We start from the raw sequence: 71563 nt of genomic DNA, 5'->3' as shown, positions 1-71563 counted from the left end.
GTTTCTTCATCGTCACTCAGAGACGGGACCATAAGCTGCATAACTGCGCTGCCATTATGTGATTATTCCCCAGTGAGACACACAGTCTTCACGAGGCTGCGTCCGCGTTGCCACGTACAGATCAGCTGAGATGAGTTGTTGGGTTTCGAGGGGTGCGGAGGTGCAGAATGGAGACTGGGCGTTATTGAGAGCGAATTGCCAGGATCAGCCGACGTGCCTGAGGCCCGTCCAGCTCCCAGATCAGGCCTTTGATTAGCACCCAGAGAGAAGCCAAAGGGGGCGAGCGGCGGCGGCGGCAGCGGGCGCCCCGTGTTTGCTTTGCTTTTCTATTTCCCACCGCTGCCGACTACAAGTAGACTTAATTAAGTGGACTGGCACAGTTTATCGTCGAAGGCGTTTTACCGCTTTAATCAAGTAGGATTTACCACATCAGTGAGCGCACATCCAGAGCTCAGCTAGTCCTTCGTTTTCCAAATATCACGGCTGTGAGTCTGTTGTACAAAAGCAGTGTTTTTAGAAAGCTATGCAAATTGTACATGTGCGTGTGTGTGTTTTCAGTCTATAGGCTGTTCTACGAGCAGACTCACTTTTTTGTATAGGTGAATCCGTGGATGGCTGAACTCCCCTGAAATCCATTTGAAAGCAGCAGACTACAGGCGCTGTAGTCTGACAAGCAGGGTGGAAAGCTCTCCTGCTTACCTGTGTGTGTGTGTGTGTGTGTGTGTGTGTGTGTGTGTGTGTGTGTGTGTGTGTGTGTGTGTGTGTGTGTGTGTGTGTGTGTGTGTGTTTGCCTCTCCAGTCAATATGAATTTCACAGTCTACTGCCACTGCCTCTCTCCAAGGAATGCACCCCCACCACCCTCCACCCCTCCCCTCTATTCAATATTATGACTCTCTCTCCCTTAATTGCTTTTTGAGAGGCCCATGTAGTCCTTACCTTGGCAAGCGGGCTGCACTTCCCCTGGTGCATCGTGATGTTTTAAGTTTTTTTTTTTTTGCTTGAGCTGTCTGGAAAGGCGGTCTGCCTTCGAGCTGCTGCTTTAATGGAACACAGCACGATGACAAGTGTGGGCAATATGCGGGCTTCCGTGTGACTAACAGAAAGAAGGTTTTAATCATCGGCCCCTTGTTTATAATTATCGATCGTAAAAAGCAGCGCGTCACACTGTGAAGAAAACTCAAACTGCAGCTGTAAAGCCGAAGCGTCTCTATCCGCCGCGCTGAACACATGTACTGAACTGATTAACTCGGTAGCTTAGGAGCGAGGTTAAGAACCTTGACCTCCATCTGGGAGGCCCTCACTTCTCTATTATAACTGGTAGAATAAATCATGGCACCTAATTGCTTTGGTTGGTTTTCGTGTAATGTGGTCAACTTTTATGATGGGGGTAATATGGAAGAGGCCGCACGGTCTCAGCACTGATGCTATGAACTTCCACTTGTGCAGTTTTTTGGAAGGAGGCTTTTGTTTAGGCTCTGGTACTCTGCAGATACAGGGCACCGTTGGCAACCGTGAAGCGTGAATGGTCCTAATGGAAGTCAGATGAGCGACCCGGGTGTTTGGCAAAACGAGGAGGGACAGGAATGAAACCAATCTGCCATAGATAATCAATTGACATTTGAAGGCCAGCGGAGATGAGAGGACCGTCGCCATCCACCCTGAGGAGGGGAATCATGTTTACCTGGAACTGCCGGGAATCCGCTGGTTTGAGTTAACACACGCTGAAACGTAAGACCACTGTGGGCTCAAAGTGCATTAGAGAGTGGCCTTTCTTGAAAGCAAGTCAGGAACTAAATGACAGTCGATGCAAAGACTGAAGCGAGGGGCTGTGTGTGTTTAACGTGCTGATGTTTAGATGAAGAGTTTGATCTTTCAGAAGGCTGTGTGAACTGACAGGAAGTAGCCCCCTTTTTGGCGTAAACTAAAGAACAATCTTCGCGGTCATGAGGCTTGAGGCACGCTGCCTCACCCCTACCACATCCATGTGAGCACACATGAGGCCACAAAGCGCTGCCACCGCTGGCCGCAGAGCGAGACAGCTGTGGCTCCACGTTATTTCAAATATTTCTCATCTGCAGACCCCAACAGCCAGCAGCGGCGCCTATTTTTACCCCCCAGCAAAGTCTCCAGTCTATATCGGGAGCGCGCGAACGGGTGGGCGAGTGCGGTTGGGTGGGTGTCTGGTATGCACTGGCCTAGGAACCCTCCTCATTGTGATATGTGTGTTAATGCGATAACGGATGAGGATTCGATCTGAAATCATAAGGAGTGAGTCTATACAGTACAGTGAGGCGGTATCATTTTATCTGTGGGTTTGCCCTTTTACAGCCGCCTTGTCACTTGTGCGAGTAAATGTTTAAACAAAATAGATTCCAGCAGTTACTTTTGTTCTTGGCGCCATATGAATGTTATTCTCATATTGGTGATTTGGATCTTTTCTCTTAATATTGAGTGAGTGATTGGGTTTACTGTAAGGTGGTGTGCGTCCAAGCTTCTTTTTCTGCACAGTGAAGCCAAAGCAACACAACTTGAATATCTGCAAGCGATGATCGCTGGGAACCTTCTGCTCAGCTGCTTCTCTCTCTTTCTGGCACATCTGGATACCTGGAGCGCGCCGGCCCACATGCAGCCAACAACTGGTAACGTTGCATTGTTGCCAGGCCACATGTGGAAGCCATGAAACCACTGGCCCAGTCGTCTGGTGATGTTGGGCCATGACGTGTAATTACTGTTCCGGAGGGTTGAGTCCGTGTATCCCTGAGGCAGCAAAGTAGCCGCTGACAAACCAGCGAAAAGCACCGTTGCTCCAGCCACACACCCCCCCTTCACAACCGCGACACCACAGCAGCTAAGCCAGGTTATATTTAGCGTACAACTCTCCTCTCCCTCAGTAAGCACACAGCGGTCACTTGTAGCACCGCGGTTTACCGCGGAGCACACTCGTGGGGTGGTGCCGGTGGTTTCTGCTGCATGACTTCCACCGCGCGTGTGGGAGATCCGTGCCGCTCCTTTAAACCCCATGACATTCACCTTTTATGTCAGAACCTGTCCAAACCTTTAATTGCATTGTTTTCTTCTGCCTTGTCACTGTGCCGAAAAATAAAACCCAGCACCTGAATGCTGCTTCTTGCAGGTTACTTAAGTAACAGTACATGATGGATGATTCTAGTTAACTAGTCAGAGAAGCTTGTGAAACAGCGCATGAGTCTTATAACTTGAAACTAATCAGGATTGGATTGATTGGCTGCTTGTCTGTGAGCTGATGAACCTTTGCTGTGGCCTCTATTAGCTGCTAGCTGTTTGCTCATATTTACCACATTTAAGTCTGTGTTGCTGGTATTTTACTTTGCTGTGTTTTTTTTATATACATCCAACATCAATTCATGGTCTACAGTAAAAGCAAGCATGCTGCCACTGCGTAATGAGCGAATCGTATATCCTCTTACCCCAGAGCTGCCATCTATCTAATTATTATTAAACTGAAAGTGGGACACACAAAGCTCTGCATAGCTTTGCACTTAACCTGTCAGTCGTGGCCCCTCTGTGAGGTGTGTTCGTGGGACAGATGTGCGATGCTGTGATGACTGTGCTGGCATCCTTCAGCACACGGCACTAAACCTGTGTCAGCCTCTGTCGCTGCCAGTTTTTCCTCCGAATGAAAATGTGTCCGCGGCGTCGACAGCCTTCCGGCACGGATGCGGGTGCAGCTCTCGGACTATCTGTTTTATTCTCTTGTTTCCTTGCTTGTTCGATACATAGGCCCGTCTTTGTGATGGCCCATGAATAGGTTCCTTGTGTGGTGAGGGTTGTACGATATGACGCTTGGCACCTTGCTCTACCTGACTCTCATGCCATACGGCCGCAAGGTTGTAAGGTCTAATGCTGGCTGCTTGGGTGGTCCTAATGGTGTGTGTGTGTGTGTATGTGTGTGAGTGAGTGTGTGATGCAGTTCTCTCCTCTTTTTCGCGTTGCCTACTCGTCTCTCTTGCCGTGTGGGATTCTTGCCATAGCGGCGTAGGTTTTAACGTCAACAGTGCAGTCTTCTCTCTCTGGCCAGGGTTTCACCTGTAGAACAGCCTGCGTCGGGTTACCGGTTCCACCACCGTCTGGCCTCTAGTGAAACCGAGACCGCGTCTCAGTTCTCCGTAGCACTGAGGACCCAGTGTTTTCTGTCCATCTTGTCTTACACGGGCATGTTGCTGCATCTGTTGCTCCCCACCCCTCAACTTCGCTTCAGCAGTCTGGAAAATACCCACCCAGTTACTTTCTCCTCTCCGGTGCCGCACTGTGTTCAGCTTTTCTCCTCAGCTGATGCAATTATGTCTTTTGCGGCTATGCAGAATATGTGCGCTGATGTTGGTGCTGTGAACGATCCCACATGTTAAAACATTGTCCAATTTTGTTATTCCTCGTCATGTCCAAAGCTTCTAGGGCAACGTTTTCCACACTCTGGCAGCTGGAGGCCAGTCAGTCACATCGTAAGAGCTCTGCCAGATGCGATTCCCTAATAAAACTTCTGTGAAAAAGTTGTCAGTCACTGTGTGTCGTTATCGCTGCCCCTATCCCTTATCCTTAACCATGTTGTCTAATGAGGATGTGACCTGTGGTATAAACCTCACAGGCAGCAAAGGTTCCTCTGAGATCGTGAATGGGTTTCTTGTGTGCTTTCAAGCTGCAAACCTGGTCGTCTTTCTAGGTGGCATAATTAAGACTTCCTGTGGGATTTGGTGTCTTTTCTCACCTGTGAAAACAGGCCATTAATGGATACTGGTTAAACAGGTTGAGGACTCAGCCTGGCTTTGTCTTTGCACTTTGAACACTGTATATTCTTAGCGCTCGTGTTTCTCTTGCGGCAGATTAAGGTGTCAGGTAGAATAATGGTCCAGATGGATTAGACACGTCCGTGGTTCCAGCTCAAGGCTGTGCCCGAGTTTCATAAAGGCTTAGGAAGCGATGAAGCGATATCGCCTGAATTTGTGTCAAAAAAAAGAGAAAAAGTTTGTATAGATGAGTGTGAGGGACAATATACAGTAATTCAATGTTGCCTTTGTCATCTGAATACAGGTGTGATTTTACACTCCTCATCACTCACAGACAAGCTGTGTTTTGTTAGATCCCCTGTGTTCAGACCGGGGATTGTTCTTCATATTTGGTGCACGATATTCAAGTTTCAGGTCCTCGGCTGTCGGTAACAGCCAGTCTGTCAATAGAACTCTGCAAACCGCCTTCCCTACAACCTCAACCTCTGCAGGTTCCCTTTGTTTTCTTATGGTTAGGAAGTGGTTGCATTGCTGAGTCACTCCTTCTTTGTGGTTGTAGGCTTTAAAGAAATAAGAAACAGTTGTCTTAATCGCATCCACTCATGGCTTTTGTGCACATTAATTGCTGGCTAAAGGCTGGTTTTCCTCTTCCTGTCAAACATTATTAATGTTTTGCTTATGTGACAGTTGTGTAGTCTGAGGACAACAGAACCTTGTACAGTAGTTCTTTGCTTTAGCTTGTGGATAAAACATTGATTCTGGACTTACAGTATTGGATGTGCCTCTGGTAAGACTCAACACTGACAATCTATTAAGAAGAATTTAAAAAATAACACATGATCTTGTACCTCACCTATCTAAAAGCCCGTTTCCATGCTTGCGTAGATTCCTGATGGCGTTAAGTATACGGGAGTTTCTCATTAAGGTCAAGTGGGAGGGTGTGATCCTGACTGAAGAGGTCAAGGCCACTGCCCCCACCTATGATCTACAACCTCAAAACCATTTCTCACCCTCTGTCAGTGGGAGATCGGGTTTCAGATGTGTCTCATTTCCCTTCCCTTCCACTGATCTGTAAACTGTAACCGGTGATGTGACCTGTCCTCTCTAGGGCCTGAAGCAAATACACTGTGACTGAAAGTGTGCACTGAACTCCAACCTCTAACCTATAGTTACTGTTTAAAGCTCAATCTTCCGAGATCAGTTTTTAATAGTAGCTTTGACAAATAATGTTTTGAATGTGACATGAGCATGATAAGTGTCCTGTGTTCAGATTCTTAAGTCAACGCTCTTCTAACCCACATAATTAGTGGATGGATGAAGAACCATGTAACCTAAGCATGAAGCTAGTACGAGTAAACACTCAACTAACGTACAAGTACAGTACATCTGATGCAAAATGAATCCTGAAAAGCAACTTTGCTGGCTTTCATCAGGATCCCAGTAGAGGCAGCAGAACTGCTGATTACAAAAGTTACACAAACATTAGGTGATGCCGACGATGGTGAGGTAATCTGCTGACATGTGGATTAACTACGGCTGCTTAGTGTGCAGGAACAGAACGCATGCGTCAGCTAAACGAGCTGCTCATCTGCAGCGCGTCCACGCACCACTTGTCTGGTTGCTGTTAGCCTGTGGATGCCGGCTGCATTGATTAGGCTCCAATCAAACTGAACCAGAGGTTGACTGGAGCCAGACCTGGAGCGTGTCAGCGTTATGTTACACAAAGCAGACCCCCGGACACGGCATTAGAACCGCTCTACTCAATGAAACGGGAAGAACCGAAATTCAGAAGCTGCCGCTCTGCATTTTAGCCCAGGTTGTGCTTTGCATCGAGCCGTGTGCGTAAGGTTTTTTAGCAGACCAGAGGAAAAGTAGTTTGCAGAAACAGGATTACGTATCGATCGCAGCTTTAGAGTTCGCTCAGCCATGTTGAGACTAATAAATTGCAGTCAGCTTTTCACCCAAACCTCCCATCCAATCCTCCCACCTCCTGATGTGGTCAGTGATGAGGTCGCCCACCATTTCACTTCCATAAGGGGAAATGTGGCTGTTTCAAATGACACACTGAAGGGTTTAGCCCATGAGGGCACTCTGGGATAATACAATGCAGGCGCTTTGATGCCTTTGTCGTGGGTCGGTTTTGAAATGCTGATTTGGAGGTTTCCCTATTGCCGCCTCCCGCCTGTTGGTACTGTAGGTGTTAATTGCAATGTGTGGGGACGGACGTTGACATCCATTGAGGCCAGGGGCAAAAGTGACCCCCTTACCCCCGCCCACGCCTCCACAGGCCGTTTTTGTCAGCGACGCATCCTTTGTGGCCCCCTCCTGTGGCGGTGCCTCCTCTTGATTGGGGAAGGAGCATAAAAAAGGAACCCTGGCATGCAGCTCCCTTCAGTTCCCCTTGTTGTTGTTGTTGTTTGCCGTCGCCCACACACTCTTCCCCCTGTGAAGGTCCTATGGCTGCATGGGCGTTTGTGTAGGTTTGCCTCTTATTCAGAGAAGTTCATTCACGTTCTGGGAGACCTGGGGGTGGGCGTCAAAACTGGCATCAGGCCTTTTTGTCAATGAATGCGGCCTGCAGCATCCCGCAGGTTTTCCTCTGTGATGCCTATAGATTCCTCAGCCCCAGGTCCAAGGAAGCCGCAAAGGGACGACAGCGGTTTACAATGGAGGTGAAAAATGAGGTCCTTGGATTGGGGAGAAAATGAAAGTCAAGAAGAGCAAAGGGGGTTGTTTACATCGACCACGCCAACCTGGAGTTCTGCCAAACCCATAGTGGGAGACGTGTCGCAATATAAGAGCGCAGAGGCTTGAAATGATCGGAGGGGGGGGGATTACAAAACTATACAAATTTCCTAATGCTGCATTTGTTCAATCGCTTCCTGGTTCCGTCACCTCAGCGCTCGTCTGAACGAGACGTACACGCTCTTGAGCTCTGCGAGTCATCTCATTGTTTTGTAAATCTTCAGATGAGAGCAGGGGGTGTTACCGTGAGTGCTTAAGTCCCTGTTTGACTTCTTAACTCAGTTGCTTGTTTTTGGGCTTAGGCCCTCAAAGGAGGGTTAATGAATACTTTATTGCCACTTTACTGTGTGGATCTTAGTGGCTGTATTTAATTTCCCCCCCAGGGGAGTCCTGTGGCGTTTCCCAGAGTTTCGGTACAACCTACTTTGCATTTCCTTTCTGTGAGAAGACAAACAGGCCCAGAGTCCACGACGAGGCCGACTGATGGAGAGAGGGCGAGACAGAGAAAGAGGGGCAGCCTAGGATTTCACTCCTACTTGTTTCCCTCCAAGCTCTGAATCAGTCCAAGGTGTCTCTGAGGGGCTACATTTTGGATCGAGTTTTATCCCACTTGTCTTCTCCCACCATCCCAGTTTTGACATGCTTATGTTTCATCTTCCAGGGAGGAAATAAAAGACAGACAGTCAGGGTAAAATGGAGTTGCAGAAAAGTGTTGAGGCGTTTGTTGGAGGAGCTTTCCAGGTGTGGAAAGTTGCACACGCAGAGAAAGTCATTAGTTGTAGACGGGTGTATGCCTCCATGTCAGTCATACTCTTCTGCTCTTTTGCTTTTATAGCTATAACAAACTTTCATGAAGTCCACTTCAGGTGTAGTGGCTGACGTCATTGACCACCAGCTTGTGACTTTTTGGGTGAGGCTTTGTTGAGCTAATGCAGCTCAACTGTGACAAGTGTTTGATTCTTAACAGCCAACAATTAAGTCCGTCACAGCGGACTAACAGAAATGTGTCCCAGCACTAGACCCCATGACAAGGAAGAGCTTTAAAATAGAGCCAGAAAAAAAGCCAAGCCATGTTAATGTTAAAAAAAAAACAGCAAAATGAGCAGCTGCGCATAAGGAGGCCTTCCTGATTTACTAAATCTGGAAGCAGCACTGAGGAGACATAATTGATCTCAACTAATTAGCAGTGGAGAGATACGGCGAGGTGAGATGTGGCGCTTTTAATGACACACTGAGGGGTTGGAATGCACTGTGGACTTAACTCTTCGGTGGCTGTGCAGAGGCCGACGGCCCAGTGCGAAGCTAAGTCGCGTGTTTGTGTTTGTTGGTTGATCTCCAAGGCACCTGGGCTGCAGCGGAGTGTGTGGAAACTGTCTGACATAACGTGTTTTGGAGATGTCTGGGTTTCCAAATGCTTTTTTTTTCTTTTGGGGGCAGACGGTCCTTATGACACTTGTTGCATGTGAGAAACAATAAGTGTGATTTTAAAAACCTTGCTGGCTGGAGGGGAAACGCCTGTAGCAATGAGTCTCTGCACCGCCGGACCGAACTTCTGTCCTTTTACGCTGCTCCAGTTCTCTCCCTTAGCAACATGCTTTGGCTGCTTGGCAATGGGCTGCCTCCTGAGATGTCAAGAAACTTCACTTTCATGCGTTAATCGGGGGGGGGGAGTCTGAACTGGCACTGAAAAGAACTGTCAGGACCGCGGACAATTGCTGACACACCTGATACTTTAACTGTCAAAAAGTTTCCTCTCCTTTCAAATTCTCCATTATAATTAGTAAGTTAAGGTTTTTGTGATGGGTACTTTCAAGTGATATTAAATGGGCGTTAACATGTCTGCATGACTCATGTAAAAGTACTGTGAATAATATAAAATTATCTAATTTGATTAAATGCTGTTTCCTGTGCAGACAGCGAGTTGTATGACTGTACCAGGACGCCTTTTATTTCATTACTCTCCTTTAATGTGATACCCGATTGATTTAATCTCTCGCTACAATTAGGGGGCGGCCGGAGCTAAACGGATAGATGCTTTGAAGGTAAGTGCTATCGTTAAACGCTCCGTTTCAGCAGGAGCCGAAGCCGCTTCCTCCATCCCTCACATGCTTGTTAGGAAATAAAAAGGCCTCGAGGTTGATTGCGATAAATATTGGCTGAAAAAAAAAAACGGGCCCTTGCCAGCCATTTATCACTGGTAACCTCACCGGGCTGTTCACCAAGTGGGATATGTATGACTTATATCTCGCCTTCACGTCAGGAAATAAAAACACTGCTGCTATAAAACCACATCCTGGGAATTCAGTAAAGTGAATATACACTTTATGCACATGAAGACTTTTTAACCCATTGCTTAAATGCACATTTCCAGAGCCTCTTGCTCATACTAAAGCACCTTCAACTCCCTTAACTCCAGATGACACCCACTTTAGATTCCACTGAACTGTACGAATGAACTCTGCAGCTTCACTGCACAGTAGCAACCGGACATCGGCGGCTGTTTTAAGTTTTAAAGCTAGGACTTAGCATTAGCATCAGGTTTCAAGCTTGCGTGTTCAGTAAATAAATGAAAACCTGATTGTGAGAACACAAATAGCCTGTGGTTTGGAAAGCACTTACCTAACACAGTACACGATTCGCAGAAAATGGGCTCAAACATGCAAAAGCTCTGGCATGACCCATAATAACGCTGCACACCAGTTAATCTCCACCGTTTCTAGTGGCGCTACACCGCAATTAATCATATCATATTGCCAAATATTTTCTTTCGCTGCGAACGCTCTCTGGCCGCGATACAAGCCATACATCTGCGATGACTGCTCCTCATTCTCCATACACACCCGCCCGAGGAAACGGATTACAGTACGCTCCCCTCGCGCCCAGCTTTCGGGAGAGCTCTGTTTTGACTTGTCTCGCATAATTGCCGCGTCAATTAAAATGTTTTTCAGAATCATCACGCAGGCGGGGCGGAGGCCGAGGGAGCCCGTGCGAGGCTCGGTCTTGTTCGCAGCTGTGCTGCGCCTGCAGTTTTTGATGCGGGGAGAATGAGGCTGGGGACCAAAACGCAGCCAAGCGCTGGTGTTTGGTGTGCGTGTTGGTTTTTTCAGATCGCATTAACATATTACTCTGAAGTATCAGGAACTGTGAGGGGCCTTTGCCGGGATGCAAATGCCAAAAGATCACTTGGGTGTTTTTTTTTTTTTTTTTTTAGGAAAATATCAGAGATAGAACATTTTGAAGCAAATTGATAGCGAAGTGAATACATTAAGTCTCATAATTACAGGAAAATCATTTGGCAGTCAACTTACTTGGTTCCGTCTTTTTAAACATTCCGTAAGATTTGAATTTTAAAACCATGTCTGTCTGTGCTTCTACTGTTCCTCTATGGGGCCAACGATAACATGCCATATTAAGTGCTAACACATTGGAGACAACTTTGTTCTGTTTGGCAAAGTTTAACTAATCTATTAACGTTGTCTTTTGGGACTTGAATGATTTGTCCCAAGCGAACTTCATACTAATGGTTAATTACTGGGTGCTACGGGGCCATAAAGGACTGTGAGAATGAGACGCGGTTCAGACTGGACCTGTCTGTGTAGCTAACTGAGGTTACATGCAGATTTGGTTGAAGTTGCAGATGGTTGAATGCAGGCTTCTTTCACCTGACTAAACCACAGATACTGTATAGCAGCAACACTATCCAGCAACACTCACTGCATCGACCATGTGAATGTCTACAAGTTCAGATAGTTGCATATTTCAACAATAACCTCAATGGAAACATTTCCAGGACAGAAATACGCTTTTTAAAACTAAACAGTCTAGTATTTTGACCCTTCAATTCAAGCCCCGTGGGAGCAGTGCCGGGCTGTGACGCAGTGCAAATTGTAAATATCACAAAGTATTTATTATTATTACTAGTTCATCCATATCATCCAATAATATTTAATTTCTAAATTTAGCTATTTTTCCGCTGTGTGTGTGTGTTCTAGCAGACACAGAGACACAGACTCGCAGGACGTGAGTCAGCTCGGCCATTCTCAGACGTGCGTGGTCCTAGATCGCTTCACTGGAGAAGAACTCCACAAGACATAGACCTAAAAAATGCCCAACCTGACCAAGCAGTGGATTATTTTCACCACCTGCGCATCTGCATATGCTTGTTCTCCCTAATCCATCCATTGTCCAACCAACTGTAAGCTCGGCGGATCGCATTTACCTTCTCGCCTCAAACTGGAACAGAGTTGAACTATTGGCATTTATCACACTACAGTAAAATGCCTTCCCTCTACAACTCGATTTGTCATTTCTGGCTCAGTGCAACATACATAAATGCCACATACAGCAATGAGAAACTTGGCTTCAACGCGTCTTCTCCTCCACACACCATCTACTGTAAGAATTCATTCTGGACAAAAGCTGCATTTTAGCCATTTTGCACTCCACACTGTCAACCGCCTCTGTAGCTCATTACCTGCTGCCAGAACTCCTCAAGCGGAAGGCTGAGGGGTCACAGACTAGGATATCCTGGCTGTCAGTCAAACCCAGGACTGTCAGGTTTGTCTCGCTGTGGTGGATTTAAACCCAAGTGGGGAAAGACTTGGCTGGTCATTAAAATCTCTCAGGAGGGCCAAGTTTTGATTTTTTGAAGAGCGGTGTATTTCCACAGCTGTCAGGCTGCCTGTGTATGTGCTGCCATGTGCAGATGTGTCACCTCAGGCAGGGCTGAGTAGAGAAAGACAGGTTTCCTCTGGATTAATGAGGAAGAGGGATTATAATGCGGGGGGCAGATGAGGAGGTGTGGGCGAGGTGTGATCAGCTCCTTAGCCTTTTTTTTTTGTTTGTTTTGAAAGTGTTTTTCTTTTAGCAGTGTCCCTCAGGCTTGTGTTCCACGCTGACCTCGCAGGTCGCATGGAATTAACATGGCAGCTAGTGGAGGGCTGCAGGGGAATCTGATTAAACCAGAGCTTTCTTAAAGTCGGGCCCGCTGTATAATTTAGAGCGGTTTTAAGAAAAGGATGAGGATTTCTTTCAAAATAAGTCTCAAACACTTTTTACCCCATATATCTTTTGCGAAACCTGTGATACTGTGTTTTTCGCCTTCTGCTTGTAGCCTCGCTGGTACCTGCCGCCGGGGAACGCCGGCCTGCTGAGTGACATGCATTGCAGTACAGTGAGCTTGTTTGCTCCATTTAGACTTTTCATTTTGTCTCCTCTTTTCCCCCACAGCCGTCTCCTCCCCTGCCGCTCGCCTGTCATGCCAGTCTCAAAAGTTATAAATGACTGAGGATTTGGGAGCCTTTCATGGGTATGTGCAGGGGAGTCCCTTTTGTGAGCTTGAAATGTTTGGGGTCAAAGCAAGGCTATCATGCACCCAGAAGAATTATGGATGTGTGAAGTGCGAGTTTGTTATTGAAATGATAAAAGGAAATCCTAGTGGGACAATGTATCAAGCAATCCAACAAAGGCAGAGTTGCTCTTAAAGAGAGTTTGGACATGTCAAATAAAAGGAGAGCGTTTTCAGAAAGGTCTGATTCTTTTATACCTGGCTGTAGTGTAAAACCACTGGAGAACAGCGCTGACCTCTAAATGCACTCTGGGAGATTTTAGGCTATGTCAGACCATTAGTGGAGATAAGGTTGGCAGAGACGGAGAAGCTCAGATCAGTGAGCCATTATGGTTTAGTTGAGAGTCCGAGATGCAGATGCTGCTAGAGCAGGCCTCCTACGGTCAAGGCTTAGCTTAGCACTGACTACAAACTGTAGTACGGTCGTCCTGGTAGAAAACCCCTGGCAGGATTTACTCTGGATTAGCATCTGATTCCATGTCAAATATGCAATCCAGGAATAACGTGGCGTCAGTCCTTTCCTTTTTGTCAGGATGATGATTATTCTCTCATATTAAGTGGATTTAGCTTCACATTTCAACAACAGCCTGGTAAAAAGATAAATCCTCACCTGAAGGAATACTGTACATGGCTACAGTAAATGCTTTTTGAGTTGATTTGGATTATTTCAATCTATGTGTGATCTGCACAAATTTTGCTCAAGTCATTGATTCGTCGCCATCACCAAAATATTGGCGATGTCGCAAATGGATTTTATCCCCTGCAAATAAATTTGGCTTACCTGGGTGTTTGATCCAGATTTTTTTGTGTTAGCTCTCCCCCTATTCCACTTCTTCTGAGCGATGTGTTCCTTCATTGTCACATTTTACCACCACAACCTTTAGAATCTTCAAAAACGAACCCTGGCATGGTAATACATAATAATTATTTGTTATGGGGAGGACATTTGTTGCCTGCTACAAACTTTCCCAACTGTCATGACATTGGTGAGCTCACATTGTGACTGTTGGGGGGGAAAAGAAAGAACATTTATGACTTACACAGTAGTATTTTTGTGAATTGGGTGAACATTCATATTGCCACATCTGTTGAACATGGTGAACGGCCTCCTCCCCCCACCCGTCATATCCTCCTGGCCCGAGGTCCATTCCTCCTCCTAATTGTCACTCCTCCGTGTTATTCCCACTACGTTTTGGCTGATATTGATCAAACTTGAAAGGGGAGCCCTTAAGTGAATGTATAAAAAGTCCTGGTAATCAATGATTGACAGTTGGCATTTCTCTCATCAAGGTCACTTTGCCAATTCCAGAGCGCGGACGAGCCGCAGGGCAATCAAGTGATGAGTGAGAAAGCCGGTTTGTGTTGTCTCTTCAGATTGTGCCGCACCGGAGGGAGGTCGAGCTGAGAGAACGAATTTCAATCACGGCGGCGCTTCAGCTCCAGTGGGTCGACAGAACGCGGCTGAAAGGAGGAAAAATCGATCTCTTCGCCACTAACATCTCTTGCTGATATAATGCTGCTGGGACGAGCTGTCATTACAGCTCACGCAGGTCAACTGGAAGACGGCCGTAGTGCTACAGTCAGTCAGAGCTAGCGCATCACAGGCTGTCTGGTATCTGCTTCTTGTAACCTAATATACTGCATATATACGGCACATTAATGAGGAGAAGGTGTACAGATCTGTAACCAGAGCTAAAGGAAACACAACCTGTAGAGTCACATTTCTCTTTATGTCACAGTTTAATGTAGTGAGGTCATTTAAATGTGTTTTGACAAGCACGTTTCCTTGAAAATAATGAAAATAAAAGTTGGCCACTAAACGAAATAGCCAAGACCCATCAAGTTCACCTCCTGCCCGTTTTGCGGTTATAATGTACGACTGTATTGCTTCTGACACAGGCAGGAGAGGTTTGCTCACACACGCCCTAGTTTTCCGTTGCTTCCAATCTGACTGGGAATATGAGGGGAAAATGAGCGTCCTCTGGCTGAGCGAGAGTGTGCATGATGGTAGAAAGATGCCACACCATAGCTCACTTTACTATGGAGCAATGGACACACACATGCAAACCATGTGCAGTAAAACCTCTGTGATGAACGCAGGCTCGCCCGCCTCTGCCTCACCAGCCTCACCCGCCTCACCCGCCCCGTCTGCTCCCCTCTCTGTCCAGCTCCTGCAGGTATCAGACCGATTTTATCACTCCGTTAGCTGCAGACAGATTACCAGTGACAAACTGGGATGGCTAAATCGGCTTGTTAAACTCAGTGACCCTGCGAACCGCCGCCCGTTCAGGCCACTATCTCCTTAACACCACTTTACATGGGTGTAGTTCACGGTCGGCCAAAACAGATAAGGTTGTGAGGAAGAATCTACTTAAAGACTGATATGATGCAATGTTATACAATTATACAGCAAATTCATTTGTTGAACAGGGGAAATTTGCAAATCTGCACATCTGCACATGTGCAGGTGTTGTGTTCAGGATCACCTTTAGGGATGGACTCTTACATTGCTCAGGTTTGGGCGTTTACATAAACATGACCTAAAGCCCCAGAAACCTCATTCGGTGAGTTGAGGACATCTCATACCAGATTTATCTCCTGTGTCTTAAGGGAACCTATTATCTCGCTCTAACTCAGAAAGAGGATAAGAGTTCAGAGCCTCTTTAAAACTACCATGGTGTAGGACTAGCAGGCTTAAAGCATCCGACAGCACAATGTAAACTGGGCCTTCTGCTCTGACACCGACCAAACCGTGCCGCTTCAGAGGAAGCTCTGTTCTATAGTATGTGCGTTCGTATTAGATGTTCTAATTGTCATTTAATTATTTAACCTGTGGCAGTTGGGTTTCCAAGATTCACACAGACGGCTTTAGCCCCGTGTTTCTTCATTCCAGTGGCTCATGCTCATCCGTGTTGGTCTTTCTCCGGCTGATGAGGCAGCAGCCAAAAGCACAAAGGTGTTTAGAAAAGGCTAATCGCCTTCATTTCAGACGAGTGCCTCCTAAAAAGAGAAAGAAAGTGATGAGGCGAAATGTAGTGACGCTGCTGACATACACGTGAAAAACGGGATTCGTCCTCTAATCCCACTTCCCGTCCCCAAGGCCTGGGAATGGGAGTCCCATCGGAAGTCTGTTGGTCATCCGCCTCTGTTCAAAGGGGACACGGGTGCCGGCGGTGTCTCGTCATCGCCCCCACACTCGCACGCATTATCACCCTCACATTACGTTTGCACCAGTGACCGATGAAGATCCCCACATGGCAAATGAGCCGATTTTAAAAAAAACTTCTCCTTCACCCCCCCACTACTGCTAAATAGGAAGATAAGCTGGTGTGGCGTCGTGTGCAGACACCCAGTGGGAAGGACCAGCAGGAGTCTGGGAGGGAAAAAACCTGGAGAAGAGCCACAATGGTTGCTGTCACAATCTGTCCGGCCTTCCTGTCATTCTCAGGAAGAGGCTGGAACAACTGGCCTCCCACACTGTGACCCCACACTGCTTTAACAAATAAGGCATTCATAACCACAAGGCATGATGGTTGCTCGCTGGTGTCACATATATTAGGTTGCCCATGTCCTGTGTCTCCTCCATTGTAAATCTTTCAGGATGTACCTGAAAGACGCAGACGCGTATTGTCACAAGGAGACATTTTTTTGCTGCCTCGCATAGTTTTCTCCGTTGGGGGCAGGCGGCTGTTGAGAAAGGCCCCGTTGTTTTAAAGCCACAGCTTTCAAGGAGTTGCTCCACGGATGGAAAATAAAACTTTGCGCTGCTCCTGACGTGAACGTAATCACAAAGACGTGAAGTGAAAAGCTCAGCAGGAAGTGAGACTGTGGCGGCTCCAACCTGCAGGTGTCCCACCAACAGTGTCACAAAGCTTGACATTTCATAATATTTATCATCTGTCATCATAAAAGCTAATGTTTTTCCCTGAGGAGATTCTTGTGGATGTGACATAGCAACTATACTGCTGCTTTAAAAATCGTTTGTTGCTGACATGTGTAGGGTTTGAATATGAAATTATATTGAATGAATCATTGTTTTCTTTCAACAATCTTTAAATGCTTGTCTGACACAGCAATGCATCCTTGTTCTTTAGAGTTTAAGTTTTTTCACTGCAGAGTCTCGGCCTGCTCCATTTTCTCTGGCTGTAACATTTATCAGAGCAGAGCACATAGGGGGTGATTCATCTTCACTACAACAAGGCTGTTGGTGGAGTGCTTCTCCCAGGTGAACACGTTCTCTGAAACGGAACATCCACAGACGGGAGAACGTTTCCTTTCGTGCCTCTAGTACGTCGGAATCATAGTCTGAAGCTGAGACTAGTCGGGTTAAGATAAGGGGACTAAAGGTAACTGGACTCTTTATGTTCAGTCTTCCTGTCAGTTCTTCTGCAGTGCTGCGCCTTTGTTCCGCTGATCCAAACACGTTGAGCTCGTGCTCGTCTGCTACCTCTCACTAAATCGGCATTAAAAATGAATTCACCATGCTGAATGTGCTCCGGAAACCAGCCGGTATGCACATAAATGTGGCCAGAAAGACACTATATCCTGAGGATTTATTGCTTCACAAGGTGTAGTAATTCATTGTAGTAGCAAGTGGATCCCCACTGGGCTGGAATTTAGGGTCTGGACATGTTTGAGCGATGGCAAAGTGTACAACTCTGTATACTACTGTATACTTCTTTGACTCGCATTCAACACAGACTTGTTTCCATTCTGGACAGTCCTTTCTCTAATGCCACTTCACCTCAGGCAATCCCTGTTTCCTGATTCCACTTAGGCTGAGGAGAGATAACCCCGACCCTGAGCTAATCCCAGATTAAACCAGAACATAATGCGCCGCCGCCGCTGCCCGCCGACCTCTGGCCTCCGCCGCATCGCAGCCCGGACGGCTGGAGCCCCGTCGGGCCGGCCTGCGCAGGCTGGACGGTGGCGCCTTGGACCATTTAACCCGATCAGAGCTCGGGCTGCTTTGGATGACAGCAGTCATCAGACAGTCGCCATTGGGGATCTGCAGGAGGATCGAAGAAGCGGAGGTGCGTGGTGGTGGGAACGGAGCGAGAGCCGTCACCGTTGAGCCGGAGATGGTTAATAAAACACATGTCTGTTAAAACAGAGCAGTGTTTGTGCAGATGTGTGCGATTAGATCAGCACTCTCTCGGGAGGATCTCCTTCCCTACCAGTAGTTCTCCACATTTTACATTCTCCTTAGCTGGACGTCCACTTTTGTACAGTTCTACTGGATTAAAGCAGAAAGGTGGGAATCCAACACAGGTCCATCATCATATATTACCGACTTAAAAGCACTAGGGGCTTTAGTTTGAAGTTTAAACAAAGCGAAGGAGTCGAACGGGATGAGCCAGAGACACATCGTTGCCTCTCGCAGATATTCGCTGAACTGATCTCGTACCAGAGCACATCTGTCGGCTGTTAGAAGAGTTTACTTGAAAATGGAGACAAATGTGCGCCTCCTCCCCACCCCCACCCACGCGCCCTCTTCCGCCTGTCCGTCAGCGCTGAGCTTGGCAGCCAACGGGAGAGAAGGGCTTAGGTGATGGGAGCCAGAGGGCCGGTGATAAGGCCATTCCTCCGCATGAGAGCTCATCAGAACTGACAGTGAATACAAATTGGTGCCATTAGCAAAAAAAAAAAAAGGGGGGGAGGGTATATGGAGGCGGGACACAACAGTGGTTCCTAATTATAGTGCGGCTGAACACCCCAGGATGAGGGAGTGGCAGGGTGTGTGTGTGTGTGTGTGTGTGTGTGTGTGTGTGTGTGTGTGTGTGTGTGTGTGTGTGTGTGTGTGTGTGGCACCACACAGTAAGGTGTCATGTCTCACACTGACAGGCCTTGTCATGGGGCAACCTCTGAATACTCTCGGGTCAGGAGTGGCGGGTAATGATGTGTGATATGGGAGAGCTTTTACTGCGTATCCATTAGAATGGATCTGATGTTACATGCGAGGGTCACGGCTTCTCCCCAGTGAGAGGGCTCACGGCTACAGTACAACAACAACACGCTGTAATTAGCTCAGCAGAAAGACCAGTGGTTTATGTTGAGATCCCAAGGACAGAGCAGGATCTGGGACTTTTATCGGACTATTGTTTAAATCTGCAGATACAGAATCCTGTTGCATCGCGTATATGTTACCTATGACCCATCCTGTCCGAGTCTCCGGCAGCTCCAGCCCTCTCGGTCCCACGAAGTGAACGTTTGAGGCGATGGAAGCAAAGCTGCGGCGTTCGCACGCCTTTAATGCTCCGTTCCTCGTTTAGCAGCGCGGCGCTCGTTCTCCTGTAATCACAAAGCATTCTTTCACAACTGTGTCACTTCTCCACAGGCTCTGAAGCGTGCGGCTTAGACAGACTCAAATAACTCCGGTAAATGTTTGACATGGAGACAAGTTGTGTTGAAAGACGCTGGTGGAGGAGGGCGCTGATCAGAGGTGACTCTGTGGCCATGCAGGTCCCAGTCGGGTCCGGTGGCCCCAATTAGTATAATCTCTGTGGTCATGTTTGTGAGCTCAGTGCTTTGCACCTATATTAGGCTCCCGCTTATCCTAGAGATACAGAAAATCAGCGTGAGAAAGTGGTGCTAGGTTAAGATAAGAAAAGCATGGCCTCGCTCAGGTTCTGGCATCTGCATACAGGCCAGTGTCACGCACACTACGTAAATGCAGTAAAAGCTGCGGTTCTTCTCAAATGAGCTTTATTTGAAAAAAAGCAGCGTCACGTTTTTGTCAGGACACAATGTGGAGAGCTGTGAATTCATTTACACCCAACATTCTCGATTTTAGGCGTAACTGTTACCTGCAATAGCTGTAATTAGGCAATCGTTTATTTTAATCTATTCATTTAATCAGTTTTATTCTGAAAAGAATACTCTCTAGCTACCATTGTTTGGTTTGCCTTAGACAAATAAGCAGAGATCTGCTGAAGCCACATTACGGTCGGATGAAGACACAGCAGCTGATGCTTCCTCTCTAAAAAGTTTCCTCTCAAATGTAACAAACCGCAGCTTTGCCCAAGAACCAGTGCACCTTCATACAGGTAAACTAGAGGCAGGCCCCTTTGTTTCCACAAATGGAGACCTCCATCATGTCGCTCAGGTCTCTAAACCCTGTGGCGTCCCGTCCCATTACCTCACCGCCTTAAAAGCTGACCCGAGCGCCAACTAGGTGAGGCAGCAATTTTCTAAGAAAAACACTTTCTGAAGCTCTTTTGTGCCAAGCCCCATCACTGCATTGGGAATGAAGCATGCTTTGTGGAGCCTAATAGGACTGCATTGACAGCGTTCAAAATATTTGGCCAGGATTCCTGACGAGTGCTGCCTTTGATGTGTGAGAGCATGCCACCTCCTCCGCCCCCTCTTAAACACCCTAATTATCACTCCTGCCGCTCCGGTGTGTGTGAACTCACACACCTATTTCTGAGGAGCTGGAAACTACCTTAAGGCGTTGTTCGGGTAGTGCTGCCTGTTTGCGATGTGCCAGGGGCTAAGGGGGTATTTCTGTCGCTTTATTACACGACTTTGGAACACTGGATTAAACTCTCTTTAACGCTGCATTTAGATGTGCTGTCAGGAAGATGTTGCGGCGCCTTTGTTCTGTTCCTGCTGCAGCCGTTGAGCAATTTGTAATTATAAAAACTCCTCCAGACGTGTGAACTGAGCGGGTTATTGCTCATTGCTCCCTTCGTGTTCATTGTTAAAGCTACAGACTTTTGTCCCCCCCAGTTTCTCCTCTCTCCTCCAGTAGCTCCTACAGGAGGAGAGAAGTGCTGGCTTCAAGCGGCGACACGCTCTGCACCGTCACTGGCAGCGGCCTGCACTTTTAATTCCCCTTTTGAAACCAGACAAGTATGTGGAAGGGTGGAACACCGGTATAAGTGTCATGAAACGAGCATGCCCTGTGCTGTCATGTGCCACGGTATGGGTTTATTCCCTCTAAATTCCCTCTTTCTCTTCCCTTCGAAGACACTCTGGGGTTTCCTGTCAATCAATCACTTCAATGGATCCTGTGATTTTGCCAGGAAGGTTGTCAGTGACTGTGAAGTCATACTTGATGCTGTAATCCTTCTGAATGAGAGGAAGACCTGATGTTACTGAAGCTCACACGCATCAGCCGCTGAATATCATAAAATCCAGACTCTTCTCCTTAACAGGGGGAATCATTTCATCTAAAACTAAATGAGCTACTGTTCTTAATTGTGGAGATGTCATCTTACCACACTTCTATTACCTTTTCCTGTCCAAACATATTTCCAAAGTAAACTCAGCCCATTGACTATTAATTCAAGATGGAGAGATATGCTGCAACACGCAGGGGCATCACTGTCAGCAGCCAAGTTTTCTCTCGTGTGGAGGAAGACGTCTGGCTCTGGCTGACTGAGGCATGTCTAACCAGGCCTAAAAGACGGGGTTCTTATTCATAATCATAAGTATAAGCATAAGTTAGTGACTTGGCATTTGGCTGCCGTGTAAGCAGCAGACCTTTAAGCTGTGTGTGCACGTGTAGGTTTCTGATGGCCTTTTCCCAAGAGCGTCTACGCACAACGAAGCCGGCGGCTGCCTGCAGTGGTTCAGAAGAGGCGTCTGATTGCTTTTTAGAATTGCCAAAGTGTGTCTAAATGCAGTTAATTTTCTAAAGACGTGGCGACAGGAGGATGTTCACCACAGTTACATGTACAACAGCTGTATTGTATTGCTAAGGCAGAATTTGTAGTTCAAACCTTTATATTTTATATTCTCAGACTTTATAAACCTATATACAGTAGAAGTGTTAAATTGTATTAAACATTAAAAGCCAAAGTGGAGGGAAAAACTCCCTATAACGGAAGAAGGCTGCAGCTCGACGTGGGCGGCCATCTGCCTCAAAGCCTGCAGTGTTACAAAGCCTAACATTTAGCAACTGGCACTAATACTAACATTAAAGGTGTCCGGTGCTCCTTTTACTAAGTTCCCTGTTCTCTCACACCGGTAAATCCCTCTGTTTCTGGCCGGAGCCGAGTGTTAAGTTGTGGGAACCTCCATCAGGCTGTGTCAGCCTGCAGCACCTCGGGATTCGGAGAGAGAGGAGGGGATTGTCTGAGACCATTAGACTGAGGAAAGCAAACCGGATGACCACTGGTCCCAGCTCCTGCCTCTGCACAATCGCTTAAGCTTCTGTGCAATACTACACGTGTAATGCTTGTCTACGTTGACGTGGAAGTCAGAAACAGGAGGATAAAGAAGCAGTCTCACAGGCCGCCCCGTTGTTTTTGTTCGATACAGACGTCGGACATGCCGGTATAAAAAAAAAAAAAAAATGAGTGAATGACACCGAAGGTGAGGATCAGGTTCCCTCCAAGCTTACTTTCACCTCTAATAGAGACACTGCCATTCCACAGGGGGGGAATGGTGCAGGGTGGAAACAAAGCCCCTGCTGTGTACGCGCAGACCCCCCAGGGTGAACCTGAACCGTACACTCTGTAATGGGCTCCTTTAAGAGGCCGTCTGGCTCGTGCAGAGTTTTTAAGCCTCTAAAACAACAGAAGTCAACGTGGGCGGAAAGTCCTGTCATGCCCTAATGAGCCTATTCTCGTTTGAAATCATAATTTCCAACTTGTGTGCTTCATAAAATGTGACTTATTGAACTGGTCATGGATCTTTCTTAAATTGAATTAACCCTTAATTGGAACTGACAAGTCAGCATCTCTCTCCGAGCTGCCTGCGACGGGGTCGGGTCTGCTCTCGTCTCGGTCTGGGGACCTGGTGGGCTTGTTTCCACAGGTGGCCCGACCTCCGGAGCAGAGCGGCAGACGGGCTCAGGCTGCTGCCATGAAACCTCCTCAATTCCCCCACTCCTGATGACCTGCAGGACTGAGTTTAGAAGGAGCCACGTTCTCTCGAACGCCGGTTCAGTTGCCGGTGCATCATCACGAGACGAGGGCGCTTGCGTTTGCTTCGTAGCGTGTAGCTCTGCGTGTCATTACTGTTACTGCAGCTCACACATGCTCAAAAGCAGCTACTCTCTGACAATAAACACACGCTGAAACCGAGGAGCCGCTGACAACCTGCTTCAACTGGACTTCGGAATGCGTGTGTTTACGCACGGTACGTCCTCGCCCGGCGTGTTTCACCCTATTCCCACACACAGCACAGGGACTCTTCATTCAGCCCCTAACATAAATAACCACACGAGTCCAACCACATGTCGCATCGGCAACACAGTGCAGAGCTCTGGCCGCTGTCATCATTTGGAGGAGGGCTCACACTTCACAATTCAATCAAACTGTACAAATAGAGCAAATCTAATGCTATTTTAGTGTTTGCTTATTGACATAACCTGGTGTTAAATTTAGATCTGGCTGGAAAAGACGGGTAATATCAGATTCCATACGGAGTCTGTGGACGTTTATTTTAGGGCCCATTGGTGGACACATCTGTGTCCTCCTCATGTCCAGACGTCTCAGACAGCACATGTTGGGATTCATCAAGCTCCGAAATGATTTCAGATCTCTTCATGAAACTCTTTTCGAACCCATCATTGACAAGATTTCCCACCACCTCACTCCTGATATATAACACCGGGTCAAACAGCTGATTGTAACTGACAGGTTGTCCTCTGGTTTCCCTCCACTGCGTCTTAGCTGCTAACAAACACCAGCGTTTTCATCGGTCTGCCGCGGGTCGAACCAAGCTGAAGCAGCAAAGCGGGACTTTCCTGCTGTTTAAGTGAAGCCTCTGTGTTTGGCTAACAATATGCAGATGCCGCCCACCAATGCCTCTCCCCTGTAGATTGCGAGGGAGTGTGTTTGTCTATGGTGTGGCATGGGGCCTCTTAACGTGGGTAGCTGAACCTAGAAGAACGTCTCGGACAAACAGTCCAACAGCTAAAGGGGTATTAGGTTACCGTCGGCCTTGTTACCAAAGGCCCACACTCTTCTGACCTTTATGAACCCGTGTCCAAGTAGGGACGAGGCTGCTTAAGCAAAACCAATCTATGCACATGCCGTACATTGGTAGCGTACATAACCATGTGTCATCCTGGTCTAAGAGCCACACGCAGCCGCTGGTGAGAGATTTTGGAGCCCTTCTGATCCACTCAAGAGGTATTAAGCCATCAACATGGTTTGACAGACAGTCAGTAGCACTTGTTGCTAATGCGCAGTGTTAAGTTACTACAGTGTTAGTGGAAAACCATCAGATCACGGGTATGGAGGAGTGGCGAGAGGAATGTATCAGTGTGTGTGTGTGTGTGTGTGTGTGTGTGTGTGTGTGTGTGTGTGTGTGTGTGTGTGTGTGTGTGTGTGTGTGTGTGTGTGCGCGCGCGCACCCCACAGCTGTCACTAATGGCTTTGTATTTCTGCCGCAGAGCTCCGATCCACCGGTACCGCTCATCACTTCGCCTACATCCTCAACACGTCTGACTACAGGATCCTGCGCATGGACGAGGACCACGACCGCATGTACGTCGGCAGCAAGGACCACATCCTGTCCCTGGATCTCCATGACATCAACAAGGACCCACATATCGTGAGGCCACACTCATTTCCAACTCAAACAGGGCAGATGAAGCGAACCCCTTTACCTCAGCATCACCTTTCTCATGGGAAATATGTTCTGTTCCACTGCCCTGGCGGCGGCCATTTTGGTTAGCTCGCCTCTTGTTTTTCTTGGAGCGTACCTTTTCTGCTGCTGGGTCATTAAAGCCCAATAATTGGGTTATGAGGGTCCCAGTAGGACTAATATTAGCCCGGCTGGATATCCCTTTTCACAATTTTAGCCCCGAAATCTCATAAATGCTAGTGAAGTATCACACTAGCGTGCTCGCTATAAAATATCGTTTGTTCCTTCTTGGCAGATCCACTGGCCGGTGTCTGAACGGAGAAGGATGGAGTGCCTCGTGAGTGGGAAGGATGCCAATGTAAGTACGCATGCCGGCAGCTTTACATACAGCTCCCTTCAGTGAACCTATTTCTTACTATACTGTACCTCCTTTATAATGTAAGGAACTGGTTAAATTGGGGCTCACCCATGGAGCTCCAACTTGGCCCAGTACGCACAGAGCAACAAGAGGAACATTATTAGAGGGATATTTTTAAATCACTGTCGCACAGGCCTAACAGGCAGTAAACCCCACGCGTCCAGGTGAAATATGAGTTAATTTTCGTGTGATTGTGTTTCCAGGAGGAGTGCGCGAACTTCATCCGTCTGATCGAGCCGTGGAACCGGACTCAGCTGTACGTCTGCGGGACGGGAGCGTACAATCCAGTCTGTACCTTTGTCAACCGAGGACGGAAACCCCAGGTTGGAATCAAAGACCTGCTTCCACAGCTTTATCCATGAGTGACAGAGCTCAGCCCCCTTTCTCTAACTTCTTAATCTCCGTCCACCTGAATTCACGTTTGCTTTACGATGCTACTCCTCCATCGTTATGCTGAGGTACCGTGTCTTGGTACCTGGCAACACAGCTTCACCTGCAAACAGCTGTTGTCCCCAGGGACCTGTTAAGGCTACTCTGTTTAGTCTCAGTCATTAAAGGAACCTATTGAATTTTCTAAACCAAGCCAGGCATCAGAACAGCGCCATGCTCCCCTTTAACACCTCACCCTTCTTTAAATATAACACTTGTTCCCTAATGACGACCATGGGGCTTTTAAAAACTTGATAAATAAAAAGTACATTTCCCACCAGGCTCCCCCTCTGGATCACAAAATAAAGCAGAAAGCTCATGGCTTGCATGAGTCCCTCATTACCCCGTGGTTTGTACATGACCCCTTGCTAACGAAGGGTTTCCATCCATTGGCTCACCTCCGCTTCCACCCCTTCATGGCTCCATGCAGGCCACCTGCCAGCCGCCACCATGTGAGACATCGGGTAATTGGAAGTGGGAGCTCCCATTATGGGCAGCCCGGTGGAATGTTCCTCCTAAAGCCCATTAATGAGAGGGCTGGTATTTTCTCCATTACGGTGAACAGGCAAGTCTGGGTTGTGCCCGTGCGAGCGGCTGATGTGGGACGATGGTAGCACATGTCCACATTTACGACATTATTTCACAGTGGTTGTTTAATTTAATCACTGCAGGTTTTTTTCTGAGGTTCATCACTTTATTTATCATGTATGAGAGTTTGGATTCGGTTTGAGCTTTCTGGGGAATAAATGGGCGGATTACTTCTGATGCAACTTGCCAGCAGGTCAGGAGGGTCCTCGCTCCCTCATCGGTGGTGTAACCTCCAGCCTGTGTTGCTGTCTCCCGTTTTAGACGTCCCTGTATCTGCAGATGGCCCAGGCCAGAGGACGGGCCAGCCGCGCAGCCGAACCCAGCGCGGTGCACGAGATGCTCGGACTGAAGGTGCGGCGCTGAGGGGGGGGCTGCCCGGGCTCGCGGTCGCCAGCCGCACGCTCCCTCTTCTTTGTGTCTGAGCACGTGTTGGTCCACGTCGTCTTTTAATTTGGCCGCCGTCTCTTTATCTCCCTAACATTTGGCATGCGCCTCATCCACACCGTCCACGACCTTTATGTCTTGTGAGATCAGGAATCGCCTTTGATTTCCTGCCATTGTGTTTCATCTGCGCTTCTCTCATATCTTCCTTTGTGCGAGCATCACCCTTTCTCATCCATCATTGTCCTTTTTGTGCTTTGCATTTGAACTAAATGTCATATTTTGCATGGGTTGTCAAATGGAAAAGGCTGCTACAAAATTACTTTGGCGTTTGCTTAATTACACAGGGTCCTCGTGGCATTAAATGCATCACATATACATTTTCATTCATCACCAATCGATCAGATTCATGTGTGTTATCTGAGAGAAAGAAGGATGCATCACCCATCGGTCCTTGCGCCTCATGTAGAAATGTGATGCCGTCTCTCCCACAGAGACGGCAGGACTAGTCAGCATCTGTCCCACACCCACAGCAGGTTCTGTTAGCCCTGAGCAAACACCAGCCATCTGCGGCCAACTAGCTGCACGGCAAAGGAAACATAGGCGCCAAATACTTGTCTCCACTCTCCCCGAACACAGAAATGAACTCTAGAAGGAGCTTAAGCGTGATGTGGGACTATTAGAAATCCTTGCAATTTTTTTTACATGGTGCAACTTTTCTAAAGAGCCATGTTTTATAGCAGAGTTGTAAAAACATGGTCAGGGCATAGTTCCCCCTCTGGTACACACAAATGTTTGTGACCTTTTTTATACATGTCAACATCTGGCACGTCTGGAAGGCCGGCTGCCGGCACCTTCCTATTTGCACAGGCGGAGATTTTAATCAAAGATGAGTTGGGAATTGCGCAGTGGTGCGTCCGTGACCCAGTGAAGTGAGTCTGGCACTGCGCCACGTCCAACCCTGCTGCACTAGGGTTGGACAACGACAGAGACATCTCCATCTCTGTCCCTATTGGGAGTTGGTTGTGCTGTGGTCTATAGGGCTACGCTACAGGGCATGTCACTGCATGCTGCCTATTCATTTCCCCCCAATATTCTCATCGGCAAATTCCTGCCAATCACCTTTCAGTGCTTGCGTGCAGGGATGCCACGAGCTGTGAGCATCAGTCATCCAGCCTCAATCCCAGGCTTGTTTTCCCTGTTCTGGATTATAGGTGTCAGCAGCAGAGGCCTAGAGAGATATCTGGCATGCAGCTTATTATCTCCAGCAAAGCAGCCCGTGACACATTGTTTTTTTGCGCTAGAGTGGCACAGAGATGGATTTGAAACCCCGAACTTTTCCCCGCATGTATTTTTCCGTATGAACGCATGCTCATTATTCTAACACTTCATCTCCCATCAGGCTGTGCAGGTCCCACAGGAGTTAGGGGGAGCACATACTGTGCCTCATTGTCCCTGCACATGGGAATAACAGTGACAAGATGAAGAATTAATTTATTGCTACCTCCTTGTGGCTTCTTCTCTGTTCCAGGAAGAAATCTTTCACTTGGAGCCAGGCAAAGTGGAATCTGGCAAAGGGAAGTGCTCCTACGACCCGAAGCTCAACAGTGTGTCCGCTTTGATCAGTAAGTATGATCTAGGTTCAGATGGATGGAATCGTGGGTGCAGTCCAGCAGATTCACCCTTTTGTTTTTTTTATTTCACGTGTCCTTACGTAAAGTATTCTTTTTACATTTTCCTGTCCACAAGTGTCCTGTTTAGATTTCAGATTTAGATTTTTGAGGGCGGTGTCCTCTGTCCCTTTGCCCAAGGTCACTCAGTCAGGTCCACGCACACAGTTGCCTCCAGTGAAAAGCGATCTTCACTCTGTGGGGTAAGACAGCCGGTGTAAATCAGTGGCACCGCTTTCCCACATTAGCTCAGTGCCAGCTGACCAGTATGGGACCAGCGCCGTCATCCGAGATGGATTTACCTCCCACCGCCACCAGTTAGCGTCAAACAAGGAACAGCTAGCGTTAGTGTTGATAAGGATTAAGGGCCCTGTACCACAACAGTAGATTTACTGTCGGCCATTAGCTGCTCAGCTCTCCACCACATTAGACGCCTTATCATCCGTGGGCATTTTAATGATATACCATCAATCTACGTAGAGCGCTACCATGAATATGATGATGTCGGGACAGTGTTTGTGTGTACTCGGCGCTGCCGCCTGCCGTCTCTTTACCCCATCTATTAGAGCTGTGACAGTCACACCTGCTCCAGTGGGGCCCTTCCAACAGCTGGAGGACCAACACCTTGCCCCGGCTTAACAAGGCAGTTCTGTGCATTAGTCAGTTGGCACACATGGATGTAGTTATGAGTGGTGTGTTTATAGCATGTGTATGTGTGAGAGAAAGCCTTTTTTAAGGAGTTTTTAATGCTGATTAGTAAAAGACAATGATTGTCTCTGACAGTTCCTGGGAAGAACAATGTGCATTTGCACAAAAAGCAAACTGTCTTGTTTGTTATAGAAACTTAAAATTAATGTTTATTTTTCTCTGACCTTTTCAGAATGTAATGTTATTGATTATTTATTTATGTAAAAATGGAGGACAGAGCTCAGGAAAAAGTTAGAGGATAGTTTCTGTAAATAGCAAATTAATCTCAAACCTCTGATTTTAGAGGCCCACCTAAACACCAAACAACTTCTATCTAGACAAATGTAAACAAATTTAAAGGTGATGAAGTTCTTATTTGGAGATTCAAGCTTTTTCAGAGATATTGTGTTTGGATCTAAATACACTTTCTAAAATAAAAAGATTTTGTTTTTTGTGCCAAGGGTGAAGCTGGAATAATGTCGGTCATAGAAACTTACTACATGAACCTTTTCTTCTCGCCTTCTCAGATGGGGAGCTATATGCAGGGGTCTATGTTGACTTCATGGGAACAGACTCTGCCATTTTCCGTACTTTGGGGACAAAGACCGCCATGAGGACAGATCAATATAACTCCAGATGGCTGAACGGTAAATATTCTATTAAAACAAGAGATTCCATTCCGGGCAGCTTAAATTCTCTTTGACTTTGTAAAAATATAATCTAAACAATGTTCCAAATGCTGAATTGTAAAGATTCCAGTGTTTGCATACAGTAATGTTTAAAGTCATTCAACAAGTCATAAACAGGAACCAGGGAGCGTTTATAAAAGATTTCAACCACATGTTTTCCCAAATCCTTCTAGCAGCTCAGCGTTTCCTCACACCCTCTCTGCCTCTCTCTACAGACCCCACTTTCATACACGCACAGCTCATCCCCGATAGTGCTGAGAGAAATGATGACAAGCTCTACTTCTTCTTCCGGGAGAAGTCCTCTGAGATGGGCCAGACTCCTGTGACCCAGTCGCGTATAGGACGCATCTGCCTGGTGTGTACACAGTGAGGAGCCTGTTTATTTTAGGATGTAAACATAATGAAACAAAAAGCGTTCATATTAAGAAAAAGCAGGCTAGACGTTTCCTACGCGAGTCGCTCAGCGTGTTTGAATGTTTACGACCCAGAGGACTAGTATTTAGTCAACATTGACTTGCTGGAATCCACATGTGTCTTTAACCTTCCTGTCTACAATGCATCCCTCTGTCTGTGAGGTTGACCTTTGACCTCTGTCCCCGTGGTCTTTGACCTCCTTTCCCTCGCAGTCCTAAAACGCTTAGTGTACATAGCAGCAGATAATCCTCAAAAGGAACTTTATTAAAAACATAGTGAACACAAATGATGGGTAATATCTCACTTGCGGTGTTGTTTGTATTGTTAGTGTGTGTTTACGATTTCTGGATGAGAAAATGCTACGTATGTAAGCCCGTTGCCTCAGCTGCTCCCGCTGTATTTATTTATGTGGCGGGTCAGGCGCTGACCCGGCACACAAACACTCATCCTCCTCTCAGTGGTTTCTGCCGTGGCCTCCAGAGGCCCGGACGTGTCAGTCTTGCTTCGCCACACATCTGGATGTTCTTACTCCTATTGTCTGTGTCACACAGACTACCAGACTACTACTGAGGAAATACATTTTACTCCTGCAATTGAATTCACAAAAGTTCATTACATTATTGTTAGGAAACAGACAGCAAATACTGGTTTCTTACTGGGATGGATTTTGGCTTCTGTCCACCACAGATGGAAGTGTCTGACTAGGATGAAACAGTATTTACCATCTCAGTCCCTGCTCCTTGCTTTTAGCTTGTGCGTGTGTGTGTGTGTGTGTATGCGTGCGTGCACACTGGTCTCCACCTGGGTTTGTAATCACCAGGACGACAGATTAGGATGCGAGTGTGAATGATTGATGGAGGAACTGTTCTGAGTTCATCCCACCCTCTCAAACACAGAACGACGACGGAGGCCACTGCTGTCTGGTGAACAAGTGGAGCACCTTCCTCAAGGCCCGGCTCATCTGCTCGGTTCCGGGGGCCGACGGCATGGAGACGCACTTCGATGAGCTCAGTGAGTACAAAAACACTTACACCTGCTAATGAATATCATTATAAGATTCTTCTTCTGTGTTTGGCTGAATTTCTGATCTTTATGTTGCTTGACGTGGGCGGAGTGTTGTATAGATGTCTTTGTCAATCAAACTTGCTGCCAAACCTGCGATGTATCTTGGCTTTTCCTGTAGGTGGTGTGTTTTATATTTCGTCCGTTCTGTGTCCGTGACTGATTTTCTGCCAAATTACACCCTGAACATATAAGACTGCAAACATTGAATATTCTTTAATTATTAAATAATTATTTAGCCCTAAAATGGTGTGATGTATTTCAATGATTTATTTATCTCATGGGCGAGAAACAAAAAATATTTTTTTATTTAGCAATGAAAGGAATAAAATCTTTCTAACTTCTACTGGAGCCTCAGTGGAACCAGGTGTGTTGGTTTTAGCTTAAACGTACTGAAACGATTAATGACAAAACTGTAAAGTTAACAAAAATGACTTATGATCATCATCTAATGCATCATTCATTATTCAAATTCTAAGAATAACAAAGACTAGAACAAAAGTCAAAATGTAGATGTCAGATATATATTGTTCATCTCAAAGTGGAGAAAGGTGAAATACTGTAAATGTTTTAGTTTATGTCACTTCAAAAAAGTCAGTTCCACCCCTACATCTTTAGCCAAGAACTTGAGTTACACTTTTTGTGATAGAAACATAATCCCGTCTTAGTGCAGTAAATCATCTTGACAGTACATATTAAATAGCAAAAAAAAATGAAAAAAATGACACAAGTAGATTTATTTCAGACATATTCATTTTCAGCTTTCTGTCATGTACGATCACATGTGAAATATTAAGTATAGAGTCCACTGCAGCACCTGCCAAGAGTGCTCTTGTGCAGACACGCTCACACACCAGCACTCGGCCCTCGGTCCACATGGCGGCCCACGCTTCCCCCGTGTCCCCTTTAGCACAGTGTAATGTGTGGGACACGTGTGATCCCAGGACCGTAGCTGTCACTTTCTTTTAGATGTCTTAAAACAACAGCATTCGTTCTTGTGTGTGAATGGACACGGGGCTGATTGGATCATCTGGGACTGTGAGGCAGCTTAAGAAGTAGTAGTAGTAGTAGTAGTAGTAGTAGTAGTAGTAGTAGTAGTATTTTTGTTTCTTCATCTTAATGACACATTACTTACATATATGTCAATATGTTGCTTTTAAAGTCATTATATCCATCTCAAAGTGAAAACAACTCTTCAGATTCTCAGCTACTTGTCCTACTGAACTGTAGATGAAAGTGATCTGCTTTGCCTCTATAAAAGACGTGAAGATTGAGAACATGTCAAATGGGGCAAATAGTGCTTTGACTACTGCACACTGAATGCAGGCCATTAAGTTTGATATTCTGACATCCAGGGAAGCAGAGATTCAGCTGAGATCTGTCACAGCCAGAATCTGGTTTAACTTCAATACAGGACAAGCAACACAACCATCCTGACAACACCTTTTAGTATTCCTCTTGATTTTGTGCATAACCTGAAATAGAATGACGATATGTTCAGTGTCAATTGGCAGCACGCTTTACCTGTCAGACAGTCCATGATGTGGCTTCATATCAAGTAGAAAAGCACAAGCTCCTATATTTCCCATCAAACACAAACTCATCCCATGCCACGTATGATCTGCCGTGTACTGGGAGACACTGTACTGTAAATGCACTGCACAGAAGTATGTTTCAAGCCAAGACACGTCTTCAGAGTTCAGCAGAGCTCCTGCTTGAATGAAACCTCGTTTAAACTGTTGTCCGTCCTTTAGGAGTTTTAATAAAATGCCTCTGAAGAGCTTTGCTGAAAATGCCTGGAGCAACGGTTTTCCTCCTGTGGTGGCCTTGTGTCAAACAACGTTACGCTGAAGCGCGTCTGGGACTCGGGGAGTTTACACAGTTGGAGCATGTTACCTTTATTGACGGCACATAACTTAATGACCTGCAGTGTTTGTTTGTTTCTTTTACTTGATAGCATACATAGGAATACAAGAAAACCCTGTGCATGAAGATGAATGATTAAAAAACAAGACTCTGATCAGTAGGGTCAGTTTGATGGAGAGAACGAAGCTGGAGAGAGGAGAAAAGGGGAGACACACACTGGAACTTTGTTACACAGACAGTGTGGAACCTGGAACCCCTCTCCCTCATTATTAAAACACTGCATCCCCTGAGGCTGTGTGTAGCTTTTATTGATCTTATTGTCCATCAAGCCTTGTTCTGCTTTTAGCGAGTTCATGCGCTGTGATTGTAGTAGCTGTGCCGCCGCCTCAGCCGTCTCCTCTGTCCTCCGTGTTCCTCCGGCGCGACAGCTGTATGTCATGACAAGGATCATTTGTTGTGTGACGCCCGTGACAGGCTGTCGTGCTGCGCTTACGCGAAGCCGTGACCGTTCGCCTCCTCCAGCTGTGGCAGCTGTGGAAGATGGCACCGTTCTGTGCGTGCGACGCCGGGAAATGTGGAAGCTACTGCGAAATAAGAAAAATATGCCTGTGATGTCTGGGCTTTATTCCTTTCCTCCAGGAATGAGCTCATGGTCGTAGACAGTCCATAAAAAAAGGTTGTAGCGATTCTCTGCGGACCGGACCAGAACCCAGCAGCGCAGATCCAAAGACAATACTCACCCCCTCCATGTATCATTCTATCTCTACAGGGGCCTGACAGCTAATTTCTCATGCTGGTCTGAATAGGAATAGAAGCATATAAATCGGAATTGCTGTACTTTTTTCATACCTGATTAGTTCATCTTCATACTTTTTTTAATGTCTTTACTCCCTTAATGACATCTGTACTCTGCCACCATCTCCCTCCGCACAACTAGGTTGTCCGTGTTTGGTGGCGATGGCCCTCGTCCTATTGTAGGCACTAAAAGTGCCTCCTGGGACCAGTATTCAGGTCAGGTACTCAACAGGAGAGAGACTTATTTGTTAGCGAGGACCTTTCTTCAGCGGTAACAGCAGGGACGGTCTAAATCTGGCCGAGCCCAACATGAAAGCCCTGTAAGATAGAGTGTGTGAGCGCTTGTGATTTACAAACCTTCAAAGTTGGCCTGAGACAGTATGATTCAACTCTCCTTTGGGAGAGAAGAGATATTTCCTTTCTCTCAAAGCGGACGAGGTGAGCTGCAGGCGCCGGGAGATGAGAATCCCTGCTCCTGGTGCTTAAAAGTTCCGTGTCCTCAGAAGTTTCAGGTGGTTCAGAGATCCAGGTTGTCCCACAGCATGAACCTGTTGGTGATTCTCACTGATTGATTTGCTCAATCTGTCAATAAAGGCTCATCTTCTCCTGATGATCTAATCGCACTGACGCGCTTTCAAAAACTACAACCCACGATGCACTTTGCTCATCACATAAAGCTTCCTCTTCTGGTTGAAAATGTCTGCATCGTGCGAGAGCTGTGTAAATATTAGTGCTTCTGCTGTGGAGCACGATGCTCCTCGCAGCTTTTGCTCTGATGGAATCTCTCTTCTTTTACAGGAGACGTTTACATACAGCCGACGCAGGACACCAAAAACCCCGTGATCTACGGCGTCTTCTCTGTCTCTGGGTTCGTACGTCTGTTTCTGTTACGGCGCGAGTTCAGTGACTATATTTACAATATAAATACGCTGAAGCCTTCGCCTTCTCTGCTGCACAGCTCTGTCTTCAAAGGCTCGGCGGTGTGTGTCTACTCCATGGCTGACATTCGCATGGTGTTCAACGGACCCTTTGCCCACAAGGAGGGTCCCAATTACCAGTGGGTCGCCTACACTGGGAAGATCCCCTACCCCCGGCCCGGCACGGTGAGCCTGACCTCGCACTCCCACCACCCATGAATTCCTGACATAGGTTTCGTCTGAGCACAAACCAGTATATTAATGCTGCTGCTGCTCTCTCTCAGTGCCCTGGTGGTACATTCACCCCGAACATGAAGTCTACGAAGGACTACCCCGATGAAGTGATTAACTTCATGAGGAATCACCCTGCCATGCACAATTCAGTCTACCCGGTGCACAAGCGCCCCCTGGTGGTCCGCACCAACGTGGACTACGAGTTCACCACCATCACAGTGGACCAAGTGACAGCGGCGGATGGCAACTATGAAGTGCTGTTCTTAGGAACCGGTGAGCGGCGTGTTAATGTTTCAGTTCGGAGGCGGGGGACGCATGCGGCTTTATTGGGGGTATTTTTCAGCGACTAACGTGCTCGTGGAGACAGCGTGATCTCGTAAACCCTTTCATCAGAGTCAGAATGGGGAACGACGGTGTCAGCAGGAAGTTGAATAACAGGGAGGGAAAAAATGCCCCCTGTAAATAAATCCCATGTAAGACGAGGCCTCGTTGCCTGTAGAGTCATTTATCATTCTCGCCTATTGTGCTCAAGTGGATATTTAACCAATGAGAGGATTTGTGCCTCGCTCCATTCTTATCAAGTAAACAACAGGAGATTTGTACCTGTAGGGCAGCGACGGATAATCAGCAGGAGGGAGGTAAAAAAATTACAGGGGGGATGAGGGAGCGGGGGAGAGTCAGCACATCCATCACCTTAATCTCGCCCATTGGTGTAAGAGAGATTATGCATTTGTGTGGATTCTCTGAGCCGGTTTGACAGCACCAGCAGCCACCGCACAGTCTGCAGGCCTCACATGTTGCATGACACCCCTCTGGCTCCTTTGTTACTGTATGAGGAAGGCACTAATGGGGAATGCATGTCCTTACAATGCAGCAGTCATCTCAGATCCCATGGGTTCATCCGAAATCCAACTGGCCAAGAATTATGACACAAATAGGTGAAGGTGAAACTGGAGCTGAGGGAAAGTCAGGAACAATATAGCAAAACAATTAGTGATGGAGATGAAGGGTACAAGGGAGCCAGTTGCTTTAAGGATCATTTAAGGGGCTGTTGACAGGCAGGTGGGTGCGCGGGCACAGCTGTGAAGCTCACACAAGTGCATTGTGGTCCACAGACAAGGGGACGGTCCAGAAAGTCATCGTGCTGCCCAGTGATGACCTGCAGACGGAGGAGCTGGTCCTGGAGGAGGTGGAGGTGTTCAAGGTAAACGACTCGTCCTCCTCCTTTCCTTTGCCCCCATTTCCTTATCTTCTTATCATTAGCAGATGAAAATATAACATCACTATGCTGACACTAAATCATCTGCTCTGTCCAGGTCCCTACTCCAATCACAACAATGAAGATCTCATCCAAAAGGGTAAGTGTGTCTGTTTGATGCATTAAGCCCCGCTTATGTAAAACCTAAAGAAAACAAATCGTGTTGCAAAGAAAAGAAGTGAATAAAAAGGTCGAGCTGCGGTTCCCTTCATAATTTTTACAGTACACGTCCAGGGGAGACAATGCAGACAGAAATATGGGAAAGACGTTAAAGTTTAGCGTTGTCCTTTTACAATGATTCAGTACTTGGCCTCCTCCTCGTGCTGTATCACTTCACAGACACACAGTTAGTGTCACGCGGGCTGACAGACAGCCGCTCATAAAAGCACCATGGAAACCCGATAAAGATGAATTCAGCATCCTCCCAGAGGGTCTGGTGCTAGCTGCTGATTCAGCAGGTTTGTGTTTACACGTGTGTGTGATGGCGAAGTCTCTGCATGGAGTTCTGTTGTGAATTTAATTACACTGAACTGAGTTCTTATGTTTACATTTACCTCGATTTCGCTGCCATAAATGCATTCATGATAATCGTCCTCTAAAGCTGTGTTTTAACCCAATCTGCCGACACTTCCTCTCCACAGCAACAGCTGTACGTGTCGTCCATGGTCGGGTTGACCCAGCTGGCTCTCCACCGCTGCGATGTGTACGGCGAGGCCTGCGCCGACTGCTGCCTGGCCAGAGACCCGTACTGCGCCTGGGACGGCAAGTCCTGCTCCCGTTACTCAGCTTCGCAGAAGAGGTGAGCACCGACAGCAGCGCTGGCATTAAACGCACTAAGGGAAGGACTAACTGACTGTCTGAACGTGTCACACTGGCTGGATGGCTGTTTGTGTGCGTTCGGTATGGTGTGTGGGTACCTGTGGCTAATTCTGTACTAATAATTGTAAAGTTGTGGTGTTGGAAATAAATATTTAGAAAGTTCATTCATATGTATTGTTGGAACACAGTAACAGCATATTGTGTGTAATAATTTAATTGCCTTGTGTATTGCTGAATGGCTTTGAGTGGCTTGCGGTTGCTTTATTATTTTTTTCTCTCCTTATTCGGCAATACTGGTCTGACCCCTTTAGACGTAGCCGGAGGCAGGACGTCAAGTACGGGAACCCCATCCGCCAGTGCCGAGGCTTCAACTCCAACGGTAAGAACGCGAACGTCACGGGTCATCAGCGGTTGGAACTAAACTGCTGTTGCAAAAGGTGCATTCTGTGGTCATGCCTTTGGTCGTACCTGAAGCTCTGGTTACCATGGAAACCCCCCCTTCCCTCTATGCCCTGCAGCCAATAAGAACACTCTGGAGATGGTGCAGTACGGGGTGGAGGGAAGCAGCACTTTCCTGGAGTGTCAGGCCCGCTCTCCACACGCTGTCATCAAGTGGCATTTACAGAGGGACAACAGCGACCGCAGGAAAGAGGTGAGCAACAGGACCTGGGCCTGCACCAGGCATAACATATGTCCTCAATTCGTTTGAAGCAAATTAGCACATTTCTTTTTGACTGCGAGTTGCCAGTCAAGAAAAAGGGCTCCCTATGTTATTCTTCTCCAATTATGGTGATTATATGATTTAGGATTCTGAGTGAGCAATGGCCCATTTCTTATGCAGACACATACGTGAAGGCAGCCATGAAAGGCCCTGTGCTATGATGCACAACCCTGAGGCAACAGTTAAACTTTTATTGTGAAGCTACTTATTGACTATATTGACTATTCTATTAGATGGTGGCTTGATTTTTTTGCTGCCTCTTACTTCAGATTCTAAACAGTGTTGGAATATTTGTTTAGACAAATTTTTGTTTCATATTAATGTGTTAGGATCTTTGACTGAGGACCTAAGGGCCAGTGTTAGTTTTTTTGTGCTGCATAATGACCCTGATTGAGATGCTGTCATCACCTCATCAGATAAAAATATACACAGATGAACAACTGCATACTTTACTATAATTCATATCCTTTTTAAGGCTGTGTCTTTTCAGCTATTTAACATGTAATACTTGATCTCAATCGAACAAAGCAAGGCGTTAAGTGCAGTTCTAAGACAAAGATTCTTAGTTATCATTTATTAACACTTTGAGCAAGTTCAAATGTGTTATGCTGGAATTAGCTGGTGCTAATTAATGAATGAATAAACAGTGGATCATCCGGATAGATGCTGCATACGTTTGCATATTACTATAACAAATGTTTTTCTTCCTGTTAATGTGTCACAGATGTTAGCTTGTGTATCTTGGACATCTTTTCACTTACTTTCACTGACATTCGTGTGTCTAAGAACAAACTCACGCCGCCAGCTGCAGGTTGTGATTCTTCCCTGTTCTCCCTGCAGATGCGTTCTGACGGCCGGGTTCTGAAGACGGAGCAGGGTCTGCTCCTGCGATCGCTGCAGCCCTCTGACTCCGGCATGTACCAGTGCACAGCCACCGAGAAGAACTTCAAGCACACGCTGGTGAAGCTGCAGCTGGTGGTGCTGTCGGGCCGCGCCGTTAACAACCTGCTGGTGGAGGGCGGAGGCGGCGCGTTGCCCTCCTCCCTCCACTCCAGCAGCACCCAGTGGACCCCCAGCACGGGCCAGTACAAGGACCTGTTGACCATCCTGAGCCAGCCAGAGATGAGCTTGATTAACCAGTACTGCCAGGACTACTGGCAGTTCGGAGACCCTGTCCTGGGCGCCTTGAAGGCCAAAGACCTGAAGGAGCTCAAGGAGCAGAAGAAGCCCCGCAACCGCCGGCATCACGGGGAAGGGGCGGAGGAGGAAGACGAGGAGGACGGAGGAGAGACATGAGGAGGCTAGATCTGTGTGATGAAAAGAAACCCTCATCCATCCTTCCCCCATCCTGTGAAAACTGGAAGAGACTCATTGAGTAGCAACGTGAAAAAAAATCCACAAACCTAAGGGAAAAAAACAAACTGAGAAAAAAAGAGGCTTACAAACAAAAACCCCACATAAATCCTCTCAAGCAGTAAGATATATGATACACAGTATTTATTGTAGGTTGTATATAGTATCATTCTGTGGATTTCTTTGTACTTATAGAAAAAAAACATGCTCTTTGTGTATAGATACCTTTGGGGCAAATATTGTTATTATTGATGTTAATTTTATTGTTGCTGTTACTGTCATTACAAAAGACATCTGTCCGCATCAAACGACCTTAACGACTGTTCGGAATGAGCTTTCAGGCACGTACGCCTGAGGTGAGAGCGATGAGAAGCTCTCTGGTGGTGACGGGATCTTTGTTGTTTCCTGCTTGCTTTGACTCGGCGTCGGGACTCTGGACACTGCAGCAACCTCAGCGTAGCTACGGGGGGATGTGACTCTCTAGAGCGAGGGGACCATCGGCTTGTGGTCCTTGTTTTCGTTCTCCGCGCGAAACCAGACATGCAAATATTTTCCCGTTTCTCCTCCTTATTGTGTTTTTAACAGGAAATCTCTTTTTTTATTGCAACTTCATTGGAAAATTGGTTGTAAACAAATGCAAAGTTTTTATTATTTTTCCGCACAGACACTAATACTGACTAGGGAGAAATAATTCCTAACAAAAGAATAATAAAATGTTCAATTATGTGAATTTCCAGTTTAAACATGTTACAAAAAATGAAAGCAACAACTATCATTTTAATTCTGTTCTAATGTTTGAATTTTTTATGAACACAAACAGAGAGGGAGGCGTAATAAAGGATCATGGTTTTGCACAAGGGGCATTATTCTTTTTCGTTCAACGGGAACTTGGACGGGGCCACATGGAACAAGCACGGTTGGGCAGGGTACAGTTAACAGACCCAGGTTAAGATCAAAGAGGGGGCCGGACCAGGCAGCGGCGTCCGGCCGTTTGAGCACCCGACGTAGCTTTTGATCTTTCGTCCTTTGACATGCATATGTGAAAAAAAACAAACATAATTGCCCATATACACAACAGAGCATGATAACAATGTTGTGACACTAACCAAAATATTGGGAAGCTGGCTTTCATTGTGTGCATGAACCTGTATTTGTACTGTAATTCTGATAAGATAATATGTGGTGTTGTTTTCTTTTTTTTTGTTTGTTTGTTTTATTAGTTTTTTTTTTGTCTTGTTTTACTCTTCATCTTTCATCTCTAAGAGTTTGGACTGAGGGACATTATGTCGAACTGAGGTAAACACATGCCTTCTTTTAGATACGCCTCTATATAACATTATGCTTTTCACTGACAAAAATTTATATTTTGTCTAAGTATAAAAACAAATGTTTCTTGTTTGAATAGCATTTGATGTGGGGGAAGTATCAATTAAAACATGTTAACAAGTGACATTTTAATTACCTAGAGAAGTGTAGTTTGAATTTAATCATGGGGTGTTTTTATAAATGAGTGAAGGTTCCAGTGAATTTTTCATTTTCACCCTTGAAAACATGATTCTATTAAAAAACATCATTGTAGCAATTTCCCCATATTTTTTTTCTCTACCAGAATGTAACTGGAAAAATTGAATATTTGGAACAACTGTAAAGTAATTTCTTATGATTGTGACATTTAGAGTCCTTTAATAAGCTTCGTCTAGCTGCTTCTCAGGCTTATAATGCCTCTGGGAAGACGCATCCATAATTCATACAGGGGAGTATTTGTATCTGCTCCCCAATTTGGAGTTTGTCTGCATTCCCAGAATTCATCACAGCTCCCAGTCGTCTCCTCCAAATGAGACCATGGGCTTCACAGGAAATAAAAAGAGAACAAAGAAAGATTGTACAATTTGTTGGTATGAAAAAAATGTGTTTTTGAGTGTTTTTGTTTTGTATTTTTTTGCATCGTCAGAAAAAACACTAAATGCACAGAGGTGATGTTATTGACTGGTGTAAATTACTCTTCCCTTTCCATTGTTGTTGCCGACTAATAAATTAAAGCTCTATATTTTATAAGAATGGAATGCCCCCCCTTCATTGTGATTGGCTTAATGCTGGATGTTTTCCATGTTCTGCCCAGAACCATCTGGACACTGGGAATAAAGTTGTACCTGTTAAAGACCCATGTATTCACATTTGTATAAATATACAGAAAGCATTTTAATACTCTTGGAAAGCAATGAGGACACAGGAGGGGTTTGTTGTTGAGCGTCTTTTATTCTGGTTTCTTATTCTCGGCGATGTGATTGGTCGGGTGAAGCTCGAGCAGCACTTACAGGGTACTTAACTTTAAAACACCATTTAATGCATTTTACTGCTCAGAAGTGAAGTTTACTACAAAGGATCAATTATAAAGCGGTCTGATCCCATCTGTCCTATGTAATTAGCCTAAATTAGTTGCCTCTGTAATTTCCGATTCCGAGGTCTGTCACACATTGGGCCGTGTGCATTGATTGAATTGAATTGATTAATGAAGGATGCAGGGGTGTGAAACACGTCCCATTCTTGTTTATTGTTGAAGAAACTATAAATAAAAACCCATCAGTTCCATTGTTGGACATTGTTTTGCATTGACTCCGACTTTGAGATAAAAACTCTGCGTAGTCTTGTTCGGTGTGACACAAAGGAAGTTTAGTCTATTCTACAAAGAGGACTTTGTGCGTCAGACGACTTACAGTAGGTCAGATGGTTTGGAAAAGGATCACAGGGCATTCCAGACGTCATTTAACATCTGGGCTTTCTACTGTCCCTGTCCTCATTCCTCCTCAGACGGGGCTCTGTTCACTCTGCTTATCTGATGTCTTCTGGTGAGCAACAGACCGGGCGAGTGAAGACATTGTGGGAGTTTGAGAGTCTTGAATAAGGTCAATCAGCTTCCAGGGTCAGGCCCTCACGCGATGACTGATAAACGATACCGGTTCAAGAACGGGCTTAAAAGCCACAACCACGAAGGCTGACCCATCTGAACACAGTCAGACGTCTCCGTGCGCTTTTCTCCACAACAACCCAGATGGAGAGTTATCTCAAGTGGCACATCACATGACATCACGACATAATGCCAAAGCCACAGCATGACTGACATCACTTGACTTCTCAGATGTGGAATCCGACTGTGTTCTATGGCTGAGTCTGATCTGGGGCTCAGTGGCATCCACTGGGTATCTGCTCCATCTCTCTCCCAGTCAGAGCTGTCTCACAGATATTACATTGTTATAGGGAAGAGGTTTAGAAGCAGCACTGTAGGAGGCAGGAGCTTGAAACTGGTAGTTTGTTCACAGGCACTGAGCTAAAGGCCAACAGACCTGGCCACTGGTTAAAAAAATGACCCCACTGAGGACATGAGCATGTTATTCAATGTGTTTACATCTTAGTCTGACTTTAATAATCTCACTTTCATTTTACCAGACTTCATCCTGTAGCAACCGTAATTAGAGAAAGTTGTCAGCCACCGGTGCCTTTCAGTAAAAGGGCAGCACTGCTCTCTGCTGCCTCTGTTGAAACACAGCAGGAGACCTGCTCACATGCAATACACGGTTCCCACCTGCAGATGGCAGGAGGCAACAGTGTCAGCGCCTCAGTTTATCAAAAAGCATCAAAGCTCATATAAAAATAAAACATTAAGCTTAGGCAGATATGCCAATTAGCTTTCAACATGTTTTCTGAATGAAACTTGTTAGTCAGTTATGAAAGAAATATGTGAATGTGGTTTAAAGTAATGTAATGACATATTGCTGTAGCTGGTTTATGTTTATATCGAGATATACAGAATGATAATGATTGAATATAGATATTTTACTATATACACGTATATATCTTATAAAATTCTATTTTCTTCCCAGTGAAGACAAACTCTGGCCAATGTTTTTCCTTTCTACTTTACTGTGATGGAGAACCATGAATCTCACATTTTCTGACCCCCACTCTTAATGAAGTCATCCAGTGACACGAACACAGGGTCAGGACGCCTCAGATGACCCACGAAGCCCCAGAGAGCCTACATGTAGAGCAAGCTCTACACTACATCACTGCATCACATACTCCTATCACCACTGCATCACATACTCCTATCAGAGTATGTGATGCAGTGGAAGTATCCTGGAAAGTGTCACCAAATGGCACTGATTGGAAACGAGTTCTCACCGCACCAGGATGGGTGCTAAGCCTGTGCTAATTGAGAGCGTACAACACAGATGCTCTCCGCCGGGTCGGAGGGAAAGCAGAGGGCGGTGACGCAGGCAGCTTCTCACATTTTCCCTAAATAATCACCGACGGGGCCGGCTTCGCTTCCAAAGACGCTTTCCTCCTTCTGTACGAGATATGAGACGAGAGAATGGCACACGCGCAAACAGATGAATCCATTTTTATTACCATCAAAGTCATCAACTCAAGTCAAGGAGTATGGTACAGAGGTCACGAATGTAAAAGACATGACCTACAGATGACCACTGGTCCCGGCAAACATTACATCTATAAATACACCTGTAAGTGCATGGCAAAATGAACATGGAATAATAAATACAGTGAGAAAAAGCATTGCTTTGAACTGTGTAACAGTAGTTAAACAGTACTAATTTGCCATCAAAACAAATAAAACAAACTACATGACAGAATCTATTCACATAAAAATCTCTTGTTTTTAAGCCTCCTGTGAAAAATCTAAATAATTATTTTAAAATACTTGAGTGGTACAATTTTACTTGTTGGCACGTTACCAATCTGGCTCAGTACGGAGGAGATATAGTACATGAATTAGAGACAACATAGTCAGTTCTACAGTACATGGGATTGTTTTTTCTCCCCACCTGATCTCAAATCCACAGTTTCGTATTTATTGACAGGCGCATGGTAAATAGTTGCACAACAGACAGGTTTTAATCATTGGTCATTGGTCCACACACACGCTTAGTTTATCGGACAGCAGCCGTGTGTGGCCCGGCTGGCATGAACCATAGACTTCTACTAACAGATACATGGACTTTATCGAAAGGACACCAGGAATCACAGTTTCTGCAGCCAGTCGAATATATTGCTCTATTTCCTCTAGAGTGATCACAGAGAAATACTTCTCTAGTTTGTTATTGATGCTGAAGGGGACCACAACAAAAATTTATAGTCAAGTATAAGCTAAAAGTATATGGAATTAAAAAAGTGTGATGACTGAAAAGCTATAATAAATATGTACAGTCCTAATATTGTTTTTGTTTTTTTTCGGCCCGATAGAAGTGAACAGGTTGAGTCAGTAGATACTGTACGAGCCTAGTTACCACAGTAAAAAAAAAAAAACAGATGCGCGTGTTTCCCTTGAAAGCCACATGTGGTCTGTTAATGCACGTTCTGCTTTACAGTGACAGCCAAGTATTAAGACATGTGGCGTTTGAGTTCAAGGATGTGTGTAAAAATAAAAAAGACAGAGCGAATGTGGCAATCACAAATAAAACATTAGGCAGGAGAGCTGTGGCCTTTGATAAGTAAAGTTTGGCATTTGCGCATCTTCATCCACTTTTATTAGTGGCTTTTATTGTGAAAGTAACAGCAAAAAAAGGGAACACATGCTGTTTTGGCTACTTCTACAAAGGTCTCTATGTACACGATCCCTACACTCAAAACTATTAGGTTCTTCCCTGAGCAGGAAGTTAACAAAGAAACATAGTGTTTGTGTGAAGCTGCCTAGTTAAAAATACAGGACCTAGCATTAAACCCCCCACGTACAGATCTCAGCATTGTCTAATGCACAATAGTATTTAGTGTAGACAGGAAACTTAGAAGGTCACCGTGTATTTACCATTTTAAAGGTGTGTGTGTGGGGGGGCTGCAGTGAAAGGTCAAAGCCAAAGAGAAAAGCTAAACATTTCACTGACTCACAGAACAAATGCTGTAATCGCCAAACTATCTATGAGAAGTTCCCCAACTTGGCTGAAACACAAATGTGTCTTTCTGCATCCGAGAGAAAGATCAGAAAGACGGAGACGTGCGCCCCCAGCTCCACAGCGAGTCTGCTTCCGCTGCGCGAACCCTTTGTTAGCTAGATACAGTAGATGATTCATTTAATCGGACGTAAAACACTGGAAGGTCAGTGACGGGAGAAGCACTGCATGTGAAAAGAAAAGCGCTCGGGAAGCTGCGCGCAGCCTCCGTGAGGTGGGACTAAAGCTGCACGTGAGAGCGAAGCGGAGTCAGTGTCACCATGCTAGCAGCTAATGTACAGGGTGCAGGAGTTGGCGGGAGACTGCAAAGTCACGCGGGAGGGGGGCGGGGCGCCGGTTTAACCCTGCTCGTCCTGAGCGCCGGTCGTCACAGCGTCTCCGTTGCAGCGCGACGCGGGCTCCGCCTCCTGCGGCCCGGCGCCGGCGGCGCCAGCGGCGGCGGGCTCCGGCGCCGGGTCCTGTTGGCTCGTCGGGGCGGCGGCGTCCGTGACCACCACGGCGGGCGCTCCCTCGGGCCCGGCGGCGGACGCGGGGGCCGGAGCTTCGGAGGGCGCGGGCGCGGGAACGGCGTCGGCCGCGGGGCTGTTTGACTTTGACTCGCTCTGCTCGGGGGCTCGGAGCCGCTTCATGATGGTGGTGACGCGTACAGCTTTCTGCGGCGGATCAGAGAACAGACTGCACTGCTACCGCTCCACTGTTGGGTGGGAAACTTCCTGTTCAGAGGAATAAAGGCGTTTACCTTCCATTTGGCTCGGGCGAAGTTCTTCTCTATTTGCGCGCACACGTTTTCCTTGATGTTCTTGTCTGAAGCGGCTCCGCCGGAGATCCTGACGTACAAAGTGAAAAAACAACGGCTTGGCAACACGCTTCACGCCACTACTCGGTTTGCTGCTCGTGGAATCACTGGCAAACCTTATGCGTGGTTAAACATTTGAAGAATGCTCGAGCAGTTTAGCGGCAATCAGCGCGTTAGAAACCTATGATGAAGCTGATTACGGAAACTAGGCGTTTCCAAATGTGAGATCAGCATCGAAGCACGAACGCTGATTTTAATGGTAACCTAAACTCTGGTTATAAGCAGTTGCCCTGTTAACCAACAAAGGATTGGAATGTCACTTCTGATTGCACTGTTGTAATTGGATAATCTAGCAGAACGCAGCCACTCACCATTCGTGGTTTATGGCCTCTTGAGCCGTCAGTCTCTGGTCTTGATCCACCTCCATCAAACGAGCAACCAGAGTCTTAGCTGTCAGAAAAAAACAACAGAAACTCAATAAATTAAAGGAGTTATTCTGTCTTTACGCTGAGGGAGTGAGATGTCGTTGTCTACACATTGTTGACTTTAAAAATGACCTGAATCAGAAATGTCGTCCCAGTACGGAGAGTCAAACTCATAATCGCCCGCCAGGATCTTTCGAAAAAGGTTCTTGTCGTGGTTCTCGTAATCGTCGTCATCCGTTTCGTCGTAGAAGGGCGGGTTGCCCGACAACCTGTGTCAGCACAGAAACAAGGATTCGTCAGGAGTCAAAACACATCAAGCCACTACGTTTGAGTCAGAACTTACAGTATGTACATGATGACGCCTATGGCCCAGCAGTCCACGGGTCGGCCGTACCGCTGTCGGCCCACAACCTCTGGAGCTGCACAAGGGCACAGGAACTTCATCAAACCCTCCGGCAGCCTGAAACCTCATCAGTACCAATACTAGTAGCTAGATGGTAAATTCCTAGTCTCACCCAGGTACTCTGGCGTCCCACAGGGGTCTTTGATTAGTCCATTCTCCAGTTTGGCGAGATGGAAGTCACTGATGACTATTTTAGAATGCTTCAGGCGGTTGTAGTAAACCAAGTTCTCCAGCTACAGACAACGACATATTACAGTGACAAAGGTTGATGTAATATTCATATTTAAGGTCTTTTACTGTCACGGCTAATCAGCTACTGAAGGTTGAGGGTTTGAATTCCAGTGATGGTGTCATGTTCAAAAACTAAAATAATGAGGAGACTAAAAAGATCTAAAAGTTTAATTATCCAGTCCAGACAAAAAGGCTCAAATCAAACCAAAGGCATCCAGATTAATTTTAAAGTTTAAACTATTTCCACTTAGGAGTGGATTGATTTCCATTCAAGCTGACAGATCCACACTGGGAGGCAGCTCACGTTTTGCTACAAGTAATGGTTATACATGATTAGTGAGCCGGGGCACAGAGGGCAGCCAATCAATGCGTAACAGGCTCCGCCGGCTAAATATCACAATTTTCATCAGACGTGTTGCACTTCAGCCCAAATGCGGCGAGTTGTGCACTCGTCACTTGACAGACAATAAATGTCAGCGCTCACACTGCGCGGCACCCGTTGTCTGTTAGTGGTTCATCATCTACAAATTTGCATAGAAAACGTTAACTGATGGTGAAGCAAGTGGGAGAGTTAGTGCATCGCTGCAGTTTTTAAAATTCATAATGAAGAAGACATGAAATGAATTTTTATGCAAACTGATTTGTCTTCTGGGAATTATATATTATAGACTAGGTCTAATTTCTGACCTTTGGCCTTTGACAAATTAGTTTGAAATTATCTTCTGGAGACAACAGCAACTAAAAAACAAGAGTGATTTTCCCTCTTATAACAGACGTCATGTTTACTCATGAGGCAACATAAGTTACCTTGAGGTTTCTGTGGACAATTTGCAGGGAATGGAGGTAGGCCACTGCCTCCAACACCTGTCGCACCACGTTGCTGGTGTCGCGCTCTGAGTAGTAGCCTTGATCCAGGATCCAGTCAAACACCTCCCGGCCTGTGGCGCTGTGGACGATCGGACAGCAAAAACCTTCAGTGTGTGCGTTAATGAAATGCGTTCTCATGCCAGTATTAAAAATATTTAGGTGTGAAACATGATGCTCAAAACAGGAAATGAGGCCTTTAAAGATTATAATATTATAAATTGCACACTTCTTTTTGACCTGTAGAATGTTTTTAATCATTTTCTTTACACTGAGTAAAGAGACTGCCGCAGCCAGCAAACAATTATATCTGGAGTTCTGAGCTGTTCTCCTTCTAAATAGTTTTAGGCTTCAACTGCTCTCTCCCCACAAGGGTAAAATCAACATATACAGTGCAGTGGGCACAAGTTACAGCAAAGACAAGCAGAGAGCTCATCATTCATCTGAACTCACAGTTCAAGGAAAAGGAAGTACTCTTTTTTGGTCTCGAAGACGTCCACCAGCTGGAGAATATTGGGATGCTTCACCCTGAGGAGAAATAAAGTGGGAAAACACAGGGGACGAATGATGTCGGGGACGATGCATTATTCATTGGGCGGCAGAAATATATATGACCTGCTTTAGTGGCCATGCATAATACACGACGCTGTGAGAAGAGGCGGTGATGAAGAACACAGACACACGAGCTCACGTCACAATTCTGAGCTTTTTTTCCACACTGATGTGATTCATTATCTACATGCTCTCAACACTCCCAGGATCTAACACAGGATGGTGAAGGAAGTGAACTGCACTGCATGTGCTGAATTACAATCCTGCTAAACACATCTTCTTTCTGCTCCCACATAATAATTGCTCTATGAATAAAGCGTCATGTCATTTGCCTTGATGGCGAAACCCAACCAACATCCAGCCTGGTCTTGTCATGTCCCAGTGCGTATGATCCCAGACTGTCTGTGCTTCACAGACTGGAATGACCCTTCACGAATGTCCGCCATGCGAAACAGAATAAGCGTTTAAGTGGATTTAAGGTAAATGGTGTTGGAAGAAAACGGAGAGGTCGATGAGTGACTGACAGTATGTGGAACCTTTAAGTTTGAGGCTAAACCAAATAGAGCTCTGCTTTTCCTACATTCAGGCTCTTTGTGTTAAAAACTGTGCTTCATGCTCCGCCAGCCTTTTATTCACAGCCTTTGAAAATGTCATCGCATTTGGTTATTCATTCTAACCACTGATGATTGGAGCACGAAGTACGGCAGCGGAGCACAATCCGCGCCAGCGAGGCGTTTAAGGTGTCATTTTCAGAAGAACGTGTTCTGAACATGCCTCTCGTACAGGGATCCCACCTTCATCTGCATCTTGCTTCGCTGCCTCTTTGTTTGGCGAGGCTGAACTTAGGATAATGTGAGTTTGTCTGAGAAATGAGATCATGACAATGAAGCCGAGATAAACTAGGCGGCGCGTGATCGGTGAGCAAAATGCTGTTTTTCTTTGGCGAAATTGATGCTGCGTGTGAAATGAAATGATGAAGGTGAAACGGCGATAGGAGTAAAAGTAAAAGCCAGTGGCCGACTTTTGGTGACGCATAGCGAATCAGGCCAGACGCCCACAGAGCAACTCACATCTTCAGGATGAGGATCTCATTCTTCGCGGCCTTGCGGACTTTCCTTCCATCCTTCTTTAGAAACTTTTTACACGTGTACATTTTCATGGTAGATTTGTCCTTGGCCCTGAAGATCTCACAGAACTCCTCCCTGAAAAGAAGCATTTCACGGCACTTTAGCTGTAGATGTAGAGGGAACGAACAGGACTCACTGGCTCCCGTACTCACGATTTGACGAGCTGTCCCAGGTCATATTTGTCTGTCACATCCGAAGGATTGTGATAATCCTTCTTCTCCCCGATGGTTAAACAGCCAAACGGCATGGCCACTCCTCACCTGCAGGGGAAACACAAGGAGACCGGCTGATGTCCAACCAGCAGACGATGTGTCTTTGGTTGTGCTGTAATATCACACTGGATGATGACTTGGCATAGCTGTGCCGTCCTTCAGTCGTAAAACAACGCTGTGCGAGCGAGAGACACCTCTAGTAATATCTGGGATACGGATCGTTTCACTTGCTGCGACAGAGGCTTTCATGACCCCGCATTAATGAGGGCGAGAGCCGGAGCGCCGGCCTCGGATTCGACTTATATAACTAATAACTGATAATGACAGCCAGGAGAACAGTTTGCGGCGAGGCAGCGATCTAGAGGGAAAGCAACAGCTTTTCTGTGGGATGAACGTTACGAACCGCGGGGGTCAAAGGGCAGGAGGAGGCTGGGCCCATACGGGCTCATTCGTTTAGGAAAAGACCGGCACAACTTTACAGTGAAGCAAAGGTTTCTGATGAAAAACATTTCCCAATAGGATAAATATTTAAAAAAATTCACTTTTCTTCCCTTAACTGATTTGAGTGTGAATTAATCCTAACAAATTACATATGTATAAAATCATTGTTTTACACTGTCACATGGTATTTTCTAGGAGTGGAAATGTCACGATAGTTTGCTGGAATAGACAGATTTTGATATTTGTCTGTTTCCAGCTCCATGATTATCATCGTCGACAAATATAATGTTGTAATCGAAAAGGAGAGGATGCTGTGTTAAAGGTCATGCTAGGCATCATTATGTATTTAAATAGAAACTTATAAACTGAATCATTGTTAAGAATGTAATAATATTGATTATATTGGTAATGATCAACAAGAACCACATCATTAAACGATTAAACATTCTCCCATCTGATTAGAGAATCCTGGTGGTAGAGTGATTGTTGCCTCTCTCAGCAACGTGTCCTTTAATAAGGCACCAAAGCACTTACTGCTCAGGGACGTGCAGCGCAGCGCTGCACATTCACCGAGCGCTCCTGACCTGGCGTGAGCGCTTCGAAGCAGCCTGAATGCAGGGGCGCTGTCCTCAACGAGCTCTTCCCATGAATAGGAGGTACAAGGTGTTTATTCCCGAGCCGCATAGCGTCCATCTGTGCCCACGGTCTGGTGATGGATGCCCACGTGCTGATGAGCTCAGCGCAGCGTTACGTGTGCGACGGGCGATCTGTCGGCTGCGGCAGGGCTTCGTCTAAATGAGCGCGGCCGAGCCTCCGGTTGCGTGAAAGGAGAAGCGCGTGCTCCCTGAACCCGTTCTCGTCCGAGGCGCGGGGCTGCGTTGTGTAGTCGCAGCGAGCGCCTGACCTTTCCTGCCTCCCTATTTCTCTCTGTCTGTCACTGGCAAATGCTTCGGTCGGTGCCGCGTCGGAGAGGGAAAGGTTCCGCAGGGGCCAGTGGCTTAAATGGAAGATAGCGCGGCATTAGAAAACATCGGGGAAAATCTATAATAGAAGAGGAAACATTGATATTCAGCAGCAGTCCACGGGAGAGTGGTTGGGGTGAAACCGCAGGCTGATGTAGAGTTTAAACAAAGTGTGAAACAGTGTTTGTGAGGGCTTTGTACATGTAACGGGCCCGTTTGGAGCATTAACACCCTGGGCCGATCCGTGCCCCTCGGGAGCGCTGATTTACGGCCCGGGGAGTGACCTCGGCGACGGGTTCAGAGCCCTGAAGAGGGATCCACGGCCTATTAGAGAAGCGCGGCGCCTCCTCCAGCCAGACGAGGCCGCGCACAAATGAGTTTTTTTTTTCCGGCGCCCGTTGGAATCAATGAGGAACCTGTGTCTGGGCGAAGCTTAGGATTAGGCTGAGCACAGCGCCTACACGCACGCTCGGCACTTTTCAGGGCTGCAGTATCGGGGGATTATTTCACCTGCAGCTGAGGTGTAATGCTGGGGGAAGGTTTGTGCGTTGCCTGTTTGCTCTGATAAGCCCTCACGCTGTAGGAGTCTCTCATCACACCCTGAAGTTCCGCAGAGAGAGAAACGGGCTTTTTCGTGTTTGAGAATCTTCTACTTCCTGTTTGGTTTGTGAGTCATTTCTCAGCCTCTGGCTCGGTGGCTGCTAAATGAGGATGCACAGTAGGGATCAGGCCCCATGCATCATCCCATCCTAACGGAAGGCCATTACTGATTGAGTGGAGTCAGCCTTGTGTAAAACCTCCATTTTCCGTCCACAGACCGAAGCAGGAGGATCTCGATCATCGTTCATGTTGTGTTCGTTACGTTTAGTTGCACACCGCGACTTCGGAATGCGACTTGGTTTTAAGGTGCTGCATCTCATACTGCACTGAACCGTTACCTGAAGAGTGGGCAGCATTATCAATCATTACAAATCAATACGAGAGAAGCGATTCACAGGAACTTAAGCTTATTATATAATTGACTCGAAGGATGATCCCATTTTACAAGCCAATCTCTGCACTGCGGGCATATGGTGAAATACTGTACAGTAAATCTTGGAGCATATCTTTAATATGTATATTTGAGGAAAAAACATAGACTTGTCTTGGTGTCATGGTTAAAAACTTTAGTGAGAAAAAAATCTGTTTCTGAATTTTACCGCAACTCCAGTCACGGCAGATGAAACGCTGAACCGGCGTCGAGTGGATCCATTAGTGCGTAGACTGTGTATGAACAGTTTACTCAAGGTGTGAATGTTGATGCATGAAACCTGTCGGCGCACGGCGGCTCCGGCAGACTGCTGCACTGTTGACTGAATATTTCTATATGATCAGTAGAACTGCGCGTGAAAGATGGAAACCAGATCAAAGCACTTTATATGTACATTATTTCACAGTGTGCTGCACAAACTGCATTAATTCAGTGAATCAGTCAATATATTCATGGGAGCCCTTCTCCACAAACTCACCAGGGAGGACGAAACAACATTCTGCAACATCATCACACCACTCTCACACCTCACCCCACAAGAATGATGTCTTTCTGACTTTAAGGGAAAATGACTTCTTGGAATCGTGCATATCAAACTTCGCGTGCAGCGTCTCCGGGGTTTTTTTACTGCACTAATTAAAGTTGCATTGCGGCATACTATATTAGACTTGCCGTTTCAAGCCCCGGCGTGGAGCTGAGAGGGCTGTAACGAGGGGAGAGGAGCCGGGGAACAACAGAGGAAATAAATGAAGCGACGGGAAGCCGCATCAATCAGCGGCGTGTACGGAGCGGGATCAGACTGAGGGTAGCGGCGGAGGTCGGGGAAGCGGCTGCGAGTTCATTTTTCACGGCTGTCTCCTTTTGGCGCGGCCTCGGCGTCCTTCCAGTCCTGGGCTGAAGATCCCATAATTCCAGCTCACTGTGCAGCGCCGCTCGTCCTGTTCGTTTCCCCCCGACGTCACACGTGCCATCGATTCTAATCGTTCACTTGCATTCAGAGAATTACACTGCGCAGGCTGTTATTGGTTCAAAGCAATGGTCTGATTCTGACTCACTACACAGCAAAATACTGCAGAGGGGAGACTTGAGAAAACCCTCACTCATCTCCACTTCACTTCCTCCCCACTTTGTTCCGTCTTCCTGTGCTATTTCTCTCGCTGCTGAATCACTGGCAGCAACAGCTTCTCAGGCTTAGCCTTGCACTCTTCAAGCATCTCAAGGCAAATTGCAGGCCCTTCTGAAAACAGCTCTTAAAGGGGAGGTGACAATGTGGGATCTTGACACGCTGACTGTACTGTAAAAGTGTCACAGGTCTATAATCAATAAATCGCTCCTGCGACTGTCACTTTGCCCTTTTAGCATGATCTGCCCACAAAACCATTAGCGGTTCTGTTTCAGAATGGGCCTGAGACCCTTAAGTGGGACAGTACGCAGGAACTTCAGTCAGCAAACAGCTCCTTATAGGAGGACAACATGCGGTGACGCAGTAAAAAGCTACACAACAGAACAAATAACGTGGACCTGGCCTCAAACACAGTTGACCTGACTAGTAAAAGGTCAGATTTAGCACACGAGCTGAAAAAAACAGAGAAAAAAACGTAAGGTGTCGATTCAAACGGGACACAAAAGCTTTTTGTTGCATTCTGTCTGTTTAACCTGCAAGTCATGGAGACTTTGTGAACATGAGACTCTGTGGTTTTGTTCCATCAATTATTAAACTGATTCAAGCAAGTTTTGTAGATAAGCTGACTCCGCTGCTGGTGCTTGAATGGTAAATGGGGCCTCGGATGGCTTCGGCGGGGGGAGAGGTTTCATTTCCCCGCTATAAAATGCGCTGCGTTACACTTTTGCAGATATGTTTTAAATTATTTGGTACGACTTTATTCAGTTCATTCAAGTGTGACACATTTAGAAAATTATGTTTTAAGATGATAAGAAATTAATGAGAAAATTACACAAGTGATCTTCTGAACAATGGCTCAAATTGTAGCATTCAAATTCTAAATTAGGTTATTACCTGTGTTGGAAAAACTATAAACTCATCTATGTGATTACAGTTAAGGCACAGTAACCTATATTGTACAGCCCAGCCATAACTCCATGTCCACTATTGACCTCAATACGGCTGCTTGAGGGCGTTTCTGAGTGGACGGGACTCTTATTTCTCTTCAGGTAGGATGGTTCATATGTGCTTCCCATACACAAAGAGCACATGAGAACAAATGATAAAACAAATGCAGACATTATATCCAGAGGGAGAACATGGGTGTAAAGACATACATACATGCATGAGCACATGCCTGAACGCATCAACCTGAGGATCATACAGTGCGACCCTTAGTGCCGCGTCCTGTTGGAATACATAGTCAGTGTTTCTAAATTTAGACCAAGAAATGTCCTTCCTGTCAACACAGGACGAGAAGAGCATTTATGTTTTAATTCATGAATTATTGGTAGCATTCAAATCATATATAATGTCCTAAAGGCAGCAGAGAATGATTGGAATGATGTGAACGACTACGGAGAAGTTGATTCGTCAAAGACAAGAGACCATTAAAATCTAATTTGGCAATTGGGGCAATATCCTACATGATATACTGTACAAAGAAATGAAATTGTCTATGTTTCTCTTATTATTTTTAATACAACCATAGTGTAGATGCAGAACAGCAGGGTCCTGACTGAAAACGATCTTTTATTGAGGAGACCCAGTGGCTTCAGCTCCTCCTCGACACCAGTCTTTTCAGAGCCAATCTCATTAGCTCCCAGTCTTCCACACTGCTTCAGTGGACACAAACATTAATTGGCACGCATAAAATCGACAGTACATGAAATATTATCATCCAAAGCCAGGGATAAATAAGGCCGGCTTGGTTTTAATGTTGAGCTCATACTAATTGAATGCCACCACGCAGTGCTGACGCTGAGGCGAATACTGCAAACCAGACACAAGTTATGAGCAGTAAATATAAAGTATTTCAACTGACAGGAGAGGGCTGAACTATTGAAATTCCAAAGGAAGAGAAAGCAAGATCTCACAGTCGGGTAATGTTTGCTTCCATCACGTCCAGTTGCTCCTTAACAGGACCTTTTGGGATGTGAGATCAAATAATGCTAATAATGATAAACACGTTTCTCTGCTGCAATGAAATCCTTCCAGAGGAAACATTAAAAGTAATCATATTAAAAGTAATCTTCACCACAACTGAAATACTCTTTTTCTATATATGCTGTAAATACTGCATATATAAGTTTATGTTTAGAGGTGAATTAACTATAATACGTAGATGCTGTAATGAATGATATAGATCATATACTGTACCAGCATAAATTCTACTCTCTACAGCATTTTGAATGTTGGATTATAGACGTATCAGAATCAATGTCTAAAACAATAGCTGTAATCAATTTGCACCAATAAATATAATAATATAAAGGTAATTTCACAATAAAGTAGCATTTCACCAATAATGTCCATTTTTTAGCAGAAACAATATGATTAATACACTCAAATTTGTGAGTGTATTTGTTATGCCAGCATATGTTTATTGAGAGTTCAACTCCTCCAGACTCTAAAATAGTTCTTCATGTCAAATAAAATAAAGGGCTGACCTTTAAAAATAAAACGTCACATAGCAGCATTTTTAATTCAGCCGGTACCGGTCAGCGGGCTGGGGGTTGGGGACCACTGCTGTAAACCATCCTGTCTAGCGTTGTCATTTCTTTTCACTGTATCTGTGCTCGGCTGCCGCTTTCTACCTCTATCTTTTGTTCTGTCTTGTAATTCAGTTTGAACTGCTCCCTTTTCCACGGGGAAGAAAGGAGGCTTCTTATATGGTTATTTCCCTGGGATGACAGTAGGAGGTTCAGTGCATTAAAATGCTTTTGACAGATGGGGGGGAGGGCTCTTGCTGTTTGAGACAAGGCAGATTTGGAGGACATTTGTCCAGCACCAACGCTGTACATGTTCTCAGCAGGACGTTGCTCAAAGGCCATGCATGTGTGATGAAGGCATAGATCTGTGCGCACGTTAGAATCATTCTGTGTGATGGATTTACAGGATAGGGAGCAAGTTGGTTCTTTTCTTACTTAGAACCTTGTGGGTTCGATGGGTCTGATGAGCCTCAGTGTGAAATCTGATGGAAGACTACCTCCGGCGACGGCTGCTTTGGAGAGAAGCCTGGAAAACTGTAATTGTACCGGTTCATTTTAGTTAATGTGATGGTCGCCTCCTGGTTTGGTTTCTGATTCTATTTATGCTGCGGCATCAGCAACACAGATGTTAGAATAAGACACCAAGCAGTTCAAGCTATACATGAACCATGTTCTGTATTTACTGCTTCTAAAGGAGCTGCATGTACAACATTCAAGCTCTTCAGGCATGAACCATTGTAGCCAAGGAAAATGTGAGACTATGGCTGGAATCTGACCCTGCTTTGATTCATATTTTATTGTCGACCAAAGAAAGCAGACAAGCAGATAAAATTACTTACTGGCGACAAAATACAGTTTATACATACGTCAGTTAACAAACTGGGTTAAAATATGACTGAAACTTTGCTCTAAATGAAATCTTTCAAGCCTCTGGTGTCTTGTTTATTGTCTTCTTTTGTGTTTGTGTAGTGATAGTTTTAAACTTTAAGTAGGACAGCGTGTTCAGGTGGGTTCTACTGTACTTTTCATCACTAATGAGAGCAGCACCCTCACCCTGCAGCTCAGACAGGATGCAGATCATCAGCAGCTGAGCTTCAGGTGGATGATGATCACGTTCCCATTGCAATGTAAAAACACTGCCACCGTGTCCATTCCCAGCCTCTGAAATAGGAAAGTACTGTAGCTACGGCTTTGGATCGGACCCTCTGTCTGAATGAGTAGAGTGTTGCCAGAGCAGAGCCATTCGTTCTCCCTAATTCTACATGTGTTAAGTTAAATCTGTTTGCGATATACTGTACACGTGAATCCCCTGTATAAGATGGCTTTGCTTGCCAGATGCTTGACATAGGTCTTCACAGCAGTAGCAGGGTTATTCACCGACTCTGTCACATACTGTATACAGTATAGCTCAGCTCTGTCTGCAACAGAATCAAGCTTCCGACGGCAGAATGCTGCAGTCTGTAAATGTTCCTTTCATCGGGAACAATAACGACGGCTGCGGTGTCTGCTTTCCGTTTTATCGCATTCGGCTCATCCATATTCTGGTCGTATTTACAAGCTGTTCTCTCTTGGGGGAGAAGGCCCAGCAGGGTGATGGATGCGTTATCTCTCCTGACAGAATGCTCATGGAAGTTGGGATCCCGTCACTGCTGTGCGCCTTGCGACGCTCAGCCAAAGACGCCCGCCCGCACTCCTGCTGAAGTGACGGGAAGTGGAGCAGCTGTATTCCTGCGCTGCCAGCAGGTAAACACATGTCGGAGACGCCGCTAAGTCATAATGGCAGACTGAGCAACCCTGCGGCGGATTAAAAGTTTCAGACGAGCGTAATCGCGTGGCAACAGCCCTGTTTCCATGGCGACGCAGCGGCCGCGCCAGCGAGACGGCGCGCGAGAGCCGCCGCTACTCGTGCGAGATGACATATTTTTCATGGAGAGCAAACTTCTGCCTGCCGCGGGTGTGGGAGGCAGCAGCCTCCCGCTCCTCAGGCCGGAGCCGCCCTGCATATGGCCTGCGTGGCCCTGACGGAATCACACCAGCTCGGCCCACCTGCTCCTCAGCGGAGCCGAGCGGGGCCCCGGTCCCCACGCTGGCCGCACTTCCTGTCGCACGCGCACGCAATCGCCAAGCTGCCCGCAAAAAACGTCATCCGGTTTGTTCCCCAGCCAGTCCTTAAAGTGTTCTAGGCATTCATGCATGTTTCACACCCACAGTGTGATCACATTTGTCCTCCTCAAAGAGACAGAGAGGAGGAGAGAGAGGGGTCCAAACATGGCTGGCCCTGTGCTGCACTTCAGCTGTAGCCCCGCCCCCCCGCGATTAGGCCCGTTCACAGTGCTCTCCTCTCTCCATCCACAGTTCAGGTGCCTGAAGGCAACCAGAGCAAACCTTCTGTACCAGCCAGCGAGTGAGACCTGAGCTGTGTGGACGACAATGAAGTTGAAAAAATAGGAATGAAAAGAAACGAATACTGCACTGTAGGTGGCCACAGTAGTTATAGGGTCTTTAAGCACAGATGTCATTTAGTTTAAGATATTTGAGGGGAAATTACAAAGTACTCATCAGTACCATGCTTACAAGTATTTTTCAGATCTTTTACATACTCCATCAATCAGCAGTTTTTCAGTCTAACTGAATGAACCCAAATCTCCCCCCAAAAAATGTTGTTTTGGTGTCAGTGGAAGGCACGTGGCCGCTCAGGACAAATGTGAAAGTGTGTCAGACTCCCTCTGATTTATAGGGTGACTGGAAACTCACGTGGGAAGGCTCAGAGCATGTAACACATCAAAGGCTGGTGCCACTATACAGCAGAGTGCAATGGTATTTGTTCTGTGTGACCCTGAATCAGAGATGTGTCCATTGTTACTGTGGAAAAACAGACTCTGTCTGTTTAGCTGCCGTGTCTTATATAATAATAATAATAATAATAATAATAATAATAATAATAATAATAATAATAATAATAATAATAATAATAATAATACATTAAATGCACAATAAACCTGGCGTACTGTACTAAGAGCTACGCTTCATAGTAGCAAATGCGTTTCCACAGCACCTATGGCTGGGAAAATTAGAGGCACTATATTGAAAGCCCACAGGTTTGGCCTCTGATGCATGTTTGGCCTTTCTTAAATGAGCTAATGTGGTTGGAAAAGCAGCCTCGCCGCTCTACAAAAACACAGCATCCACCACAAAGCTGCACTCGTGCTTCTTTTCCTCCCACGTGAAGGAAAGAAGCCTCATCTCTGAGGCATTTCTCCAGTCAATAGTAGCAGACTGTACCTATATATACTTCTCCTCCATTTCCTCGCTTTGTCTAGGCAGTGATACAGCTACAATAGCGCCGTCTCTGCGTTTTACGCGAGGAGGAAAAAGGAAAGAGCGGAAAGAGAAGGAAAAGAGAAAGACGCTCACGTAAAACGCTGCAGGACCGGGGGGGCAGGTGACTCAGAGCATGGGGGGTGGGGGGTCAGCGCGGTGGGAGGTGGCGAGATGAATGACTGAGGTGTAAATCTTTGTCATTAATGGAAGCATCCACCTCCACAGGCTCTTTTCCTGAAGTCTGATTAGCTTATCTCCATCTGTGCTCTATGAGTCTTCAGCATTTGAGTTTGAAAACCCGCAGCTACACTGAATGTTTCACTTTAACTGCACGTCTCTGCATTTGCTTGTCATGAAGAATGAATGAGATGTAGAGTACACAGCGTCATGAGTGCTGCTCCCAGTGATAGCCACCTACGGAAGCTGTTTGTTTCTGCCTCCTTTCATGGCCTGTTGTGCAGCAACACCGTTTGGCCATTTTGCTTTATGTAAAATGTGAAATGCTTTCTCTTCACACTTCACCGGCTAATCTTCCCTGTGCCTGTTGTTTGTTGCCTTGGTTACAAAGTCCTTCAGCGTGCCATCATAGTACAGTACTATCCCTGCTGGATGCAGAGGAAAGCATCATTTGCTTTATGTGCCATTTTTATGATTATTCACATCTCTCATTTCTGTTATTTTTAGTCAGCACAGTAGAGATACAACATTCCATGGATCAGTGCTGTGTCAGTGTTTTCTCTCTTCTCCCATCTGCTGACAATGATTTAACAGTGGGCCTCATTCAATGCAAAACTCTGCATCTCATCTCATCAGACCCTATAGTACATGAGTAGTGAGAAGGTCTCAGAACAAGAGGACCTAGACAACAGCATTACACCCTCCTCCTAATAATATATCATTTCAACAAAATGTCTGAACTCTAGAAAGACAGGGTTTTTTTTGCTTCTTCAAAGTGTCTGTAATCAGGACTTTTTAATACCAGCGTATCAAATGACAACGTGGAAACCGCCAGGAAGCGTGAAGTGGGCCGCTGTCGCCCAAATCCTCAACTCCTCTGCGTCAGAGTGTCTGTCAGCTCATTGTTTAGCTGTCCGGCCCACAACTTCACTGTTTTGGTTCGCGCTCATCAATCTCATAGTGTCGTTTTCAGCTGCACAAGGTGCCAGTTTTTGAAGAACAAGCTGTAAATCCCAGACAGATGCAATCAGAACCTAGAGGCTCCCATATGGTGAAACCTGCTTCTTTAAGAGATGAGATGAGATGAGATGAGATGAGATGAGATGAGATGAGATGAGATGAGATGAGATGAGATGAGATCAGATCAGATCAGATCAGATCAGATCAGATCAGATCAGATCAGATCAGATCAGATCAGATCAGATCAGATGCCATTTTGCTTCCTGACAGGGTTCTTCTCTCTGAGCTTTCGCTCGTTTGCAGATCAATAACCTGAAAAATAAAGAAGAAAAAGGCAAAGAGACCCTTTTTATTTCCTCTGGCGACTTTTCTGATTTACCAGCATCCTGCTCTGTTGTAACAAACCTGAGCTCCTGAGCTTCCAACTAATTTGACTGGATAACGGAAAACGCACAGATCACAGGCTCTGACCTCCTTCTACCAAGGTGCCGTTGTTTACGACCAACAATGCAGCGGTTTGTTGCTGCAGGCCGATGCCAGAGCGAGTGGATTTAAGGCTCTGACTCAAAGCGCATCTCTAACCACATCAGCACCGTGACAAACTACCGGAGCATGAGGGCGCCCATCGATTGGAGTCATGCAACTGTTGCTTGTCTTCGGGCTCTATCATGCAATTTTAATGAAAATAGATTTCCCCTGTCCTTCACCTGTGCAACACGCAGGACAACGTGTATGGGAGATAATATCAAAAGAGCCTAAAAACCTCATAACAGAAGTGACACATGGCACAAACACCCAATCTTCATTTTCCTTCCACTGATGCTGCTGCAGCTTCCGTCTGTCTCCATTGTTTAGTAACAAAAGATGTCGATGTCGTTGTGTGTTTCAACACATTTCATCAGCGGCTGTGCAGCGCGGAGCAGAACCACTCTACTGTACACGTTGAGTTGATGCATAAAATGTCACCTGAGAAATTACCTCGCGCACTCAAATATCATGTAAAATGCCGCCTGTTTCCTCAGGAAGGAGTCAGCAAACACCGCATATCGATAAAATGACCTGCCATCCATCACGGGCCCAATCGCGTCCACCTCTGCTCTCGCCACGGCCCTCGCGAATGGGTAAATGAGCGAGCGAGCAGTAGGGGGTGACGGACTAAGTGGTGGAGGCCCGCTGCTTCTGAGGAGAGGACGCTGCCTCGTCCCTTCGTATAGTATGTGCAACCTGCCTGCAGTGGCAGCAGGAATCGATGATGGGGTGAAATATTAATCCATTTCTATTTCAAATTCCCCTTTAAATTTTCTATTGGTGGACGCCAGGCGGAGTGTCTCTTTGATGCTGCACATCACCCTTTGACTAAAGATGAGGTTCGAGGGTTAGAAAAGACCTTACTAGCGGATGCTCCCTCTGTATTAATCATGATTGATGACGTTATTAAAGTCTCTTTTCTCGTTTTTTTACTCACTAATTGGTTTCGTCTTAAAAACAGTGCTGACGTTGTCATTACAAGATAACTGCTCCTATTCCTCCCCTGACAAAAGCATGATGACTTATGACAAAGTTGGCGTCTGTAACTTGTTCCCAGATGTCTGTGACAAGCAGGAGGCAAACAACACTGACACGAGTTATGTCACTGAAGACACACACGTTTTCATTATACGACTCCCTCACCAACACTGAATGGTAAGACAACTTGGGTCGAACCGTCATAAGCTGAACATAATGCTATTAACTGGACAATATGGACTCATAATGTGTTTGTTTTTAATTGCATGGGATGTTTATATGCCCGTAACCTCAACCACACAGCTGATTTTAAAGGTTACTGACTCCTCATTGCTGGACGGAATGTGCGAGATTAGCGGTTTCTGACAAAGCTCCTCCCACATCGAAGCACAGAATAAAATTTATGCTGTAAAAGCTGTAATTCGTTGCTTCAAATTGTTCTCATGTTCTTGTGAAATCTGATTTTGAGATTGGCTCCTCGTCTCCCTGAGGCTGCAGCGCTCCCTCGTTCTCAGACCACACTGGAGCAGGTTGGGTTCAGGATTGAGCCAAGATCCCGTCTCTAATTCTCAATGGAGCTTTTATTCACTTAACCAAGTTGTATTCAAATTATAACAAGTGTCTAGACAAATAAAAATCACAGCGGATGAGCTGGTTCCAAAGCAACAGGAAGTACACAGAAGTATCACTTCCCACTGCCTCGTTTCTCTTCAGCCTTTTTGGCAACACTTACACCTTACTGTAATTGCTTCTTAATGTCTCAGCTCAGACGACCAAACAATAGCTCTTTAGCGGCTAACCGTATACCACAGTTCTTCACCACTAAAGAGCAGCAGAGAATGGGCCACAAGCTCCTCTGACCCGGACCCTGACCCCCAGCCCTCATGGGTCTGCAGGCTGGGTGTGTTTGAAGGCGTCTGCGAGGACGTCGCTGCTCCGGCTCAGCCCGGGGTCAGTTTCCCCGCGGTGCCGCCCCAATGGACCCACACTTACTCCTCACAACGTGATATGGCTCCACTGCACTGCTACTGTGTTACTGACGTCCATGTGTGGCCTGGCTGCCTGAGTCATATGAGGACAGTTGTGACGGGTGAACGGGACCCATTACCTCCAATACCCTAACCCGAATCTACATTTAAGAAATGTTGAACTATTTGTTTTGTTTGTACGGGATGCAAAATTATATATAATCTAAAGCTTCATACTGTAGTAACATTTGCATGACACATTTGTAAGATGGATCTGCCTGCAGGCTGTTTGTAAGTGTTTTGTAATGAGGAGCATGCATCATCTGTGTGTATCGTCTCATTTCCTCTGCAGAATCTTTACATTCTGTAGGTCGTCGGATTTATGTGGGCATAAAAAAATGTTTGTGGCAAAACTCTGTATTTGCACCTGACTCGCGGGTTATGCAGAGTCAATACAACAGTCAGGCTCAGCAGTGGCTCAGGATCCACCTGCGTTTGATTTCACTCTTCAAAGAGACTAACGCTCACAGTCCACACAGAAGCCGGTCCCCTCTCATCACATCAGATCCGACCCGTTCACACACACGAAGGAGGATGCGTTTGATTTAAGCCATTAAACCATTAAAATGGTTCCCTTGTTTAACCCAGGTCCTTCACTCATCCTCCAACGCCACAGTATATTATAATGCCGCACTGGGAGCGTGTCTGACACTACACAACGTCAGCAGCACAGAGACGATTACTCTGCACCTCCAGGTACAGCAGACGCACAATCATCAGGTAAACAAACGACAAAATGGACAAACAAGGAAAGGTTCACGTTGAGCCTCCGAGTGAATGTGATGAATGAAAATCAGTGAGTGTCACACGCTGAACATTCTTCCCAGCCCTCCACATTATAGCATCACTGCAGCATATACCAATTTATGCCTCAATATTGCAGCCCAGCGTGTGTTTTTGTCGAGTACTCAGCACACTCACACTCGACTGTGTGAGAGCACACATGTAGTGCTGACGTTAATTTGTTGTGTGGCTCTTGAACAGGGAATTACTGGCACAGGATTCTCACAGGGGCCATAAAGTTTTTATTGAGCACAAATGAATGCAAGATATATAGATTTTTACATTTTGGAGAACCTGCCGCAATCTGCTGTTGCCTGCTCCAAACTATTTAAACTGTCATTACAAGCATCATGACTTAGCGCATTTTGCATCTGTAAGAAAACAAAAGCAGGCCGTGCGTTCCTTGCGTGCGCCTGCAGCTTTGACTGAATTGAGAGGATGCAGAGCTGAGTGGACTTCCCTGGAGAGCTAATTGTGTGCAGTTTGCCAGGCTATGTGGTAATCGGCTGTGCTCTCCCATAAATGCTGCTGCTGCTGCTGTGACAGGGCCACCTGGGGTCCATCGCAGGTCTGGACCTCTTCAGGGGCCGAACAAATCATGGGTGACGGGTCTGTACACTACAGCGTGGATGGAAGCACTGACCTATGGACAAAATGCTTCCAGGGTGAAGCAGGATTTTTTCCACTTCCTGTGCTGATCTGTGGCTGAGTTACTGTACAACACATCATGATTGTGTGTCTAAATGTAAGACTAAAATAATGGATGTCAGGTGACTTCAGAACCAAATGTCAGAGCCCTATGAGCTTATTTTAAGGCTGAACATGGGACATAAATCTCATACTGTAAATATTAGTGTCAGTCTCTCACAGGCTGTGTCATTGAAATCCTAATATATCTACCACGTGATAAACCTGGTCACTAACAACTCTCAAGTTTTGAAATCAAAAGATATAAATTAATAACTGTTAGATTTGTTAGAATTATGTCGAAGTCCTTTACGCCGTGTCTCACAACAACAGTCTCATGTTAGACAACATTACTGATCCTTGACACACTGTGTAGCGGGTCTTTTCAAATTAAAAGTTGAGGCTCTGTGGGCGAGTTGGAGCGCATGGTGCGTTTAAATGCTTCTAGCGTGGCATCAGCATCTGCACAGATCTGCAGCATCAGCACTTACGTGCCTAAGTCTGAGTTAGGACTGCTGGAATAAACTCCTGCAGTGCTGAAAAACACACTTACTGCCACATTAGCATTTTACAGTATGTTTTTAATGAATATTCTTATAATTACTGCAATGCATATTCCAATAAAACATATTAGTATTTTGTTTGCAGAAAAAACGTTACACTGGACGTTTAGTTTGTTTTGTTCGTTCGAACTGATTTTTATCCGATCAGTGAAAAACTTTGTGGACGTGACATCTAGAGAATTGATTGCGGTTCATTTTACTGATGGGTCGATCGAAGCTAGTAAATTATGTCGAAATTCTAATGTTCTTCGTTGTGAAATTATGCATTATGTAACGTTAGCGTTAGTTTTATGAACAGACTCAAATGCATCGATTAAAAAGAGCGAAAAAAGATAATGTCATTGCGTTTCCGAGGTTTGCCTCAAATCCACCGATTCCCGACATTTGAGCGACAAGACATCACAACTTACCTTGACGCCAAATGCCGCCTCTAAACGTAAGATCCAGCAGCCGTGAAAGTGGACTTGGTCCTCGGTGAACCCACCCCCTGCTCCCGCGGCGCGACGCGTCCCTGGGAAGTTTGGACAAATAAAAGTAGTTCTGCGTGGAATTCTCGCGCTCCTGCGGTCGCTCGTACTGTACTGTACCATCTGTTGTGCCTGTGCGCGTCGAGCTCTGAAGAGAGAGGAGGACGGGAGAGGTGGTGATGGTGATGGAGGTGAGGGGGGGGGCGCAGCATCCAGAGCGCACGGCGCACAGGACCGCGCTCAGAGCCGCACGCAAGAGTCGGAGACGAAGTGAGAACAAGTTCAAACCTCGACATATGTATTTAGATATATTTCACGGATTAAGGAATCGGCGTGGAGCTGCGCGTAAAGCGAGCGCCCAGAGATGCGCGCGCACGCGCTTTCCTCTCACTTTAACTTGTTCAAAAAACAAACAAACATACAACTGTGCGACAAACAAAAAAATCACTTCATATATTTTGAGGTGAATAAACCCTACCTGCAATGTATTATCAGGTTTATCACCCAAACATAACCTGAACAAGAAGATCTTTAATACAAACGCTAAAAACTCCACTGAAATAGTGACCAATAAATATACTTTTATTTTGAAATGCTAAGTATATTGGTTTTTAAATATGATGTTTCTGGTGTCACAGTCCAGAGGGCATTTAAACACTGACAGAGGCACCTGTGACCCAGTAATGTCTGGACTGTGAAATGATGTCAGAAGACATCGTATGTGCCTCCTGTGTCATGATGTAACTATATATTAAGCCTCGTTCTCCTGCCAAATCAAAAATCTCCAGCTGGCTTCTGGAGATTAAATCATGCTCCAACATTCCACAGTTTTTTCCAAAGCCTCTGGGGCCAAGATGTCCACATGTGTTACACAAGAAGCGTGAGGGTAAACATGTAACCTACATAAAGGCATGAAGTGAACGCTGCGAAGGCTCATGGATCAAGACATTGGATGCTGGGAAGCCTCATGGTTTTCCCTTGATGTGACAGATACACAATGAACAATGCTCCACGTTCACAACAATATAAATCAAAGGCTATACTGGTGAATGTGACGTATAATAATTCTTCATCTTCTTCAAAAAAACAAAGGCTGCCTCTCCCTCCTCCGGATGCTGCTGCCTCCTCACACACTGCAATCTGCTGAAGCAGGTGAGGACGGAGCCTCCCGCCCAGGATGAATGTTCTTGGCGGGGTGCAGACAGATAGTTGACCTTGATGCTTCCGAGTGTCACAGGCAGCCACAGACAGAAGCCAGGCTGCCATATTGGCCATTTGCAGAACATCTCCTGCCAACTGGGATCATGGTTCCTCAGCTGTTCCCAGTGCTGTCCCCAGTCTTGGTCACTCTGATGATGGAGTGGTGGAGGAACATAGCAACATAGCAGGGTCACGCCAGCCTGTTACAAAACGCTAAGACTTGTTACAATAAAACATTTAGAGGTTTCATGTCCATTAGAAACGGTGCAAGAACTGGAACTGAAAAAACAGCTAGTGGGACTCTATAATAACAAAATAGTTCATTTTCGTTCCAAAGGAAACTTGTTGGACTCCTTGCTTTTTTTTCTCAGCAAGAAGGTCCAGCCTGACCCCCTTCGTGGTGTGAGTGCAAACACCTCAAGCTCTCAAAATGGCAGCAAACACTTCAGAGCATTGCATTTTTCAGACAGTTACAGTAGGAGTATATTGGTTTTATATTATATACACAGGTGTGAATGTACAGCTGACAGTCAGTTTTGTAACAAGTGTGAAACAGGACAAGATTAGTGAGACACGGAGCTCCGGTGGATGTGCTTAACAGTCACAGTGGGTCACTTTGTCTCCTGTCAAACCCGTATCAGTGATGTGATCAAGCAGGATGTGGACTCAGCTGCCGTTTCTCCACACCGGGACAACTGCAGATCTTATGGTCTGATCGTCACTGATGTTCTGCATCCTCATATTCATCATCGGCTTCTACATGTCAGTTGTTTTCGCCCCCAGTCGTCCTTCCAGCGTTCTTGAAGCATGCCTACCACTTCTGGTCACAAAGACACTTTGCTGTTTTACTGCAAACGCCTGATATCACAACAGTATCTGTGGCCTTGAAGCTTCCCGGTGCTCGAGCTGGAGTTGCTATAGCAACGGGTGATCAGAGGGGTTATTTTTCCATGTTTGTGAACATATTGAGGAGATGATGGGGAAAAGATGATTTTATAATCAGTCACCAGCTAGATTGCACATTGGACCCGTGGCACCGCAACGTTAGGCCTTTAAAAGCCTGTAGGACGGCAATAAACGGCAGCCTGTTATTGTTCCTCATTACCTCAACGTGCCATAACACCAAAGCTGCGCTCACTACAACGTGCTGTATCTCCTGAGCCGTTGTGAAATGGGAAATTGTGTAGAGCACATCTTGATTTGGCGTCGGCCCCGCGGACGCGGTGCTGCTGCCACTTTCCTGTCACTTTTAAAGGGCAGGAGGCACCAGAAGCAACGTAATGAGTCATTTTATTGTGTATGTATGAACAACAGCATGTTAAAATGATGCATGCAGTAGAATGAAGACTGTTTTTAAGTGGTAAATTTGCAATTACTTTGTGCAGACACTGTGATTTGTCTTCTATCTTTATCTTTATCCACATGGATATTGTTACTGTGACTAACATCTATCTGAAGAATAGATGACCCCCCCCACCATCGCATCAAAGCTCTCACAGGCCTCTTTACAGCTGGTGGATTCATCCACTTCCCTCTTAGTGGGATTTTTTTAGTATCCTGCAAAGTAGCCAATAGAGGACTTGGAATTAAAATTAGAACAACTGAGAGGCTGCGGATATGTAGGGTCTGTTATTTACTGTGTTACAGAAAATATCTATAAAAAGAGTGGAGTTTTAAATAATTGAAAGGCAAGAGGAAAAAGTTGAAAACCTGCTGCCTTTCTAGAATTTAAGCCAATACTTTACTTACTTAAGCCAGAGTTTTATCACTAAGCATCTCCTACTATAAGTACAAGTATCAAGTATAATGAATGTGTAAATATACAGTACAGTATTATTTAGTGTTTTATGTTAAACAAACACTCTATTACTAGTCACTGCTCTGGTTACTGACTGCTCTCCTGCAGGTGAGCGTGCTTGTCCTGAACATTTAAATGCTGACACGCAGTGGATATTTTTTTCTTCAGCGTAGGCAAACAGCCAAGTGGAAGAGCTGTTCAGCGTTCAAACGTCTTCATGTCTGTTTATTTATGGCAGGTAGTGTATACCAGCACTTGCCAAGATTCCCTGTGCTATTCCTGGCTCTCCTGAAATAACACAGGAAGCTCATTTTGGTCAGAGGCTTTGAAGGCTTAGTTTGGATTTTATGAATGAATTGCTGCTGTGTGGTCAATGTGGTGAGAACGACCCACAGATTTACCTCTGTATAAAGTTCTGCAGCAGAGGGAATCGACGGTAATGCTTATAATGCGTGGGTCGATATGAGTTTGCAGAGAGAGAGGTCAGAGGGAGTCGTTGATGAGCTACAGTATGTCTTAAGTAGGGCTGGAAAGACTGTACTCCAAACACATGGGGTCATCCTTCTCTCTTGGTTGCCACTAGCGACCACACATAGCTGCTTCAAATCTGCTCAATTCATCACATGGTGTTTCGTTTTCAAGCTGTACATTGGTTTTCATCGTAGTTTCACCGTCACCTCCCATTGTTTTTTGCTTTTGCTTACTGGGACGTAGGAACCAAGCAACTGCGTGGCAGGTGTAGCCGTCACTTCCCATCACTTTCCTCGGTCACCTTGTGCCTAGCAGCATGTGGATGTCAGCGTCTCACGATAGCTGTTTTCATCGGTCGTCATCTGTGTCATTCATTATATTAAGCACAGCGCCTTTGCCTTTGCATGAGCAGAGAGAGCTCGATGGGTCTCCTGGAGATTTCAGGCAGCGCCACGCGTTTCTGCTGAGCTACTGTAAAAGTCATCGGTAGCGTCCTTTGCCAGACTCTTCGGGTCCATCTGTCAGACTGAGATCATATGATGGGAGTACACAGATGCCAACGTTGTAATCCTGTTGGGAGCGGAGAAGTAAGATGACACAGTCGCCTGGTGCCAAACGCAGATTCATTATAAACAAAAGATGTTTGACACAATGACACAACGCATCACACTGTTTCTAACGCAACATATTTAATACCCAGAGCCTTTTATCGTCCACTGTTAATGTCATGCAGAATTGTTTCCAGACCACAAGTTCACTGGTCAACACAGAACGGAAACCAAGTAAATAAAAGCCCTGTTTGGGTTCCTTAGTATTTACATGAAAGTCTTCCAAAGCTGAGCCCAAGATGAGAGTTTCAGCAGACCTGCAGACCAAGCTGTCCTTCTCCACCTGCATGGCCATTGTAGTCATACGGAACCACTCCAGTGCAGCTCGCAGCAGAGGAAGCGTAGCAGTGAGCATGCATGCATCATTTGACAGAAGGAAAACGTTAAGATCAGCAGCATCTAAGTGTAATTCTTGGGTTTTGTGTTACAAGGTTACAAAGTTAAATGTAGGTATTACATGCATGTACAATATGTTGTGTTACATTCACAGGCATTCATTCACATTATAATATACAGTAGCCCACATTCTGCATGATGGCTGGTCAGAAAGTCACTTCGAAGCCATCGATTTCTCCAGAAACAACCAAACATCACACGTACAGTGCACTGAGCTACAGCAGCTTTAAAGTGTGTGGTGGGCCCAGGTTATGTATAAATTTATAGTTAGATGATCTGTGTTCTGAATCATAGCTGTCTCACCAACAGAGGTGGTTCACAGATGGTTTCCATGACAACATTATTTGATAATCCCTTTCACCTCTCACAGCGATCAAAGGAGGGAGAACAAAAGCCCCCTGCTTAATAAGTCATCACCTGGTTACAGCAGTCTGACACTGCTTTGTGAAAGTTGGACTTGCAAAACAATGGCAGGATTTTAGGCGGAGATAATAGTGGTTGACATGATAACAACAGAGAAACTTTATTTGGATTGAATCCATTTGCTTAGAATGAACACACCGTGTCATGAGGGCAGATACAACACAGAGCAGCAGCATGAAGCATAAAGAGAAAGAGAAGGAAAACAGTGGTCCGTGTGCGTGTGTGTGTATTAGTCAGTAGCATTAGTCACCTCATGGCCTAAATCTGAAACTGACTTATTTGAGGTGACAAGATGCTGGAAGTGTTTAATTTTAGGTGACTTGGTTTTAAGTTAGGCTTGTGTTCAGGCATTGTTGTGGCTAATGTCTATAAAATGGATGTAAGTATGAGGAACATGATGAATAGTGTGTGTTTAGATAAGTGCAAGTGGCCGTGTAGACATGAATATTACTTTAGCCCATTAAGACCTAATTATCACCTGGTTGGGAAATAAGTGCGCGAAATTAAATTTGAATGCACCAATAAGTAAGAAAGACAAATTAGATATTTAGTTTGAAATTAAACATAAACAGTCGTGATACCCATTTTTTATTCAGTCCACTAAGCTCATTATTCATACGCTAAATCCATACAGATTATGGTGGGGATGCTGTGATGGAGAAGAAGGGTGTCACTGGTAAGAAGGAGCTCAGACACTATTTGACACTATTCCTCTCAGTCCTCAGTTTACGGGAAACGACAGTGGTGCTAACCTCTGCTTGCTATGGACCACGTCAGCATGAACACTGGGAATGCATGGAGACAGAAATGATGCTACTACTAGCAGCCACACTAAGAATGGAAGGATTATGAGATTAGCAACATATTTTGTATTACTTATTTTTATAGCGTGCCACAGTTTGTGATGAGTCTTCATTAGCCAGCAGTTCCAGATAAAAAACACATACTGCAAATAGATATTTTTGGATTGATTTCAGCCCGCACTGGCTGCACCACGGAGCACTGACCTTGTCACAAAGCACATATTTCATACTTAAAACAAATTCAATGTGGCCCTAAGTGGAAACAGTGCACAACCAAATTGTGCGAAAGATTATGAAATAACAGGCTAAATCCAATTTCACAAACACATCCCCCCCGAGGTAGAATTCAGAGAGCTTGACTGCTGATCCTGCTTGCACATGCACAGTATTAACACACACACACAAGCGTGGAGAAGAAAGAGGCAGCGATTCTTTATTGTGTTCCCGCAGACATTAGGCAAATTGAATTTTTAAGGGAAGAGCATCTTTCATTTTGTCAACAACCATATAACAATGCGCGCAATGGATTTTCCATCTATAAATGTGCATCTTCCAATAGCATTCAGGAATTCTGTGGTACTACTACCACTATCAATAAACCTTTACTGGCCTCCTGATCCGGAGGGAACTGAGCTCAGATGAAGTGGGAGTTCATCACAAATTTACATGCACACTGACTCAGAGATGCAAAAAGTATGATAACTGAAGTGAGCTGATGAAAAATACTTAAAAGTACAACTAGTTCAGACCACTCGTTAAATCTGAACCCACTTCTCATGAAGGAGTTAATTGTAAAATAAGGTCACCTGTACAGCAAACCAGAAGGGAAGTCAGGGAGATGACCAAGATCTTAACAATTTAAACAATGAAAGACTGACTGAGTGTCCAGATGCACTGTGCATTAGTGGGGTCACCCACACTTTCAGTCTGACAGTATTCAGAATGAGATGATTCCTTTTAAATCAGCTCTGCTATAAGAGGATCTTAAGGAGAAGCTGAGGTACAGTATATACA

The 71563-nt window shown here is 45.8% G+C and overlaps 2 protein-coding genes across 5 annotated transcripts in view; one reads left to right on the top strand and one right to left on the bottom strand.

Moving 5' to 3' along the window:
• sema3fb (sema domain, immunoglobulin domain (Ig), short basic domain, secreted, (semaphorin) 3Fb) overlaps window positions 1-38722 on the top strand; it is a 41292-nt gene extending 2570 nt beyond the window's left edge. Inside the window, exons 3-19 of one of the 4 annotated variants that reach the window (XM_029150797.3) lie at window positions 24204-24364; window positions 24693-24755; window positions 25019-25138; window positions 26094-26183; window positions 27745-27838; window positions 29098-29217; window positions 29475-29614; window positions 30570-30684; window positions 34195-34264; window positions 34355-34499; window positions 34598-34820; window positions 35663-35751; window positions 35864-35905; window positions 36447-36604; window positions 36936-37003; window positions 37143-37276; window positions 38186-38722. In XM_029150797.3, coding sequence (XP_029006630.1) covers window positions 24204-24364; window positions 24693-24755; window positions 25019-25138; window positions 26094-26183; window positions 27745-27838; window positions 29098-29217; window positions 29475-29614; window positions 30570-30684; window positions 34195-34264; window positions 34355-34499; window positions 34598-34820; window positions 35663-35751; window positions 35864-35905; window positions 36447-36604; window positions 36936-37003; window positions 37143-37276; window positions 38186-38641 — 2288 coding nt within the window. In that variant the 3' untranslated portion in view covers window positions 38642-38722. Of the gene's footprint in view, window positions 1-24203; window positions 24365-24692; window positions 24756-25018; window positions 25139-26093; window positions 26184-27744; window positions 27839-29097; window positions 29218-29474; window positions 29615-30569; window positions 30685-34194; window positions 34265-34354; window positions 34500-34597; window positions 34821-35662; window positions 35752-35863; window positions 35906-36446; window positions 36607-36922; window positions 37004-37142; window positions 37277-38185 lie in introns of all 4 variants that reach the window. The other 3 variants (XM_055508944.1, XM_029150799.3, XM_055508945.1) reach the window with 3 other exon arrangements.
• A 4359-nt stretch (window positions 38723-43081) lies between these two features.
• On the bottom strand, window positions 43082-65152 carry LOC114855792 (caM kinase-like vesicle-associated protein). Its single transcript, XM_029151268.3, has 11 exons — window positions 64794-65152; window positions 49212-49319; window positions 49003-49134; window positions 47834-47908; window positions 47324-47462; window positions 46398-46518; window positions 46226-46301; window positions 46015-46151; window positions 45829-45907; window positions 45401-45488; window positions 43082-45314 (listed from the first exon to the last, which is right to left on the bottom strand). The coding sequence occupies exons 2-11, from the start codon at window positions 49304-49306 to the stop codon at window positions 45000-45002; spliced, it is 1257 nt and encodes a 418-aa protein (XP_029007101.1). The 5' UTR covers window positions 49307-49319; window positions 64794-65152; the 3' UTR covers window positions 43082-44999.
• Window positions 65153-71563: the final 6411 nt, after the last annotated feature.

Source organism: Betta splendens, chromosome 5 (genome assembly GCF_900634795.4).
Source record: "Betta splendens chromosome 5, fBetSpl5.4, whole genome shotgun sequence".
In the NCBI taxonomy this organism is placed as follows: Eukaryota; Metazoa; Chordata; class Actinopteri; order Anabantiformes; family Osphronemidae; genus Betta; species Betta splendens.
Note: the sequence above shows the minus strand (reverse complement) of the source record. Positions and strands in the feature narration are given on the sequence as shown.

Coding starts and splice junctions, on each gene's coding strand:
- LOC114855792 (XM_029151268.3), bottom strand. CDS start 49,306: ATGCCGTTTGGCTGTTTAACCATCGGGGAGAAGAAGGATTATCACAAT. Junction 49,135..49,211: donor CTGGGACAGCTCGTCAAATC/GTGAGTACGGGA, acceptor GCTTCTTTTCAG/GGAGGAGTTCTGTGAGATCT. Junction 47,909..49,002: donor GAGATCCTCATCCTGAAGAT/GTGAGTTGCTCT, acceptor ATTTCTCCTCAG/GGTGAAGCATCCCAATATTC.